The sequence below is a fragment of the Chenopodium quinoa genome, unplaced genomic scaffold, assembly GCF_001683475.1.
Source record: "Chenopodium quinoa cultivar QQ74 unplaced genomic scaffold, ASM168347v1, whole genome shotgun sequence".
NCBI lineage: Eukaryota > Viridiplantae > Streptophyta > Magnoliopsida > Caryophyllales > Amaranthaceae > Chenopodium > Chenopodium quinoa.
The window spans coordinates 1,629,512-1,698,087 of record NW_018744062.1 but is presented as its reverse complement, the minus strand read 5'-3'; the positions used below and the strand labels follow the sequence as shown (position 1 = coordinate 1,698,087).

Below are 68,576 nucleotides of genomic sequence, written 5' to 3'. Positions count from 1 at the left end.
ACATATTTATAAGTATATTAAATTTTATAATACTCAGTCCTAGCTCTCCTAAGCTAGTTATTATGTGCTCACTTCCTTTACTTTACTTTTCTCATGTTTATATTCGATATTTCAAGATCTATGCTCTACACTAATCGAATACAACAATGCCTAGTGTTATAACAATACTACTTTATAGCATTGCAAATTGGCAACTCCATCATTATCCTTTATCCCTTGTATTTATGTGTTTATTTCATACAATAATAGAGATGGTATTGAGTATTGACCATTGTTTTATTTATTAAAAAAAAACACCAATTAATGGGTGATTTATTAAATGAAATTATTATCATTTTCAATTCAAATCAAAACAAATTAAACAATAATAATAGTGGTAAGGTGTGTCTGGTGGAAATAAGCGAGCACTTCTTTAATTTCCACATACTTGTGACTTGAGAAATGAAAGGTGGAGCCGTGGAGGGGGTGGCTAGTTGGTTAACATGATTGGCTTAACATTTCTTTTGGCCATGTTTGACTAGACATATTCTAAGTAATATTAAATTACATTGAACTCATATTTTAGGTAAGTGGAAAAGTATTTAAAATTAAGTCAATTAATGTTTAAGTGCTTCTTCCACTGCCTCAAAAAAACTGTACACGTATTAAGTACCATGGTAAACATTCCGACAATTTTTTTTCCTGGCAAAAAAAAAGTCAAAAAAAATCCAAATTTGAAGACTAATATCTACGCATTTTGAGAAATTTTGGAGGTTTCGGGGCCCGGTGTCGAAAAGTCTTGAAATTATATGGGATACATCTCGGAGTCATATAATGTTGTTTTGAACCATATATGATCATTAGTTGTTGTCATAAATGTTCGTGATAGACTTGAATTAATGAAATCGGTGCAAATTGTAAACCGCTAAATTGACCGTTTAACAGCAAATTAATTGGATGGTTCCACATACCCAATTGGACTTTTTTTTCTCGAGGTCATATAATGCCGTTTGAAACCATATATAATCATTTTTTGTTGTCATAAATATTCGTGGTAGGCTTGGGTTAATGAAATCGGTGCAAGTTGTAAACAAAAAAAGTCAAAAGTTACCAAATTAAAGGCTAATATCCACGATTTTTGAGAAATTTTGGAGGATTTGGGGCCCGGTGTCGAAAAGTCTTGAATTTTAGGAGATACATCTCGGGGTCATATAATGTCGTTTGGAGCCATTTATGTCATTTTATGTTGTCATAAATGTTCGTGGTAGCTAGGTTTGATTTAATGAAATTGGTGCAAGTTGTAAACCGGTAAATTGGCCGTTTAAAGGCAAATTGGATAGTTTAACCCACCCAATTGGACTCCTAGAGGGTATTAGGGACCATGGTAAAAATTTTAGCAAATTTTATTTCCGAGCGGAAAAAATCAAAAAAATTCCAAAATTGAAGGCTTATAACCACGCCTTTTGAGAAATTTTGGAGATTTCGGGGCATGGTGTCGAAAAGCTTTGAGATTTTGGGGGTACAGCGTGGAATTTTGAAAATGGGTGGGCACAGCTTGAAAAAGTCAATACCTCAGGGGCACTGTATAGAAAAACCCAAAAAAGTATAATAATCTTTTGGGGCTTTGGCCATAATGTCAATGTCAAGAATAACGTATAAGCTTCTACAAAACCATGCAATTTTAACTTGTAAAATGTATAAGGTTCTATGATAACCTTAAGTTTTGAACTATTCCATCTCTATTTCTCTTGGGTAGCTAAAAGTATGCCTAGCTAACAGTATTATCAGTGAAGGAGAAGGACTTGAGAGATTGAACTGCAAAGCCAGCATTGTCAATTATCATCATCGTATCATCGAGGAGTATCAAGGTCAGTGTTGACTTCATTTTCGCTCCCCTTCCCTACCTAGCTAGTAGCTAGGGGCTTTCTCATTTACATCAGGTTCGGATTGAATTGAATTGACCTTATTTAGAATCCAAGTACTAAAATAATCGAAATATAAACGAGTATATTTGCAAATATGGAATGTTCTTATGTTGTGCAGGTTATTGCCTTCTATTGCACATTTACACGGATTCTTGTTGAAGTAAAATGTCTATATTATGTTTTAAAGACTTGTATTGTATTGGTATTGTGAGCTTGGACCAATTTTATTTCTAACTAAATTGAATTTAGCCTTAAGGGCCTGTTCATATTTACTGAACTGAGCTGAACTAAACTGAACTGAGTGGAGCTGAAATAAACTGAACTGAAAAATTAAAATGCATAAAACTGAACTGAACTAAACTGAACTGAACTGAACTGATTAGAGATGAACTGAACTGAACTGATTGGAGCTGAACTGAACTGAAAATAAGTAAATATGAACAGGCCCTAAATCCTTAATTCAAACTTCCAAACTAAAATTTGAATAGACACCCCTAAGATATATTGTATTAATTAGACTCAAAAGTATGGATTTTTTGTTTTTGGTTTAGGTTTTAGTATGCAAAGTTGATGTTATGGAATCCAATTCCGATATTCGTTTGTATTAAATACTACCGAGTATATTATAATAATAATTGTCGTAGATTAAGATATATATTATAGGGTATATTTTGTATCTTTATTGCATTCAATTTACTATCATAATTAGAACTAGTCTTGTAAACTCTCTCTATATATTGATCAATGGTGAATACTCCCATTTGAATCACCGATTTAGGGTGACGTTGTTATATATTGGACCGGTCCTTTTAACAGAGGCCCAATATCTACCCAGCTTAAAAGTAAAGTTGATCCACTTGGTCATAACGTTTTGTGATAGAAATATAGAATCCGTGAGCTGATAGTAGGACTCATGTTCACTAGTAATGTGAATGATTTTTTTCTAACATGTATGGACCACTCTTAAATTAAGATTATGTTAAATTCACTTAATATGAAATAATAACATCTACTCCGTATGTGATATGAGTTTTATTGGTACCGTCTAACACGTTGTCAGATCTAAATTTTATGTTCAACTAATTTATAATTGCAGCTTCACTTTTTTTTAGCGATCATATTTAAATAAATGCTTTATTTATGTGAGTTTATACAATCATCACATGTGAGTTTATATTCTTACTTGCAGATATATCCTAATGAAAAAAAAATACTAAATGAAAATAAACTTGATCCCAATTGACTTTATTATGATTTGTATAACTCCATCTCTAAATGACACATTATGATAAAGAAGATATAATTAAACTATTAATTGAGTCAGTAGTCTATAAACTTGTGTTATAGACTATTAGACTTGTAGTGTTATACTAGTCTAAATTTACATCCCAAGTAAAAGTAGTTAAGCTATAAATTGCATCTGTAATGGTAATGTGGGGATTTAAAATTATAATAATGAAGACAGTAAGAAAGGATAATAAAAATAAAAAAAGATGAAGAAAGGACAGAAAATGCACATGCAGTGTCTAAAATCCCAACATCCTGGGTTCCTACAAAGCATCTAGGATCTAATACTACCTTGTACTGTTTCAACTCCAGTGATTACTTATTACTTTTAGACTTAATATTTAAATCGGTAATCATTAGTTTACTACTCCACTCGTAATCAACATCAACTCATCTGTTTAATTCTTTGAATGTGCAATTACCGATGATATAACGTACTCCAGAGGAGTCAATCCTAATCACGTGCTTCATTTCCTTTTATTTATCAACTCCCTTTTCTCTCCATTTTCCAACTTCTACCGTTTTCTCTACGCCTACTCTCATTATATCATTGCATCATAGAAATTCTTTGTTTTCATATATGCACTTTAACTACACACCCATCCCTTTTTAGATTTTAATTCTCACGCAAACCATTTTTGTAAATGGGAGTATAACCTATAAAAAAAATTTGTTAAATATGTTGACTTTTTAAAAATAATTATTACTAGGGTCTTGTTAATAACTATCTAAGGTTCTTAGAAATGACACATCCTACTTATAAATTAAACACTTTTGTCTTTAGGGTAACCCACCCTACTTATAAATTAAACACTCTTGCCGGGTTTTAGCTAGTCACTGGTACTAAGCCAATCAGATCAGTTTTTTTTACTTAAAATCGATAAAAAAAATCTCTAGCTGACCTTAGCCTCCGTATGTAGTATGTATTGATGGACAGTCTTTATATGTAGTATAAATTTGGTATGACTCAACTTTAAATATGAAATTTTCAGTTTAAAAACATCAAATTTCTTTCAGTTAATAAATTATTTTTATACTTCGTATTTCTCCAATCACATGGCCCCTATTTATTTTTTCTTTCTATATCTCTCTACTCCAAAAATTAGTGATTATATTTACTCCTATTATTTGGTTATAATAATATGTTCTTTAATTTTCTGCGTCTTTTAAGAGACATTTGACACCAAAGTATATAATATCAACCATTACACAATCAAAGAACAAACAATTAGTTTACCTAACAGATAATTGTAATAAAAAATGATATCTATCAGCGCATAAAAATAGAGTTAACATTCTCTGTATTTTAGATTATCATATTGCACTACTTTCATAATTTGGCATATGTCATATTGTATGTTTCATCCAAATAATATACGAAGTATCAATATTTCTAAAAGCCATTTGATGAGTAAGGAAGGTAATAATGACATGTAATTGCCGATAAGAGAAATATTAGTGTAAAATTGTCTTTCAATTATAGGGCATGTTCACATTCATTGAACTGAGTTGTATTGAATTGAACTAGTTGGAGCTGAACTATTCTGAATAGAGTTGAAATTAATATTTTGTGAGAGAAGAAAATTAGAATTTGAACTGAACTGAACTAAACTAATTGGATCTGAACTATACTGAACAGAGTTGAAATTAATATTTTATGAGAGAAGGAAATTGGAAACTGAAGTGAACTAATTGGAGCTGATCGAACTGAACTGAAATTAATTAAGTTGAATTGAATAGGCCCTAAGATCATTTTTGTTTCATGCAAATAATTAAGTTATCATAACCTAAGTTCTCTCTCTTTTAGGCTTAAACTAAAATACCTATCTTTCAATTATATGATTATTTTGTTGTGAGTCATGAAAGTAATTAAGTGATCATATCCTAAGGGTCTGTTCTCTTCAGCTTAATTTCAGTTCCTAATTTCTTTCTCTCTTAAAATATCCATTTCGGTTCAATGTAGTTTAGTAAATCTGAACATGTTTAGGGCATGTTTTTTTAAGCTTAATTTCAGTTTATTTCATCTCCAATTAGTTTAGTTCTTAATTCCTTTTCTAGTAAAATATTTATTTCAGTTCAGTTCAGCTTCAATCACAATTTAGCAGTTCAATAAATTAGAACAGGCCCTAAGTTCTCTTTTTTTTTTTTTTTTTTTTTTGGGTTTAACCAATTATAAGTTGACATTAGATAATGGTAAGACCATCTAATTGAAATTTTTGTTGTCTGAAAATAGGTCTAATACTTTATTCACTTATCCCATATTAATTTAAACCCTTAATATTTGAAAAAAAAAAAAAAAAAAAAGTTGTATGGTTTGTTTGTTACATCATAATAGTTGTACTATTTCACATGTCCATCTCTCTCTTTTATTTTTCTCCTCCTAAATAATTGGTGTGGGAAAGAAATGATACATGTATTCCGAAACCAAAGCGGTTTGATAGTGTTTCGCAAGTTACAAAAAATGAGCAATTCCTGGGCGGGGGGTCCTTAACAAAAGATGACAGTAGAAGCTTAGAAGTTAGAACAAAACTCCCTCGAAAACCCCTTTTTAATAATTCTTTGCCAGGAACAGGAAATTCTTTCTTCTCGCTCAGATCCATTCTCATTTATCTCACTCTTTAATTATTTCTCTCTCTTCATCATATGACGTAAATTGAAAGTAGCAACTGTTTTCTTCCTTTTCCCATCTACCCATATCCATTTACACAACCAACTTGGTTTTGTTATTCATTCAACGTTTCAACCCAACCAACCATGAATCGCAGCTTCAGAGATTACAATTCCTCCTCCACCGTCGTCAGAAATCACCCCGCTGCTCCGTCGCAGCAACAGCCACAGAACCACCACCGCAGAGGCAACAGCTTGACCGGTGTCTCCAGAAACGCCGATGACACTCTGGATCTCTTCTCTCGCTCTCGCCGCAGTGTCTCCCTCACTACTCCCTCCGACGAATCACAAGGTATCATTTTTTCTGATGTTGTTGTTGTCTTAATTTGTCGGTTAGGGATCCAAAACTAGTGATGGTCCCTGTTTCCGTATCCTAATTCTCAACAGGGACGTTACTTATTACGACTACAGACTGCAGACTAAAGACTAAAGACTAGTCCTTTTTTATATTACTACTATTATTATTTTTATCATAGAAAAGTGATTGAATATGAATATACGGTTGTTGGTTGGTTGCAGTGTCAATGAGATTGGGGAGGATTACAACAGTTGGATCAGTGACAATGCCTGCCAGGACTGGATTGGATGATCTTCTGGCTTCTGCTGATGCCGGCAAGCATGATTATGATTGGTTTACATCTTCACTCACTCACTCACTCACTCTCTTTTTTCATTTCCAATTCCCCCCATCTTTCTAATTCTCTTTTTAAGGTATTTCATCATTTTTGTTATTTATTTGCGTCTATGTATGAATGCTTGATCTACTGACACTATATCGCGATTCGTGTAGGCTTTTGACGCCTCCGGAAACTCCTCTTTGTGCATCATCAGAGAAGACTGATTTCCAGCCAACTTCAGCCACTCCAAGAAACAGATCCACTTCCACTACTAAACCGTCCAGGGTATGTCGCTTTTGTCTTCCTGTTTTCACTTTCTATTGTATCATAGTGCACTACTTAAAGGTCAAACTTATTACTTTGTTCTTTTGTGCTTAAATTCATGGAAATGATTATATTGTGTCCTAATTAATAGGCCAACTGTCCATTTCATTTCACCCAAAATGAAATATACTACTATTTTTATTATGGACAACTAAAACTTTTAGTAATTCAAGATGTTTGTGGCTTTTTCCTACATTTTAAAGGTAAAAGTACAAGCCTTATTAGGTTGGTGGACGTAATGGTAACAAATCGTTTAATCTCATATACCTCATGCTTGCCTACTGAACACTTCTACAACTCTAGATGTTAGAATCACACCTTGAAATCATGTATTGCCTACCAATGGCAGTTTCGATTTGCAAATGACGGGGAAATGAGCTATATTTTCCTTGACATTGACCATCTTTGAAGAGTGTTGCTGTATAGGCTTGTGTATAAGTAGCAGAAACTCGATACATCTATCTGGAAAAACCAATATATTATTCTTGCTTGTGGAAGTTATTTATATGGCTTTAAGTAGATTCTTGTGCAGAAAGACCAGTATGATTTCATGGTATTAAGTCGATTATAATGCTCAGAGATTTGTATTTGGATTAACTGTCTAACTTTGATCGAATGACTATATCAGCTTTCTACTGCGCAATTGGATAGCAGCCATTCATCCAGACCAGCGAGAAGCAGCTCAGTGACACGCTCTTCTACTCTTAACAACACTTATTCTTCAAATAGATCCACCTCTATTCTGAATACAAGTTCAGCTTCTGTTTCATCTTACATAAGGCCATCCTCCCCCATCAACCGTACATCATCTACTGCAAGACCTACCACTCCCTCAACGCGAACGACACCCTCACGATCTTCTACTCCTTCAAGACCCCGTTCATCATCCAATATCTCTTCTGGCGACAGAACACGCCAATCACAAAACTCAAGGCCCTCTACTCCTAGTTCTAGATCGCAGGTCCCTGCTACTTCTAGCATTCCTGTCACTCGATCAAACTCTCGCCCATCAACTCCAACTCGGCGAAGTCCATCATCCAACTCCTTAGCAGCTCCCAGCCTCTCTGTTTCAACAGGGCGTGTAATGTCTAATGGACGCAACCAGACATCAACATCGCGTCCTAGCTCCCCTAGTCCTAGGGTTCGATCACAGCAGCCAGTTATTCCCCCTGATTTTCCACTTGATACACCTCCTAATTTAAGAACATCATTGACAGATAGACCTATTTCTGCTGGGAGGTCAAGACCAGGTACAGGTTTGACATCAAAGGTAAATACGGAGACTCCAAGCTCTGTTAATAGGCCAAGGAGACCATCTTCTCCTTTTAGTAGGGGTAGGTCTGTAGAACCACCTGGAAGGGGCCATCTTCACTCCAATGGCCACAATACTGATGTCTCTGAATCCCGTAAATCAGCTTATGTTTCTGATTCAATGAGGAAACCTGTCAAGGCATCCACAACTATGGAGAATGGTGGTATGGGAAGGACCATATCAAAGAAGTCAATTGACATGGCTATCAGACATATGGTACGTTTATTGTTCTCCTTTGCAACTTGTTTCTGTATTTGTAATCAGTAACTTGTGTCTTACAGTCTTCATATTACTTCTTATATGTTCATATCGCGCTTAAATTTTGGTCTCAATCGTATATTATGCTTGCACTTCGTTCTCTATAATGTCAATTGATTTCATTTTTATTGTTGGAGAGGATTAGTCCCCTTGTAAGTTTGCTTTCTGTCTTTCATTCTTTGACATGCTTTGTGGTACTAGCTGGCATTCCCAATCAGAAAATAGAATATCTGTGTACAATTGGTTTTGAATAACTCCTTGCTTTGCTTTGTACTGCTTGTGTAGGATATTAGAAATGGTTCAGGGAGCATGCGCCCACTTCCAAGTACCTCCCTGTTCCCTCAAAGCATCCGGTCTGCTCCATCCAAAATCCAAACCGGTCATGGGTCTGGCAGTCCAACATCTGTCAACAGTAATGGAAGTCCATCACTTAGCAGTAATGGGTCTATGCTAGAGAATGGTACACATGCTAATGGGTTGCTTGAGAACGGGAAGAAAGAAGAAAATGGCAGGTTGTTTGGACGATTGACTGGAGCAGATATGTACGAGAGCACCCGATATGATGCAATCCTACTAAAAGAGGATCTGAAGAACACTACTTGGCTGCATAGCGTGGATGATATGTCTGATCAGTGTTCTATTTTTGAAAATGGGTTTGAGCCTCTGCCAGAACCATTTGGCCTCTCATGATTGGTTCCTTGTTTCGGTATTTTACACATATAAGATCTTCCAAATTGATTATATCAAAAGTTATCTGATTATCTCTGCGTGATTGAATATCTCATTTTTGCTTGGAGAAGAGCTGAATGTCTATTGATTGATTGTTTTGCAAAGAAATGTCTGGGTTTCCCATGTTCCCGAGTCCTGATGTAATTGATAAGATAAATTATAACTTAATGCCCTGGATACTCCAGGCAATAGTCATATAGTTCTGTACATTTGATTCATTTCGCAATAATATATATTGATGATTATGTGTTATCATTTGATCATTATTGAATCTAACAGTACTAGCACTAGGTACTTTTGATATACAAGTATATATATTTCGCACATACATAGGCAGAAGACAGTGCTTTTGGGAAGTACTCTTATATGCCTGTCAGGTTTAGACTTTGGAGAGTCCTTTTGTTATGCTATAGTCTGAAGAGGGATCTCGGAGTCTCAGACCAGTATCTGCTTTGGCAAATAGTATGCTAGATGATTAGATAGAATGTCTGGCTTCCTTTGCACTCGATATACTAATCGAGTTACATGAGCTTCTGTTATGACTTGGAACAAGTACATTTTGACAAAGCTCTTTTGGATAGTGGCTCTGAAAGAGAGAATTCTGGTAGTTAGCCTCAGAGAATGAGCAAGAATTGTTCTGATAAGAATGTGAGATCTGGGAATTTTGGATTTACTCAATTATTTTTTGCTGCAAAAGATATCAGTGGGGAAACTTCCAAGCTAGATCTGGGGATAGTCAGGTCAATTGTGATAGGCATGTGGCTGGCCTTTGAACTTTGCTGTCAGTCGCAGTCGCAGCACATGATGCGGGCATCAGGTTTAGAGCCCACGCACAACAAGCACATGTTTTCATGTGATCTCACTAGTTAAAATAAACACAAGGGCTCACTCTTAACATCATTTGGTTTCCTCATTTTTGAGGATCTACATAGATACACTCCGCTCCTCTTCATCCAACTTGTTTCTGTTTTTTATGCTGTATCACTACTTTTAGCCTATACTACTTTTCATGCTTAGTGATACATCTTCGGTCTAGTATCGAGTTTAGATGGTTTCACGTAATTTGCTCCAATTTTCTTAGAAGGCCCTGAGTTTGTAGATTAGCTAGAGTTACACGTTAACGATGTTTACGTTAATACACCATGTTAGTCTTTGGACTGTTGTTACTAGTATAAGAGGTGTAAAACCATTTGCAAAGTAAATAGTGTGACCAGTGACAGTGACTATGAGTAGTGAGTATGCTGTACCTTAAAAATGAGAGGCAATGTTACCAATATCGTACGTAATATAAAGTATACAAACTACTTTTGGGGCCCTGATAAAAACAGCCATACTCTTTGTTACTATAAACTGGGCCTGATTCAAAGAAAGGCTTTAACGGTTCCAAATTCATTGGGTTGGCCCACAATACCTACGCCTATTAAATAAAGTCCAACCAGTCTAACCAGCCACTAAACCATTATTCACTTCTCACTGACACTTACACTTCGCCTATCTTGTGCTCAACTGCATATTGACTTTCAGACTTTGACATCATATTTATTAGGGTTATCATGATTCATCTCTTTCTTTTCTCAAAGCATGTTTCTTTAAATTGCTTGTTTATGTTTAACGAATATCTTTGAGCGTTTTCTATCGAGTATTTTGCATCTATAGTAGTATTATTATGTTTTGCGTCTATAACATGTCATTTCAAAAGCCATTTAAGAACTAACTTAGCTAACCAAGGTTCTCTTATCTTTTTGTAAGTGTCCAAATGATTTACGAGTAAAATCACATGAAAAACACCAAACAACCTACAAAGTAACAATGTCCACACTTCTTATACTCAGAAATACTTATAGGCAGGCGCGCTTAGTACTATATTATCAAGTATTTTGAGATTTAATTTTTTCTTATCCAAATTAGCAAATTAAAAACAAATAGCTTGGATACACTAGTAATGTATCTGTATTAAGGAAATGCCATACTTGTAGACGTTGTAGTACCATCTTAATGTCATTAGAAATGGGCCCAATGATATAGATTTAACTACATACATCTCATAAAATGCCAAATAAACAAAGAAACTTTATGATTAAAATGGTTTGGAGAGCTACTAATGAGAGTCAAGGAGAACATATTTTCACTGTAGACAGTAGTACGTCAAGTCTGGTTTTCATTTTGACTCGGGAATTGAATGCTTGACTGTTTTTGTTAAGTACTCGTACTGTAGTAATTAATTGGGAAGACTTAATTAAACAATACTTAGGAGTAGAATTTATGAGGCAAAAGAGGTGGAGTTGGTACATAAGTAGGTAAGACTTGATAATTCAAATAAAAAGTCTCTAATTCGAATATGAGAACCGCTAGACTTTTTGTTTCGACTTTAATTAATTATAGATTGATGCATGTGTTGATGATGCAAATTAAAGCATCCAAGGTTAACTCTACTTACCTTAATGCTTGTTCATTTACTCCCTAATAATTTACCAGTAGCTACTTCTTGCTATGCTTACTCATGCAAATATAATATTTGATTTTTTTTTTTTTTTTTTTGGCGGGTAAGAAAAATGTTTTATGTAAGGTTAAGAACCTCTTACAAGTCAATTTTGTCCAAATAAACAGATAAGACGCTTTTAAAATGAAAGGACAAGGGTAAGGAAATCTTGACTCACATCCTTATACTGTGCAATAACAATCTCTACAATTAGATGACTAGATCAATTAAACATATACTAGTTGCTATACTATCTACTAGACATTTAACATTTGGTATAAGTAATTAAGAAGATTAAAATAATTAAAAAAAAGAAAGACAGGAAATAAATAAGGTTGAAGAAGACCGAAGAATCATCCAAGGAGGGAGAGACAAGTATAAGTTACAAGCATTAGCATTTGCACAATTGCACCTCTCTCTCTCTGGCTCTCTGCTAATCTGTCAGGCTCTCACTAATTACCTTGGACTTCCTTCTTTCCAACTTTCTCAACTACTGCTGCTCCTTTTAATTTCTTCATTCCATTTATTTTAGGTTTAGAAATTAGAATTAGGATCTTAGGATGGGCTTACCTCATTTTTTAAAAGGGTGCTAGTCCCCACTAATTTTATTTAATTACTCACAAGACAATACTACTAGCTAATTAATATCATGTTTATCTGTTTCTTTTTTCTTGTCGCATTTTACAATAATATTTTGCTTGATTTGTTTATCTTGTGAAAGTTTTTGGATGAATTGCGACAAATGTATAATCAGTTTATCACTTGTCTACAAGTGTAACATCTTAACTTTCACTATTAATATAAACATTATTTACTTTTTGACTACATCATTACAAACACTCCATATGTTAAACACAAATTTTATCATGCAAATTATTTTTGATTAGTCTTTCAACTCTTTATTAAATTAATTATATCAACTTTAGAATTCTTACTAATGCATAATTATAAATACTCTCATGTAAATGGTCAAAATTTTGCATTACAATGTCACAATTAATAAAAAATGCTGAAATGGAGGAGTTTAAAAATGTTAAGATAATGGGGGTAAGGAAGGAATGAGCTGGTAGTTTGTTGGTAAGAAAAACAGAAACGTAAAAATGTGATGTTAATATTGTTAACAAAAGAAAGAAAAGGTCTTTCTTCTCAAAAATTACAGCTGTGCAGACCAACTTCCTGGGTTCTGCACCTGCTTCTTCTTCCTTACTTGGAAAATCCTAACAGCAAAAACTCTGAAACAGAGAACAAATTCATCGAAAACCCAAAACCCCCCATTTTCAGGGGAGGTTACTTTTTTGCCGTTAACTTCACGGAAGATTTTGGGTTCAACACATGTTTTCTCTCTAATACCCAACTCAGATTCACTTGTATTCTTCAAGTTTTGCCGTTGATAATTGCTTTTTTCTTTTTCCACCTTTTTTTTTTTCTCTCTTTTTCATTCTCTTTCTTAAACTCAACTATGTTGTTGTTGTTGCTGCAAATGCTGCTTCTTTCCAGGTACCCTTTTCTTTTTTCTATCTCTCACATTTTATTCAAGTTGCTAACTTCATTTCTGCATCATATAAAATGTGTCAAATTCTATTCATTTGGGAATATTTCTGATTCTAAATTTGATTCATCAATTTCATGGATCTGTACCTCTTATTTCTTGTTGTGCAGATAACTTTGTTGATAGGTGCTCTAATTTGACCCATTTATCTTTCTAAGGTAATTTCCTCTTTCAATATCTCTTTGAATTGATATACTGTTATATTTTGTTTGATTTTTGTTACATTTCCTTACTTCTAATTTATTTCCTTTAATTTTAGTTCAACTATTAATTTGATTGCTAAAAATAGTAAATTCTTCTTCCTTCTAGTATGAATTTATCAAAAATTTCAGCTTTCCCATTTTCAGGTTCATGTTTACTAAAATCTTCATTACACCCTGATTTGTTCTTCATTTTATCAATCATCCCAATTCAACCGGATCCTTCAATTTATCTTAAGTTAAATGAAGTATAAATACAGCTTAATTACTCGATGAATTGTTGCTTAGTTAGTCTTTCTGCTCCTGCAGCAAAAAAATGATGTGAGACTAGAAAATTGGAATTATCATTCATGCAAATTTACTTTGAAAGAGGACCTTCAATTTGGAAAATGGGAGGGACAACGGGTTTGAGTTGATTAGATTCGATAATTTGAAAGAGGACCTTCAATTTGGTATACCTTGGATACCATTAGTGAGAAGTGAAACCCAGTATATCATCCATCCCAATTTAGTAGAAGTACTAATGGCTGTTTTTTAAGGGAAAAGAAAAAAGAGATTCTTTTTCTTGTGGGATTTGACTAATGCTTCATGCAATCAACTCTTAAAATTAGAAGGTGAAAGCATGGAAAGGCAGTAGGAGAACATTGATCATGAGTGATAATTAGTGTTGTAAACAGAAAAAGACTCGTCTTTATTATCAACTAACCCTTGCATACTTATTAGTGCTCCCTTCTTTATCCAAAAAGAACTCCCATGCTTTATTGCTTTCTTTAGCGCTTTAGCTGTATGCTTACTTTTTGATAAATGTATTATGGAGTACTACCTTTTATACTAATCCTAAAGATCGTATAATGACTGTCAGGCGAGAATTGAACTGGACATTTCTTTGTTTTCATAAATAGTGGCATTTATGCTTTGGTACAAAAATTTTCCGTTAATCCTATTCTTTCTTCTCCACTCATTTTAATTTGATGCTTAAAGTGTAATTCCGAGGGTGGGTGGACTGACGTTAATGACTGGACCCGGCGGATGAATTCCTTGGAAACACACTGGGTCTGGTATTAATCTAGCATTCATTCTGTTGGTCCACAAATTAGTCTTCAATCAAAGGCAGCTACTTTGCTAACATGTGGCTCCCATTCTGGTGTACATTTAATCCTTGAGTTGTTCGTTGATACTTAGGTGAAGTATCTGTACCTTCTCTTTAATTGCAATACAGATTATGAGATTCTGCTTGATGCTTTTATACCCTGCTTGTTGTCCCATATAATTGTATTCCCTTTTATCCGGTAATTCATATCTTACCTCTCAATGTACGGTTTCTGCAATTTTTATACCACTCGTGTTGTTGCAATCATCTTTGTTCTAACATAACAACATTGTTATTTGTCTAGATTATTGTTTATCTTAAAGAGATAACTAGTCTTTAAGCATTTTTCATAGAGTGCATGTTCAGTCTCTCTCTCTCTAATTTTATTTATTTATTTATTTATTTAAACTTTTTTTTATTTTTTTGCTTTCTTGCTATTTGAGTGAATTTTCTTAGTTTTTGTAAACTCTACGTTTCACATGCATGCAGTGCTTGCTTTAGTTTGTATTCGTAGGAAATATGATCGGACTGCTGATAGCCTATTCTTTCTTATGCCAGGCATTACCAGAAAATCGCTGCAACAGACCAACAATTATCCTATTGAACTTACACCAGTAGGATATCTATGAGGCTCTTCTTTCTTTTGACATTGGTGTCCCTTTTCTTGCTCATTTTTCCACCTCCAAATCATGCTGATCTGGAAAATGACAAGCAAGCTTTGCTTCAGTTTGCTGCTTCTATCCCTCATGGCCGGAAAGTGAACTGGACTTCTTCTGCCCCAGTATGCACTGCTTGGGTGGGCATTACCTGCAGCTCAGATAACAATAGTGTAGTTGCTGTCAGGCTACCTGGGGTTGGACTTAAAGGTCTTATCCCTAATAACACCCTTGGGAAGTTGGATCACCTGACAACCCTCAGCCTCCGGTCAAACCTCCTCTCGGGAAGTCTTCCATCTGATCTGCTGTCCCTTCCTTCTCTCCAGTATGTATACCTACAACAAAATAACTTATCTGGAAAAATACCATCTTCATTATCCCCGCAACTCAACACATTAGATCTCGCTTCTAACTCCCTGCAGGGCGAAATTCCATCATCTGTTCAAAATCTGACTAATTTAAATAAATTGTTCCTTCAAGATAATGCTCTTACTGGATCCATCCCCAAATTAAATAATCAAAGTCTTAAATATCTGAATTTGAGCAACAATCACCTTAATGGCTCAATCCCATTGGCTCTTAGTGGCTTTCCCAATTCGTCATTTCGGGGAAACACTGGCTTGTGTGGACCTCCACTTAAACAGTGCTCTGGAGTTTCTCCTGCTTCTGCTCCTGCTGTGTCTCCTTCAGATAACGTGGGTCCTACACCTGCTGCTCATGAAAAAAAACACTCGAAAAAGGGACTAAGCAAAGTGGCTATCATTGCCATTGCAGTAGGAGGAGGTGTGGCACTTTTTCTTCTTCTGCTAATGGCTTTCTTTTGCTGTTTAAGGAAAAAAGATAGTGAAGGACATGGTGTTCTTAAAGGCAAGGCTTTTGGTGCTGGAAGGACTGAAAAGCCCAAGGAAGATTTTGGGAGTGGGGTCCAGGAGTCTGAGAAGAACAAATTGGTTTTCTTTGAAGGTTGTTCCTTCAATTTTGATCTTGAAGATCTACTAAGGGCCTCTGCTGAAGTGCTGGGAAAGGGAAGCTATGGGACAACTTACAAGGCCATCTTGGAGGATGGAACGACAGTAGTCGTCAAGAGATTGAAGGAGGTTGTGGTTGGCAAAAGAGAGTTTGAGCAGCAGATGGAAACAGTTGGGAGGGTTGGTCAGCACCCTAATGTAATTCCCCTACGGGCTTATTACTACTCTAAGGATGAAAAACTTCTTGTTTACGACTATGTATCAGCTGGTAGCCTGTTGGCACGTTTGCATGGTATGCTATCTGTTTCTCTTTGTTTTATCGTTTTTGTTTCTTAATTGTCAATTATGAAAATGAGAAATGATATTTAAAAAGTAGAACTTTGTTCAACTTAGCAATTACTATCCTCAAGAGCTTAGATAAACAAAACAATTTATGATATTTTCAGGTAGCAAGGATGGTGAAAAACCACCACTGGACTGGGAATCCAGGATAAAAATTTTACTAGGAGCTGCTAAAGGAATAGCCCACATCCATTCAGCTGGTGGTGGCAAGTTCACACATGGGAACATTAAGTCCTCCAATGTGTTTCTTTCCGAGGACCATAATGGTTGCATATCAGATTTTGGTCTGGCTCCCCTCATGAGCTTCCCTGCTGTCCCTCCTAGAACTGCCGGCTACAGAGCACCAGAAACAATAGAGACAAGAAAAACCTCCCAAAAATCTGATGTTTATAGCTTTGGTGTTCTCCTTCTCGAGTTGCTTACAGGGAAGACTCCAGTGCAATCACCTGGACGTGATGATGTGGTTGATCTCCCAAGGTGGGTGCAGTCAGTTGTTCGGGAGGAATGGACTGCAGAAGTATTTGACGCAGAGCTAATGAGAAATCAGAATATTGAAGAAGAGTTGGTTCAAATGCTTCAAATTGCCATGGCTTGTGTTTCCAAGGTGCCAGATTTAAGACCTGACATGGGAGAAGTGGTGAAGATGATCGAGGAGACCAGGCAGTCGGATTCTTCAAGCAGACCATCGCCAGAGGCTGAGGGATCAAAGTCTAAGGCTTCAGATACCATTACACCGTAAAAGTAACAAAGAGCATTCAATTGTTCTTTTGATTTTATCTTTTAGTGAAAAAGGAGGCTACTAACAAAGGACTGTACATAGCTCAAAATCTTGGTACTTGCTGCTAATGAGGTCCCAGCTATTCAGTGATTCTTTTAGAGTTATAAATTAGGAACTCAAATTGTGTCATTCTTTTCTTTTTTCTCAGGTTTTTTATTTGTTGATCAGTATAGGAGGGGTGTTGTAGCTAAATTTGATTCAAACATTTGCCTTTTTTTATTGGTGTTACTGACATCTTGTATAAGTGTATCTGTGCTTGAATTAGTCTTACAATCAATTAAACTCTAACAAATTAGTTTGACATACACTAATTGGAGTCTTAATGATGAGACAAGAGGGGAGGGGGTGGTTTGATACTATTTTTCATAAATCTTCATGCATGATTACGTGACTCGTTATCAAGCAAATCATGGTTCCGATATTGAATTCAAACAGAAAAACTTGATTCTACTTCGCTTTAAATCAAATTTCAATTATATCAACTCAGGTGATACAGGTTGGCCATTATAACCAAAAATAAAAAATGGCCAACAACAAAAAAGCAATGGGACAGTAATCTGTAGTCCAATCTTGTGTTAAAAAATGTTTACTGTAAAATAACTCAAATACGTAGTATGACCATCTATTTCCTTCCTATCTCAACGGACCTTCTACAAGTTAGAACATATTTTAGGTTACTGCAGCGAGTTTGATGGACCCTTGTTGACTAGATCGGCACCACTTACATAATTCGTAACAAAAGAAATAAGCCTAAAAGGAGCACCGATCAGAGGAGCATCAGCAAGTGGCACACTCTCATCTTCAACACCTACAGAAGCTTGTGCTTCTATATCCTGACTTTCATTTTCATCTAATGAAATTTGCACTATTTCTCCAGTCAGACTGGTTTCTGATGAATGCCGGACTATATTAGCATGTTCTGAGTTTAATTCATCAGTTACTCTTTGCTCATCTTTGACTGGAGCTGTTCCAAAAGACTCGAAACTCTTTGTTGACAAGGAGTTATCTTCTTGAATATCCTCGGTGGATCTAGACAAAGGATTTGCAGAGGAATAATCAGGTATGTCCACCGAAGTTATATCAGGCACTACAGCTCGTTGACCAAGCACCATGGACATCTGATTTACCTAAAATGTCAAAAAAAAAAAAAAAAAAAAAAAAAATAATGGACATCAGACTTGCTTATTCTCTTACCCTTGCTTATTCTCTTACCCTAAGGATTAGTAAATGTGGTTTTAATCTTAGGGTTCAAGAGGGAAGGAAGAGGTTTCAGATAAAACAAAACCATCATACACTGGCAACACTGCATGTGTCACTCATGAATTACCTTTTCAACAAGATCTGCATTTTCTGCCATCAATTTCCCAATCAACGCATACATTTCTTCCATCTCAGTATTCAAGCTCTCTTTCTCAGAGGCATCCTATATCAGAAAGTCAAAACCCATCATAGACATTAACAAAGGTTCTTTCAAAATCTGTATGAGAGATACTTTCAATGTGTGCCACACAAGATCGAATGCTTAATTTGCATCACCGCTCAAATTGGCAGATCATCTCATGACTTCCCCAATATGCAATGACCATGTGTAAACGCACATAAAAAAGAAGGTAGAAGAAGCAAACCTTTTGAGCATCAGTTGGAGGCACTGGAGTAGCCAAACTCATTTCAAGATTGTGAACTCGTGACTGCAAGTTAGAAATGTTGTCTAGCAGCTGCTGCTTGTCTTGTGAAAGACTATTCCTAGCTCCTTCCAACTCCAAAACCTGCCAGGCTTTGTTTTCAATTTAGCATCAGAAAAAATATGTACTTCCTCCGTTTCTTTTAGTTAGCACGCAATCCTTGCAGGAAATTTTAAAATAGTTGCAATGTTACTTCTTTTTTTTTTTTAAGTAAATACACAAACTTGCACCCAAAAATAAAATACTTCGTAAAAAAGGTTGCCCCTGTTTAACCAACTATAACATCTAATAACCCCAACCCCAACTAACTAATTCCTCCAGCTCTCCTTATTCTTCCCCTTACCATTAGCCAATAAATCAAGTACACCCCAACCCCAACTAACCAGGCAACTGCACAATCTGAAAGCCTCAAGCACCTCCCACCCCTTCCAAGTGAACTGCCTAGTGCCTACCCCAACACTCTCCAGCCTCGCCTCCTCCCCTCTAGTTCACCTTTCTGGCCTCCACTCCCAGACAACTACATAGACATCAAGCGACTAAAACCAACACCTACCCCAATACTATCAAAATCCACCACTACCAAAACTTCAATAAACCAGAAAGGGAAGGCAAGAAGGCCACCCAACAACACTAATAAACTACCAAAAGCCTACACTTAACAATTATGTTGGCAACCCACAAATAGACAGAGTAAAGCACAACAACACACCACCAAAAATCAATATTTACAAAAATAAAAACCACTCGATGGAGGTGACTTCAGATCTGGTGGTCAAAGGAGTTGTGTTTGCCAGCAAATCAGCAAGTTCAAAGGCAGTGAAGCAGAAATCGTTCCCTTAATGGGAATTGAAGTGCTGGTGAGGGTGGATTATTAAAGAGAGAAACAGTAATGACCCATTCCAATTGTGAAGGTAATGATGGGTTCACAGAGGGGAAATAGAGAAAGGTGGGAGTGGTAATTAAATGTCATATAAAGCTCCTTTAACTTTCTCCTAACCCTTGGCTTGAGCACCAAGTTTTTGGTTGCAACTGCAAAGTAATGGAGTAAGCAAATTGCTTTGGTAAAAAAAACTAAATGGTGCATGAAATCCTACTCTTTCTCAATAAGTATTTATACTAACACGCAATAGATAAATTAATTTGGTCCAAATACATGACTGATAAATATTAAATCCAATTTAATTATCTTATCCAACAAAGAAGATGAAGCTCCTTTCTATGCTGTAACATGCTTGACGCCTTGACTTGTTAACCATCTAATCAAGTACAATTAGCTTTTCAACATTATATATCACAAACTCGCATAACACATTACATACCTGCATTTTCAACTTTGCGTTCTCGGAATTCAGAGTCATGATCATTTCCTTGTCTAGGTTCTGCACATAGGGGAGGATAACCAAAACATATGTATTTAGCTTCCCATCTTAAACCGAAGAAGGCAGCAGAAGGTGAACTGAGGTTGAGGCAAGTAAAAAAATACTATGACAAAGTAGAACTATAGGATGACAGTAAAGGCCTTGGGTGACTTAAAAGATGTTGACTGACAAATACAATGATGATGACAAAACAACAATAAGTGCTGAAAGCAACAGCGCAGAAGGTTTTTTGATGGGGGGAAACCAGAAAAAAAGATTAAACTAGGCAAGTATAAAAATATGAGTATTACGGAGTAATAATCATCAAGATAGAAAATCTTACCTCTGTTTCAACAAGAGAATGTTTCTCCTTCTCAACATGCTGATATTTTTCCAGCAAATTCCTCTGAAACAATAGATGATTAATTTAGTCATTAAATAGACAGTTCAATCTGAAGTCATAGGCTACCACAGTAATGACATGAGCATTAAAACACGAGGAAGAGAAACATATGTACATGACCACTACGGCACTAGCCACGTTTCCCAAGTTTTATTCACTTGTTTTCATCCAATTATACGCGTTCTACTTTTTTTTTTAGCAGCTCCTACCCCACCCTATGCGAACCTATATATTTAATTGAATCCCAAACTCTCCATCAATCTCCATAAAGTGAAAAGGACCCACATGAGTGATCCCTATTGAGTTCTTAAATTTTGTAGCAACAATTACTAAGTAGAATTCTGGAAAACTGAGGTAGTATGGAAAAAGTCAAAAAGCACATATAGTTTACGACATATAGTCTTCTTAACTCTCACCTGTTCAAAACTCAAAGAAGCATTCTCTTGTAATAGCTGGCTGATTCTCTGCTCCAGGCTCACCTGAGAATTAGAGAATAAGTATAACTGTGAGTGTTGGTTTCTTAAACACACACACACACACACACACACACCCACTTTCCTCCAAAGAATTGTAACAATTTTCCAGGCCAAACAGTGCAAGCATGCCAGAAATCAATGCAACACAATCCACCCAACATAACCTCTTTCTCATGCCAGGAGTCACTTTCAGTCTGTAATTGCTTCATTTTCAACTCTAGGTCGGCCTGCAAAAAGAGGGAAAACAAATTGAAGCAAATTGAGTATTTTCATCACAAATTTTTTTGTTTGCACTGTGATATATAACCATGTATCCCATAGTACATGTCATAAAACAATACCTGTCTTTGTATGTAGGAGTCTTTTTCATAAAGTAGTTGTTTGACCATATCTCTTAATCTAGCCTAAAAAATACAAAAGGAAAAAAATTATCATGACAGGGATGCAATGCAACACATAGTGAAGCGTAAGCAAAAGCCTTGTAAAATTTACAAGAAACTTCAACTGATCTGACATATATCACCTCTCCTTGCAACGAATTTTGCTTTTCACTGTCAGCTGTAACACACTGCCAATGAAAATTTAGAGAGGCATTAGATGATGAGATAAAATTTGGGCATTTGTATGATGAAAGATATTCTTTCATTTTCTTCCATGCCAGAACTAGTGAAAATGACGTTTCATTCAAAACCTAACGAACATCATCATTGTGTCCAGTTTTTCACAGCATAGAATTCTAATAGAGAATCAGAAATTTATCTTTGTCAAGACAATCAAGTTAAAATAATGTTGGTATCAGATAATGACAAAATCAGTAATCTGCATGAACAGAAAAGCAATTAATTTGGCAGGCCAAAAAAAAAACATTGCCTAATTTCTTATCTCATCAGGGAGCAGCAATCGAAACGGAGTGTACGGTTTTATATACTTATGTTAGAATTATGCTGAGATGCTATCAAAGATTGATATTTGTTTATTGAGAGAATTTGAATCAAACTCAATAAGGTAATGCATTCAATTGAGAAGAATGATAAAGCAAATGATATCCCATTACACCGATAGAGTAGTTTAGATCATGTTGAATAAGAGAGTTTATAAATTAACATTTTGAAGAAGGTTGAACCAACAAAATGTCATTTTTCCTAAAGGTGTAAATTGTCAATAAATGAGGGAGAGATTTTGGAGGACCCTAGGTATGCAATAAAATCATAGGATGATTGTTATACTTGAACCTCACCAAACCAAAGTGCAACAATTGAGTCAATTCATGATTTAACACTTCATGTAATCAAGTACCTTGCTAGTACTATATATCACAGAATATTCTATTCAACTGATTTAATAACTAGATTTTGTGACTATGACTGGAAAACTGCGCATTCAAAGCTAGATCATTGACTCTATACAGTGTTTTCTTCAGAAAGATTCTTATATTCTGAAAAACAAAAATTTGATTTATTATGTGACAATCAATCTGCCATATCTAATCTCTTATGAAAAAACCCCAACAACTAAAAAGGTAGACTTCCACTATGTTAGAGATCACACCACTAGTGATTTTATAAATGTGCTTGACATCAAGTCCTTTGTTCAATTTACAAACTTGACAACTAAATGTCAAAATGAGCAACAGCACAATCTTCTCTCTGTGTTAGAATTGTTTAACACAGCTACAACTTAAGGGGGGAATATTGAGAAGATTGGTGGAGCACATGACATTTTTCATACAACTCTCTCTATGTAATTAGTTTCTCATATATGTTTTGTATTGATCCTAATTGGTTACTACTATTGTTTTTTTCTGTTTTGTCTCTTTGTATAGCTTAGTGCCTTTTTAAAAGGGCTTCCTTGTGCATATAATATGTATATCATAGGGATTTCTGTAAGCCTATTTTGTAGGATTGTAAAGAATAATATCCAATAAATCAGAGAAATAAAACCCAACAAAATTGGAACTTTTCTTACAGTAGAAAATCAAAAGGTAGAGTCTTTAATACTTTTGCACATTCACAGGTTACACAGTAAAATGTCTAATTCACATACAAGCAAATTCGATATTAATATACAGTCACTGTAATAAAAATAATGAAAATGCAGTTATATAACAGCAATAATTAGAAAAATAAACTTACGCCATTATAATTTTGAGGTTGTTTATCATCATCAATTGCTATATTTGACAAATTATCTTGTTCGCCACTAACAGAACTTGCCGAATCGTCGGTTGCTGCTGTTGTTTTGGGTTGTTGCTTATTCTTCTTCTTCTTGTTTTTCTTCTTCTTTTTATCATCCTCCATCTTTCTTGGAAGATCCCAAATTCAACCTAAAACTGAATTAAAAAGCTCCAAATGATAATAAAAAGATCGATGAGCCAATTTAATTGATTGAATTCATGAAACCCTATCTACAGAACAACGATTATGATGAAATAGATGAATAAATGAATAGAAATACAATGCGAGTGTAAAAGAGAAAGAGAGAATGAATGATACCTGGAGATCTAAGATGAGAGAGAGTGAGTAAAGTCCACGGTTTTGGTGCTTTGGAGAAGAGAACTAGAGAAGGTGTGTTTGGTGTGTGCGCAAGTGCAATCTACAAATCTTGTTCGAACACCCAAAAAAACCTTATTTCGAGTGTTACGTAATTACTAATTAGTACCCCGGAATCAATGGTGCTTTCTTTCTCTTATTTATTTCTTTTTTCATATCAACATATGGGTTATGGACTACTTTGATTCGTCTCCCTCATCCAATTTGTTCATTGGGCTAATTATGCTTCGATTTTGAATTGCTCATTTGATGATTATATGTCCTCTAATTTAATCATTATAATAAGCAAAAAAAATACATAAGGTGCCTAAACATCCCGAATGTATGTAACAAAATTTGATTCAATCTCATTAGTAGCAATTTAAGGCCCTTACATTTTTCACATCCTCTTGAATTGTCTAGTTAACTATTTCAGGACAAGTTGACATGTTTCGGAAATGTAAATTTTTTGTTTTCTTCTTACATATGAGTTACCAATAAATATGCATTGGATATTGTATTAATATAAGTAATAGAGGAGATTCAATCTTAATGTTATCCACACATAAGAAAATAAATATGAGATAACAAGGATGAAATTAAATTTGGGATTAAATTGAATTCCTTTCTCTAATTGAAAAGGAAATGTGAAGCCTAAATAAAAATAAAGAAAAAAAAAACAAAAACAAAAAGAGACCAAGGGATAGTAACAAAGTAAGAGTTAGGTAAACATATTACATTTGCATGGTTGTTTTGAAAACTTCACGAGGATGTAAGAAGACATCGAAGCATATATGTATTTAAAAATAAGTCTTTTCTTTCAATATCTGAAAGACGGGGGAGGGGAATAAAGTCTACATTCAATTTAGTTAAGGTTTTGGACTAAATATATTAGGTAAGCCCAGTGATAAGGTCTGTTCACATTTATTGAACTGAACTAAATTGAAGTGATTGGAGCTGATCTGAACTGAACTGAGATGAAATGAATATTTTATGAGAGAAGAAAATTATGAGTTGAACTGAACTGAACTGATTGGAGCTGAACTGAACTGAAATTAAATAAATGTGAACAGACCCTTAGTCTAAACATAATCGCAAGGTCTTCAAATCATGTTTTTTGTACTTTTGGTCTTTCGATGTTCAATTCAATTCGGAGTGAGCCAGTCAAATATGATTTAAAACCAATAAACAATTACAGTCATACAAAGTACATATTGGAAATAGCATCATTAGCTACTTGTATTAAATTAGGTTATTAGGTAAATATTGGGCAAGATTAGTAGAATTGGGCACATGTTGCATATGCTAAAATCCAAGTTCGTAAGAAACACTCAAAGAAAGGACTAGTCCAACTTAGGTGTTCACAAAAAGTAAAGTTGATTTGTAGGTTATATGTATCACATCACTTGTGTACTTGGTCTAAATATGTGAACTAGTCTTCCACTACAATTTATGCATCACTTACCTTTTTCTACAACACTACAAACTCCAAATCCCCCAATTTATCTTCTTATTATTTTTCCATTTCCCAGTTAAATTTCTTCCTAGATTTTCTCTTGTAATTCTCGTCGATTTCAGAAGATTAGGGTTTTGGGTTTCCCCTGTTCAAAGGTTTGCTTTTACCAATCTCCATCTTTTATGTCTCACATCATTCATTCATTCAATCATTATCTTCTAACTATTGCAGATCTAATTTTTAGGTGCTAAAGTTTTCTTCTTTTTGTGAATTCTTCTAAAATTGAGTGTTTAGTTAAATCCTATCTAATCTAAGGTACCATGTCACTTTTATTTGATTATTATCTTCACTGATTTGCCTGCAGAATTCCCATATTTTTTTCGTATAAATTCAGTATTTTAAATATTAGATATTTTCTCATACTATTATTATACGGAGTCTTTTAACTGATTCCTTTGGGTTTTAAACTCATCTAAAGGTTTTAATTAAATGATTATATTGCTGGTGTTACTAATAAAAGGATGAAATTGCTTGCTTTTTTAATTGATGGACTGCTGATTGTAAAATTGGATCTTGCTAAATTTCATGATTTTATTAATTTCAGGCAATTCTGACAGCAGCAACCTGGCTCGCATCTTTAGTAAATTGTGTTGCGGAGGCTGTAAAATGGGATTGTGTGCTTCAAGAGTAAGTTTATATGGACCTAAGCTATCCTTAGATTTTTATATTATGTTATTCTACCACTGCTATTTTTGTCACTTTTTTTTAATCATTAAGTTCATTGCCTAAGTCCTTTCAAAAAAAAAAAAAAAAAGTTCATTGCCTAAGTGATTAACCAACAACCTTTAAATTGAGACCCCTCTAACATATGAAATCCTTACGGGTTCTGCATTACCGGTAAGTTTGGTGTGTAATGTCTCAGGCGAATGCTCTCTACTAACAAACTTGTGGTAAGGTGGTTTTGAGTGATTACAAGCTTATTTGTGAGTGGAGATGCATTACATTAAATTGATATTCATGTGGGATATTGTACACCAAACCACTTTAGAAAATCCATTCTCATTTTCGTAAGTTAGCATCTTTTACTAGATGAGTGTGTATGTGTAGTAGCAATGTTAGGATAGCTTAATTGGATTTCTGATTGAGAATTGGGATGGCATATGGCTTCTTTGGTTTTTTTGGTGATTGTTCTTTTAGTTCTGATTTGAATAATTAGCCTTTAGCTATCAAAAGATGTCAGATGGTAAGGACTTGCATCTTTGGTAGGGTTTTTCAAGCAATGGCTTTGCGTTATCAATTTGAGATTTCGGTGTTTCATGTTGCGGTGTTGAGCATTTGACACTGGCATTACACAGTGACATGACAGTTTTACTTAGGTGTAGTAATTTTGGGTGCAGGATGACGATGAGGATTCTTCTGCTCATTATATTATGGCCGATGGAAATGTGCACCTTATTACAACAATTGCAGCTTGGGAGGAAAAGTTGATGCTTGCAAATCAACAAGACAAGATTGTAAGTTTTATCCCCTAAGATTTTCAGATGAAAGATATTTCAATTGTACAATTTTTTTTGGTGTTCATAATGCTTCTCATCTTAGTTCTTACAAAACGTGTGAATCAACCTTTATTAGCCTTTACATCTTAATAGCTATATGTTTGTCTCGAGCTTTGTGGGAAAGAGCTCATTGTCATAATTTAGGTATTTCAGCAGCCTAATGTATGAAATTAGAAATTAGAAGGGGACATAAGTTTGAAATATGAATATAGAATTAAGTTAAATTTGAGGTATGAGGCTAGAGGGCTTGCTTATCTCCCTTATGACTACTATCACTTGCTGCCACCTTACCCTTAATCTTCCTAATTTCCTATGTGCAATCACCTTTCTTGCTTCCTCCTTATGTACCTCATTTTGATATCTATACTTTGTCCTGGAATAGGGAACTACTTGCTTCGTTATCATGGTTATGGTAGGCTTGCATTTCTTGTATGTATTTAAATGTTTTGACAGAACATTAGGGCATCTGGTATCATAAGTGTTTCCCTTTTCTCTTTTACAATCTTTCTTTTTCCTTTTTGTTTTGGGGGAAGAAGTGTGTAACTGTGTACATCTAAAACGTAGCCCTAGTCTTATTGTTTATGTCTAAGACAATGATATTTTAATGGGTAATTAGTGTGGTAATTTGGTGAATCTTATTAATAACTGCACTCTTTTACAATATTTTTTCATGCAATGACAAAATTATTTTGTTCATTGCATTATGCTATAAAGTGGTAGTGTTGAATCTATGTAAAGCTTATATGAGGTCAATATCACTGTCTCATGTTTTGCTTCCTTATGCTGCCAAAGCAACATATTTGTATATTAACCAGCTATTCGGTTCCCTAATGCCCTCTCACAAGTCCCAATAAGCTCTACTTAAACATGCTAATGTTTGTTTGTTTGTTTTTTCTTGACAGATCATAGCAAATTTTAGTGCAGCTTGGTGTGGACCCTGCAAGATGATTGCATCGTATTATTGTGAATTGTCTCGGAAATATACTTCTTTGATGTTCCTCACTATTGATGTTGATGAGCTTCCCGTAAGTAATACAATTCATTCTGGTAGAACTTAGAAGGGACATAGTAGACTATTTCCATACTGCATATTCAAAACTGCTGCTATCAAGCATACTTACCTTTATGATATATGTTGGTTGGATATGGGAAGGGTTGGACAATTGCAATAATTAACTTTGAAACTAGGGATGTGATGGTGGATCTATCTCAACATATTTAAAAATTGAATTGACACAAGTTTGCTCTATGCTGATTGTGCTAAATTCTTCTTTTTGATGAAGTAATTTGATAGTGGACCATAGAATATTCCTGATCCTTATATTTCTATATTAGACCATAGAATAGAATATTTATGATCCTCACACCGCTATATTAGACTGTTGAATAGAATATTCATGATCCTCGTAGTCCTTGTCTCTTTGATAAATTATGTCCTTAAACTTGCTACAATTATGCTATATTCTCCATTAGTTATTAAGTGAAGATTACTGTGGTGCAGGATCTTAGCACCTCGTTTGATATCAAGGCCACTCCAAGTTTCTTCTTCCTCCAAAATGGACAGGAAATTGACAAGCTTGTAGGCTCCAACAAGGCAGAATTACTGAAGAAGATAACTGCTGTTGTAGATGCACAGGGCCGGCCATTTTAATGAGACTATTCTATGACTAGCTGTGGATTGTGGTACATGGTGTTTGGACTTGTGATCAAGGTGCAATCAACTATGCCTATATATTTACCCAATCTCCCTTTTTCTTGTAAAGTTGTGTAAAGCATTAGATGAGTGTTATTTGTTATACTTGTTTCTGAGAGTAATTGCTCAATTGTCATTTACAAGCATTATTAAAACGCTGCATTGTGTATGGTGCTTGTTAATTTTGTATATTCAATATTCAGGGCCTTTACACATTTACACCTTATGAATTGTGAGCTTATTAACTAAAAAGAAAAATATTTTGGAAAAAAAGGGTACTCTATCTCTTGACTACTCGTATGTGATTCGACTGATGATAATTAGTCAACTATACTTGAAGCTTCAAGAAAGTGTTGGTAGAAAGATTGATTGGAACAACAAAAACAAATAATGGATCTAGCCATCTAGGCGTGTACAAAGAATACTTTCCTAAAAACGTTAAAAAGAGGAGAAGAACAGGATGAACGGAAGATAAGAATGAGCTAAGTGCTAAGTCTTTGATTATAAATATATATAAGCCACTTAGCCCACTTGTCTAAAACACCACTTAACCCATTTCATAACTCATATCTAATTGTTTACCATATAAACAATACATTCCCTTCTTACTTTTTCCATGTGGGATAACCTCTCACACATAACATTATTATTTGGAAATATTCCAACAGAAGCATATGAATAAAATGTTATACTCCTTCCATCGCTACTTGTTTATCCCATTTGATTTTTCATGGTTTCCAAGATATGTATTAGAAATGAACATTAGTAAGGACTTAAATTTTATCCAAATATTTACAATGGGCAAACAATTAGAGACGGAAGGAGTAATTTCTTTCGAAAAATCCCATTCTAGCCTCTTGTTGGATCATCATAATCTTGTGATGGCACTGGCTTCTATACCTTTTGTTACATATACAAGTGACCATTGAATCCTTTTCTTGTCCAACCATTTCTTTGCGCATAGTATAAACATATACGAGTACTAGTGGTTGATCTTTAAAAAAAAAAATTGAGACTCATAATTTACAAGTCTAACATCAAAACAAGTACAATGTAGTTATTTAATTATAAACTAGTGTGTAACCCCGGACTTTTCCCCGGGTAATACTTTGAATAATTTCATTTCTATTTTAGACACTTTAAAAGACATTTTTTTTTTGAGAAAACTGTAAAAAAACATGTTAATTTGTTTATTATGGGTATTTTATTTTATTTTATTTTTTTTGAAACCATATTACGAGTATATTCTAATAAAAATAAAAAAAATAAAAAAATAAAAAAACTAATTTTGGATTTTTTATTGAGTTTATTCTATATTATAATACTTTTATGTATTTATATATAAATTTGGATTAAAAGATCAAGAATGAATGTGAGTGTTTTTTTTAATAATTATATACACTTTTGTATATTTCTTTCTCATATTTATAATATGTGTGATAATTGGCTTAGATGGTTATAAAGTCAATTTTGTTATGAGTGATTTGGGGTTCGAATTTCCGAACGCTTTTTAATATATTAGTATAGATTTCCTACCAAAAACAATAAAATGCCACATTTTCCTTTCTAATTTTAACCAAGCTAACCCGCCATTCCTATCCTCTCATCCTCCTTCCTTCCACTCTCATTTCCACTTCGTATGAGGTAAATATTGAATAACTAGTGCCAAGATAATAAAGGAACGGAAAGAGTATTATTTTGCTCAAAGTCTTAATAGAGAAAATCGTTTAGAATTGAATTCGTCCAATGGACTAAGTAGCAAGTAGTCGTAGTAGCTATCAAATGCAAAACATTAAGACATGTAAAACAATTAATATGGGGTGTCATACTCAAAAGAATATAACATAATTATTATTGTATAATGTCCAGCCTAATTCCAGCCATTTTCATTATTTGACATATTCTCCATTGTCAATTATCTTACTCTTTCTTTCTTGATTGCCGTCCTTCCATTTTGCCTTTTTCCAATTAAGCTGTAACAACGAACAACTCAACGTGGGTCCCATCCATGTGTATCTTGACATTTGACAACCATATTTAGTGGTGGTGCATTTACTTTCTTATCCTTCTTGGGTCACCATCATATTCACGATTACATACTCACTTTCACATTATACGACTAATACGAGTACCAAGTATTAAGCACTCTATATTATTATTATGCAAAGATAACAAGATTGCAATATGATTATAACAAACATTACAAAGGGCTTAGGGATGAAAACTCGAATCCGATTAGCGAGTTTAGAAGAATAAATGAATCCCACTAAAATGAACCATAAATTACTGAAATACACAAGAAAGATCAGTACATATGGTATATAAAACAATTTCAGTTTCACTCTTTAAATAGAACTATAGATACAACTTACTGCTAGATCAAAGATGGAAATTAAATAAAAATAGCCATGTTCAACAGATGAACCAAGATATTGTATATTGATGAAAATTTTGGATAGTGTTATTAGTCTGATGACGAAATGATGGAGTTCCTTCTGTGGTTTGGTTGATTACAAACCGATTAGCAAACCCGTTTTGATTAGGCAGAAAAATAGGTCTGGAACACCAAATTTCGGTAATGAAATTCCCAAGCATTGGACATGTATCTAACGTCCCTTGGGATTCATGATCTGAGAGAACACAGCACTTGGTGTCAGACCATCAGAATCTTCACTTGCAAGACTGCGACCTCCAATGCTCATTGTACTCCTTGAGTCTGTCACGTTTCCATCAAAAGTCCGGGATTCATTTGGATCCTTCTTTCCACACTCGACGTCAAACTTGCCTTCAACAAAGTCTATCCCAGCAACATCGCCAAGATCCTTACCGCTCTCTTCTGCACTCTCCTGTAGTTGCAAAGCAAACTCGAGGTTCCACAGCACATCACCCATGGACGGTCTATCAATACTCTGATCAGACACACACTTCATAGCAGTCTCAGCAAACTTCTTGAAGCATTCAGGAGCAATCTTTCCCTTCAGATAAGGATCCATAATCTGATCAAGTATACCCTTCTTGTAGCAATATACTGCCCACTCTGCCAAGCTAACTTGCTCCTTTGGAAGCGACGGGTTCAGGGCAGGCCGAGCACACAAGATCTCAAACAGAACAACCCCAAATGAGTAAACATCTGACTTGTCGGTGAGTTGTTGCCTCCTAAAGTACTCAGGGTCCAGATATCCGAAACTACCTTTCACAACAGTACTAACGTGGGTGTGATCCAATGAAGGCCCTGTCTTGGACAGGCCAAAGTCAGAAACCTTGGCCACCCACTTCTCATCCAACAGAATGTTGGTTGTCTTGACATCACGATGAATGATAGTGTGCTTGGCACCAGTGTGAAGGTAATGCAATCCACGAGCAGAACCAATGCAAATTTCGAGCCTTTGCTTCCACGGCAGAGGGGGCTTTTGGGTTTTGTAGAGATGCTCACGAAGGGTTCCGTAAGCCATGTAATCATACACAAGGATCATTTCTCCATTTTCTTCACAGTAACCAAGCAGAGAGACAAGGTGACGGTGACGAAGCTTGGAAAGCATCTCAATTTCTGTTTGGAACTCATGTATACCTTGCTCAGACAGTGGGTTCCCACGCTTGATAGCTACTTTCATCGTCCCACCATCAATTTCTCCCCTGTAAACTTTGCCAAAACCTCCAACTCCGAGGACACGAGACTCATCAAAATTTTTGGTGGCAGATTTGATCTCTGCAAAAGAGAAATGACGGCAGAGATTTGAAGGAAGAGAAGAAGCATAGCTTCCAGTTGTAGTCGTCTTTGCAGATCCAGAGGTATGCGAATTTCCGTACAGGGAAAGGGGAAGCCAACCAGATGGACCATCACTTGGGTTGGAGACCTTTCCATACCTCCTGCGGCGAGAGATGAAACAGGCCAATAGAGCAACCAGGAAGAATAGTCCAACACCTCCAACAACTCCACCAATAACTGCAGCATGACTAGCTGAATGGGATGAGCCTGATGGAGAGAAAACAACCTCCTGCGTTGGGGCAGGAATTGGATTCTGCCCAGCAAGACTACCATCAGTGCCGTTTATCTTGAATACCTCTACTCCATTCAGAAATGCATTATAGTAGTTCGGCTTAGAACTGGTATCTGGATGCAGATCAAGCCAGAGATCCTGCTGGGGGTCTTTACTAGGGGGAGGAATCACCACAAAGTCCTGAACATTAGGTGTCCCATTACTGCCTGCCAAGGCAATGATATCGTATCCAGGGGTCGCAGTCTGATTGTTGAGGAAGATATTGAACACAATCTGGTTGTCCTTAGTTATATTGGAAAAGATCTCGCAGAAATGCAGCCTAACCAAGTAACTGAAGCCAGTATCAACCGTAAACAACCATGTCAAGTTAAAATTGACATTGATTGAATTGTTCATTGTCATGAACCTTGCAGTGGAGTAAACGTCGACAGGAGCAGTATACGAGGGTATAGAATCAGGATAAGTGACATTAACATCAGCAACATTAGTGGTTCCCGTAGCAGCCCCGAATATATAAGGAGTATCATCAGACCACGACCTAAAAAGGCCGGTATCCTTAGTAGGAGGAATGTAATTTCCACCCACATTAAGCCGATACAAACCCTCAAGGGCGGTGGAGTTATCGATAATAAAATTGACACCTCCACCAACAAAGGGTGTACCATCAGCATCTTGATAGATATCAGGCATAGACACAACCTCAATACCATTAATAAAGGCAAAGGAATTGGTATAATTAGACGAGGGCGTAAAGGTTAAGGTCAAAGTATCACCCTCGACATTGATGGAGTACTCTTTGATAAGGTAATCATAGTTAAGGGCTTCGGTGGTCTGGGCAGCACTAAAATTGCTAAGCAAAGTGAACGGCCCGGCCGCGACAGAGAAGATAGCATTAGTGGTGTTATGACCAGCATAAGAATTGGGATAGAAGTAAAGACGGACAAATTTCCGACCAGGGGCAACAGCAATATTATAGGAAAATTCAGATTGGAAAATTCTAGCAGTCAAGAAAGGGACCTCAGCAACATCAGGTGCTTGACTGTCAGCCGGAGCTGTGGTTGTGTTTTTGGATGAAGACAAGAACTTAGATCCATTGTCGGAGTTCCATTTCCGACCATCGGAATCGCTGGTCTGTTTGTCGGTGGCCCCACAATTCAACAGAATATTATCTTTTGGTGTATAATTTTGAGCTACTATCACTTTTATTAATACAGATAACCATAGAATCAAAGCTAATTTTCTCCCCATTTCATCAAGATCTCAACTTTTTTTTTTTTTGGGGGAGCTAAATAATTCAATTCAATTTACATGAAATTCAAGCAGGAAAAAAAAATTAAAAATTGGGAAAAACTACAACTAACCAGGTAAAATAAAGCTGAAAATGGAAAATCAGCAGCAAATTGAGCTCAGAGAAACTTAACTTTGACGATCTCAAAGCTCAAAGAAAGAAGCAGATTCCAACCCAGATGGCAGAAGCTAAGAAGTTTCTAGAAAATGGAGAAAGAAGAAAGATGATCAAGTCATAAGTATGGATTTAGAGTGAAATAGAAGGTTGAAATCGAAAATCTGGGAAATTTGAAGGAGAGAGAAAGTTTAGGGTTAGAGGGAAGTTGGTAATGGAGGAAGAAAGAAGGAAGAGGACTACAAAAACCGGAATTGAATGTGTCTCATTGCCAATTTTTATTTATTTTAAAATCTATAATTTTGTATTATCGTGTAATTAATTGTTTAGCTCTTTTTAATTGCTACTACTACTGCATTGCTGGGAGTGGGGACCGGAGAAAGGGGAGATTAACTGCTAATTGCAAGCTTTAGACTTTTGTAGTAGTAGTAGTAGTTAATTTTTTAATTTTATTATTAAAATGAGCTGTGACTTTATATAATACAGCATTACAAGAATTTGTTTATATTCTTTTTTTTTTTTTGTTTATTTATATATCACCATCCTACCTTTTATAAATGAAAGTTTGCCGAAAAGTTTGATGTTCTTAATGTATAGATCGAATTTTATTAGGGTTTATAATTGTTAATTTAGTTATAGTTTGGTTAGATATAATCTATTTACAAAGTTGTTTATTCGTGTTAATTAGATTTGTATAAGTTATTTGATTAATTACATATAAAAGTAAAATTTATCACTATATGTAAACAAATTATGGAGAATTTATCAAACAACTTCTTAATTTCTTATATCAACTAAACAATCACTACTTCGGCTATTTCTACATTATTTGATAATTGACCTATATATTTATTTATATCAAATTTAACCATTAACTTGTTAATCAATCATCTATAAATCATAACTTGGACATTGTTAAGCTTTTCAAATTTAAATTGCTACTAAATATATTGATGAAAATACCTAGTGTGTGTTAGAGTACAAAATAAAGCTATAAAAAAAATCCCTTTCATACTTTCATAGTGAAAAAGTAAAAATATGACAATAATAAAATAAAAATGAATTAAGACAAAAGGCAAGTGTGATTAGATGAAGTAATCAGCATATATAATTAAGACCAACAAGAACAAGTTGCTTGTACTCTGTAGGAAAGAAACAGCAAGTTGACAAAATTGACGAAAAGAGAATGGATTTAAGGTGGTAATTACAGATTTGCCATTGATGTTAATTTATGATTGATTTGATGCCTCTACTAATACTATAATAACGTCCCATTAGACAGAACGGCTGAAGCGCGTATTATGTTGTGGTCTTGCGCGTTTCATTTTTTTTTCTCCCTTACCAATCATTTTATTGACTCTCGCAATTTTATTTTTTTTCGAAAAACTTTTAAAAGTGCTTGCCACCGCAATGATTCATTAATATTTATAAGATCAGTCCGTCTTGAGTGTAGTTGACCACACCATGTGATCACTTATAAAACAATAAAGTAAACCCCATAACACTGACCAAGTAACCTCTAAAGCAATGAACGAGTAACTCCTATAACATTGATGAAGTGACCCCTTTAACACTGACCAAGTAACCCATATATTGGATTACTACACCGAGTGGCCAGCCACATATAATACTTTGTGTCATAAGATTATTCAAGTTTATAACCTTTGAGACATAATGGGATAAAATAATGGAATAAGGATAAAGAGTTAGTGGATGAAATAAGGATAAAAAATTATACATGTATTATACATTAACTTTAAAAATAGATAGCACTCATAGCAGCGACTTAACATTTTAGCCCAAGTCTCACGTTAACATTGTTAAGTTTGTTCTTTTGGGCGAATCACATGAGCAAATAAAAATCGCTTTAAGACTTCAATTTTGCAGAAATCTTAGACCCTATATTTTGAGCAAAATAGTTTACTAGTTTAGTTTGTAGCATTTAAACGTGTAGAAATAAGAAGGTGAATACTAACACACATTGTAAATTACGCTCTTAAAATGAATCAAAGCAAACTCATGTTATCCTCATAAAAAGTTAAACAACAAAATAAAACCAATACGTTAACAAAAAACAAAAAATTTACGCCAATCAAGTAATTGTATCAGTAACTAATCAAATGTGAGAATATATAATCCTCTCTCCAACTTTTGTTTGCCCCAACTTCCTTTTTGACTTGTGCCTTTGATAAGTATTACCCGCCCTCTTAACATGAGATACCGAAAAAACATCAAAAAACATAGAGAGAACAAACATCATCAATCATCATACTTAAAGGGTTGAAACCTCCTGCCTTCCTTCTAATCCCTTGGACAATATTAGCAGCATCACTTTCCAATTGAACACATGAGTATCCCAGCCGAATAGCCACTTGTAAACCGAACCCGCATGCCGCGAATTCACCAATATTCGCGTTTGCTTAGTTTACAGTTATTTGAGCATGTGAAATGACCAATAAGCAAATTGTGGGGTATGTAGTTTAGGTAGATTTTTAAATTAAATAAGGGTATAAGTGTCATTTCTCCAAAAATCAATGAATAAGCTAATTGCTGAAAAAGCTTTTTCAAAAAGAGCTTATTCAGTGGATTAAGCTCTTTAAATAAACTTTTCTCCAAACACCTTAAAATTAGTTTATTTATTGGTCAATAAGTTAATGTTGGTCAAATAAGCTAATTTTGCTCAAATAATCTGTTTACCAAACACAACCAATACCTATTTAAATTTGTAACACAATATACTAAAAATTTGCTGAACTTAAATTATTTTTAATGAACTAAAATTAATTTTACTAAACTGAAATTATTTTTGCTGAATTGAAATTATTTTTACTAATTCCATGTTATATTTCTTCTTTGAAGTTACTGATTTTTACTGAATTGAAATTATTGTTATTGAACTGAACTTTTTTTTTACTGAACTGAAATTATTTTTGCTGAACTGAACTTATTTTTACTGAACTGAAATTATTTTCCCTTAATATTTTTTTTAGGTGAAGTGAACATGGCCTAAGACATTGTTAATTGGTTTGTTTTATTTTAATTAGAGCATTATTTACTTTAATATTAATAATAACTTAAATATGTATAATTTCGAGTGGGGTTAAGGGCATGTTCTCTTCAACTTAATTTCAATTTAGTTCAGTTCCTAATTTCCTTCTCTCATAAACAATTCAGTTCAGCTAAATTCAACTCAGCTCTAATCCGTTCAAATCAGTTCAGTTCAACTCAGTTCGGTAAATCAGAACATACCCTAAATTATGAGTTATTGGAGTATTTTGAATTATTTGGTTCCAACCATGATGTTGTGACATTGGGAACATAAAACCAAATGGATAATTTTGGTTTGAAAATTGGTTTGGGAATTATAGTGTGAATTTTTGGTTTAAAATTTGGTTTGAAATTGTTGTACAAATTGTTGGTTTGGATGTAGTGGTTGGCTAGGAATGTTATAAAATAAGTAAATAACATCTTTTGAGCCTTTAGATTAGTAAGGTTACTTGGATTAAAATGAAAATTACTTTGGAAATTTGGGGGATCGGAAGATTAGTAGTTTGGATTATTTTGAGATGAACCAATTCCATAATTAGGATTATTAAGATCCATAATCACAAAATATTTTTGCAATATAAAAAAGAAGGGTAAAATTTTAAGGGTGAAAATCTATATATTAATATTAGGCTCTATTTATAGATAAAATTATAAGTATGTCATTGTTGCTTTTTTTTTAAAAAAGTTTAAATACGTTGTAAATTTTGCCGTTACAAAAATTATCATGGTAAAAAAAAATAAAAATAAAAATAAAAATAAAAACCCTAGCCGATGCATTCTACATTTAAATTAGATTCAAAGAAATCAAATTGCTTTTGTCAGTGACACTTGTCATCTTATCATTGGACCATAGCAAAATCACATTTTTTATGTGCATATCAGTTGCTCGGCATTGACGTGTTCTCTTCCCCATAAGTAACCTTTGTGTCAATTTCCAGAATAATGAGTTAACTCACAAAGAAGAGAAAGAGAGAGAGAGTATTGTGAGTTACTATTATCCCATCATTTCTCATGGTCTAAGCAAATCTTAAGGCATGTTCTTATTTACTGAACTGAATTGAACTAAATTGAATTGAACTAAACTGAATCGAATTGTTTATGTGAGAATGAAATTAGGAAGTGGACTGAACTGAAATTAAGCTAAAGAAAATAGACTCTTACGGAGTAGTATAGTTGTATGTACTAAGGTTAGTCATTTCAAAACCTAAAAGTCATGGGATCAAATTCCGCTAAAGATGCTTTAAGGTGGAGAACTGAGGATTCCCTTACTCTTCCCCGCACTCCAAAGAACCTATCTCGCTAACCCATATCGAATTATCTTGTGAGATATTCTAACCCAACAAGACCCCAATCCTTATCTTTAAAAAGAAATAGAAAAAAAAATACCGAACAAGATTATTTTGAATCGTTTTTTCAAAAAAAAAAAAAATTAAAAAAAATAAAAAATAAAAAATAAAAAAAATTGAATCGAGTTAATATTTGACATTCTTCATTAGTCTTTTGATTCCACTCACCAACACTAGCAATCATATTGGAACTTGGAAACACCTGAATAGACCAAGCAAAAGGGAGCGAAGAGTAACTAACTAATCAAACTACCAATTGTCCAATACCAAAAAACTTCCAAAATATAGTTAGATTTTCCTCCATTTGTGTCAAAAATTCGTAGACCAGTCGCCATAATTCTCAAGTATTCCTTACTAATTGAGCCACTGCCGCATTTCTTAAGGTCAGAATTTCGCCATTTCAATTCACAAGTTGCTTACATTATTTTTTAGGGTTTAAGCCTACCAACTTACAAATCTATTTCAATTCGGTTCAGTATTTTTGATCAGTTGTTCATCTAACTTATACTTCTTAATTTCGTATTAATTTCATTTACATGCTCATAAATTCAATTAAATTTTTGTATAATTTCATATGGGGTGTCAGAGTTGTTAGTTTTGCTGAAAATTGGATTAATTTCTTGTAGATTTTGGTTGAAACATGACTGATGGAACTTCATTAAAAGAAGCAATTGCGGATTTACATATACCCGAAGTGAGTACCACTTTTTTTTTTTTTTTTTTTTTTTTTTTTTTGATAAATATATAGTACTGTATTTAAAAGGGTTTTTCTTGCGGGGTCGTTTTGTGTCTTGGGGTAATGCTGAATACTAAATTCTAAGTACTGAGTTGGAGTTAGCTGTAGCCTTGACTAATGGCTAACTTTACTTTATTCAATAATGATCAGAACGCGTTGTCGATTATAATGTACACACTGAAACATACAGCTATTCACTTGGAAAGTTGATGCTTTTGAATGTAGTAATTGAAAGGTGTTTGAATGCTGTGATGGTCAACTATTTTAGGATGTCCGAGAAAAGATGTCTCCTTTATTTTGGATAGTACTCAGTATCTTCTTTCCCCAATATTTTGTTGCCTAGATTGAATGTTTGAGATTTGGGAGCGTGAGCATGGACTATTTAAGTAGAATGAAATGTCTTTTTGTGAATTTGTGTATGTTGTATTCTTAGTTATGAGAATATGACAATTATCTCTGGATGGAGGGTGTATTAAGGATCAACATGATAGTGATCGGAGTGTCACCTGGTTGGAAAACAGGAAAAGGGGCTGATGATTTTGATGGGTAAGTTGACTTGAGGATTGAATTTTAGTAGTGTCAAAAGGCTTTGCTGATGATTCCGGAGTCTGGCGCGGAGTCATTGACAATTATGTTATCCTCATAGGAAGGTGAAGACTGTTTTCAGCTAATATGAATCAGTTTCTGCCGTCAATATCTACATCTGCTCTTATGACGGATACTGTGTCAAATACTACAGGACTGTAAGTCTGTAAGAAGATGTATGGGAATGAAATATTTTGTTTGTCAAAAACAGGTGAAAGTGTCTTAAATAGGTTGCTTGATGTTATCGTGTCAGGCTATCAATTGAGTGTCACCCAATTGCCTCACCCTTTCAAACCACTTTCTTGGATGTGCAAAACTGGATTTGGTTCTTTCGAGCCTTAATTATCATTGATGTAGCTTTACATTTAGCGAATTTCTTTTAAGTGGTTCTTCCAAGTTATGGAAAATACTGCTTACAATCACAATCAATCCCACATTCCACCTAGTGTAGGAAAACTATAGAGGGAAGGGGAATATGAGGATGGTATCTGACACTTCCGGTGCTTCTTGGGTCCTGAGGTGCATAGTTAAGGCGATTGTAAGAAGGAAGGGTCGTTTATGTTGGTGATGAGGGATGGATTGTTTACAGATGCCATGTGAGTGGTTGGAACCATCCACATTGCTTTTAAGTGTTAATGACCGTGCTTGATTCCAATCAACATTATATGACCTCGTGATGCCAATGCCAAGTTGGTGGTTGAAACCTTCTGTTGCAGCTCTTAAGTCATAACTAAAAATGCAATATAATTTCAAAATAGTCACATAGCTGAACTAACTCAATTTTGGGACTTTATTGACTTATTGGTAGGCTTATTATGGTTCCAAATCGACTTATATGAGCCTGAGGGACATCCCACACATTCTCTTTAATTTTTGGAAAATTTCACGAATTTTCAATTTTGCCCAATAGTGTGGATTATAGCCTTGAATTTTAGACAATTTTCAACTTTTTCGAAATTGGAATAGAATTAGGCCGAAGTACTTCCCATGGACCCCACAATACCTCGTGAGGCTATGTGAGTGGTTGGAACCATCCACATTGCTTTTAATCTTATCAATTTAGTTATTTACATACAAGTCTTTCTTTATTAACTCAAGGCCACCACAATCTTATATGTGACCGATCAATGGTTGTTTATGGTTTCTGACAATATTATATGACCTCGAGATGCCAAGTTGGTTATTGAAACCATCTCTTGCACTTCTTAACTACAAATGCAACATAATTTTACATCAAACTCATTCTCACAACTTTATAGTTATATTGGTAGGCTAATAGGCTTTTTATTGTTCAAAACCACCTTATATGGCCCTAGGAGACACCCCACACATTTACTTAAAATTTTTGAAAATTTTCTAAATTTTGTTCAAAGGTGTGGATTATAGCCTTTAGTTTTGGACCATTTTCGATTTTTTTGGATTCGAAAATAAAGAGGTCAATGTGCTTCCCATGGACCCTACTATACCTCGAGAGGCTGTGTGGTTGGTTGGAACTGCCCACTTTGCCTATTAAATTGACAATTATGTACAAGTCTCCCTTCATTAACTCAAGGCCACTATGAGCCTTTATGCTATCAACTAATGGTTGTATATGGTTCCAAACAACATTTTAAGACCTCAGGATGCATCTCCTGTCATCCGTTGAGTGTTTAACTCCGGAAACCCCCCTTTGCCTTATTGTGCCTTAGCCTTTACAAACACTAATTTCCACTGAAATGGAATTATGTAGAGAGGACAGGAAGAAAATGACTATTTCTCAGGGTATCCATGAGATTATTTCACACTTATCACTAAACTGCTGACTATGGGGGTATATAAAGGTTATTATGGATGGATAAAAACGCAAAAGGATTAATTGTACACAATCCTGTTTCTCCCTTTGCCACATTTTACACACATGCCTTTGGCTTAAAGATTAAGAAAAGAGGAACGAGAGAGTAAAAGAGATAGAGTGGTTTGGACTGAGTAATAATAAATCAGAAATAATAAGGCAGAGTTTACTTGAAAGTTGAACTGGTTTGTGTGCAACTTAGATAGGACTATATGTAAAGACAATGTGTGAAATCATGTGGGACAGGGGAAGTAATATTTGAAAGAAATTAAATAATTGATGGACTTGAGGAGAAGAGTTAACCAGTAAACATATTGATTAAGTAGTTCTTCTTACATTGTATTAATTTATGACTATAATTTCACAATACAGATTGTGCCTTTTGACCCAACCAAGAAGAAGAAGAAGAAGAAGAAGAAGAAGAAAGTTGCCATTCAACATAATGTGGACAGAGATGATTTGTCACGATGTCTGTAAAAACCTTCACGAGATTTATATCTTTTCCTGATTATTCAGCACATTTGTTTGTGAAGTTTGGTTTCATTGATTTTATGTCTCTAGGCACTCACTATCAGTAATATTCTGCGCGACTATCATTTTCTTTGTTTCAGTGAATGAAGGTGGAATAAATTTCTTTCTTGGTTTAACAAAGAACAAAGGATCAGTAAGTTTAAAAATTCTACATAGTTTTTGAATAGATCTAGCTGCTATCAAACATTGTTGGTTGATGAAGATATTGTCAATTGCAGGTAGGAACCAGTAAATTGTTTAACTATGATTCTGATGCTGCAGGAGCCATGTATGGTAAACTTAGCCTTCCTGTACTAGTGTTTCTCTTTAAAATGTTTCTGAGGATCTCAGATCTATTTTATTTAAGATTAATGGGGTGGTATCATAGCTACTTATATTTTAACCTTGAGGTAGTAGTGCACAGTGTTTTCTAAAATAGTATATATGCGTGATCCTAAGGCTAGAATTCTCTTTAGCTCTTGGCAAGCAGATTGCTTACTATGAGGATTCCTATTGTAGAAAGTTTTTAATGTTCATTTGCATTGCAGTCTCTACTCATTATCACAAGAAAGGTAGTTTTGGCTTTAAATATTTTTTTTCCTTTTCAGTAGATTTTGGTGAGGATGAGGAAGAAGATGTGGTTATTCAACAATCTGGGTACCCTTTGGAAGGAAATGAACATGATTATGAGTATAAAGAGGTACAGTACTCTTTTCACACTTTTATGCTAGAGATTATGATCATGGTATTTTTGGAAGAGCTTTTGTCTATCACTGTTCTACTAGGATCTTATGGAATGTTAATTGCTTATTAGGTCAAGTAATTAGTTGATTCAAGGATTCTGGATGTTCTATTTAGATCAAGAAAGTCTGCTATATTATTGTCACTTGTGTTTTTCACAAATATCAAATATGTATATTACAGGCCTAGTGTAATGGACTCAGACCACTACCTTATTAAAAACAACAGAAATATAGAGAAACAGAACAAATAAGGAAGAAAGCTTCAAGCATGATTATATGTAACAATGGCAGCAATAGGTTTCACACATTAGTAGGTTTAGCCTACAACTCTCAATAGTGGGTTTAGCCCACAACACTCAGAGATAACTCTAATACAAATTTGCCTCTCTAAATCTTTTCCCCTCTTTCATTTATATACACAAGTTCCCAGACTGATTTGGTGGCCATTTTGCCTTCACATGCTCTGCTCTTTTGTCCCTATGTGCTGTCACTCATTCCCTTGCCCAATACTCGCAGCCTGCTGCTGCATTTCTTCTGACATACATGAGGACCACAGGGGGCTGGTTCATTACATATAATCTTTTGAGTGTACGTTTCACTGGTTTATTGCATTATAGTGAAGACTTTGGCAAGATAATAATAGCTTCAAACTTTGTAAATGACAAGCAATATACCAAGGGAGATTCCTTGTAGATATGTATAGCACTCGTACACTAGTACATATTTGCTCATCAAATGAGCTGGTGTGCCTGTATTTTGCACTCAGCTAGCTGGCCTGTCTTCATTGTGTATTTTTTCAGTTTTGAATCAGTTTGTTCTAGTACTTGCTTGCCACAATCTCAACAATGTTTTACTTGGTGATTGCCTTTTGCTTTTGTAAAATCCCCATCAATGCCTATAGATTTCATTCACGATTTGGATAATCATGTGTTTACTGAATGTGCAGCTGCTACAAAGAGTGTATAGTTTTCTGCTGGAACATAATCCTCAGCTTGCTGAAGATAAGCGAAGGTCAGTTTTAAGGCCACCGTTAATTTTCTCAGAAGGCTCCACACAGACAGTCTTCGTCAATATCATGGATCTGTGTAAAACGTAAGTCTTCAACCACTACAAAGTACTTAATACACCGTATAAAAGATGGGTTTATGCTGTAATGTTTTATTGTCACAATGGTTATTTCAGTTGACAAATACAGCTTTCTAATCCCTGCTAGATTGTAGAAATTTATTATTTGCCCCTTCCCCTGCCCAAGAGACTCATTTTCCCCTGATGATGTTGGTCTTGAAATGTTGTCATGTTTGACATTATCATTGTGATCATGCAATCTGAAGTTGCCATTTATCTTTTCCCATCAAGTAACCTATATTTTTTAAAAAGAGTGCTTGTTTTGATTCACTTTTGGTATTTTCAGGATGCATAGGCGACCGGAACAACTTGTAAATTTCCTGTTAATCAAACTGGGCACTAGTGGATCATTAGATGAGGAGAACAGATTGATAATTAGGGGAAGATTTGCTCCTAAAAGTTTAGAAGATTTATTACAAAGATATATTAGTGAGTCCCTATCATTTATACATGATATTTGAGATTATTGACTATGACACTCTTAAAAACGTGGTTCTGTTTGGGTGTTTGTGGATTCATTGTTGATGCATTTGCTCCTTATTTACAGATGAATATGTTCTTTGCAATATTTGTAGAACTCCAGACACAATTCTTTCAAAAGAAAACCACATTTTTCTCCTCCAGTGTGAGCTGGTAAGCATCTTTCTTTGTTTTTGTTTTTGTTTTTGTTTCTTAGGATATAATGCAAGTGACAATTTCTTTTGTCGGCTGTTGCTGTATAGCTGGTTTGACTTGTGATTCTGATCATTAGGGTGGTATTTGCTCTGTTTTCTCTATTGATGCCATAATTTAATTTTTACATTTACAGTGTGGTTCTGAACGATCTGTGGCTCCCATAGGAGCTGGTTATGGTACTCGCTCAGAGCGTAGGAAAACTGGAACATGAACTGCAGTGATTATTTTCTGCAGTTTGCGGCAGTTACACTTACACAGTATATCATTTTTTCCTGCTCAACTGAAGCTCTGATTTCATCCCTTTGAATACAATTTAAATGCACTGGTTTGGAATTAAGAAAGTGAGCACTTTGGAAGGTTGAAATACAAGAGCTTGTGACATTATCCAGGTCTGCAAGGTTGCATCATATAAAGGCCTCGAGATGAGCATCTTAAACAGTTTTCCCTGGCTGTAATCGATTCCTCTGGGTTCCGTTTGCAAGAAAAGTTTTTGTTTAAAAGTTTAAAACACTGACTCAAGAAACAATCCTAGATTATCTTGCCAATTTCAATGCAGAGCATCCACTGTGCATCATCCTAGTACTATTTTGCTACTCTTATTGGTGCTATTATTTCTGCTAATTTAGAGCTGTATAATAGATGTTGCATTCACCTAAATCTAGATACACTCAGGTGCATAATAGATATTGCAGTTTTGGTGTCATGTATTGGCTTCTCTTCAACCCCGATTGTCTCCTATACTCTTGCTCTAGACTTGTCGCTGGCCTTGTACTGTATTAATTTTGCATGAGCTGTACGATTAGCAGCTGAGTTTAGTACTTTTAGTTTTGAAATCTTAAAAGATTAAGCTGAACAATAAAATGGGGATTGAGGTTTACATTGCACTGTGTGATGATGGGCGCATTGGCTGGCTGCTATTAATCCTTACTCAAGAACCCGAGGAAGTTATCAGTAGCTCGACTTGGTCTGAATTCCAATCCAATGTTGATTAAAAAGTTCAAATCTAAACTACACCTTAAACGATATTAGAACAAGGTGATACTTTGAAATAAAAAAAGATTTTCAAAATGCGCCGTCTGTGGGGATCGAACCCACGACCACGTGGTTAAAAGCCACGCGCTCTACCACTGAGCTAAGACGGCTGTTTTGTTTACCTTTTGAGCTTAAATATATTTGTATACTTGTATTAAGATTGGAAACATGATATCATTCCTTGTTTGGAAAGTTATGATTCCAGCAAAGTCATCCAAATTGTCTACCAGACTACCATATTCTGTTAAATAATTTTGCAAAAATATTTATACTTTATATACTGTAGAATTATCTTAGATTCTCCTGTGTTATTATTCATTGTTGATTCAAAGTTTAGAAGGTTATAATTAAGAGCAACAACACAAATTACCAACTTGATTACTTTAATATACTCATATATATTTCATCCGTTTCATATTATTTGCAACGATTTGACATAAAATGTGAGTAAAAAATGTCTAATCGTTACAAATAATATGGAGCAGAGGTAATATTTCTTTAAAGAAAGCAAGTTAACCGACATCTATGAAAAAGTACATAAAGATAAAGATCTATGACCACAAATGCAAAGGGGATATTTTTGAGTTACCATTATCATTAATGTTGTATGAAAGAAAGAAGCTTGAAGAGCAAATGCCAACTACCAGCTGCACCTTTTGTATTCTGCTTTGGTGCTTCCTGTATTTTAAACAACCAACTCCAAATTACCTTCATTTTCATCTAATTACAGATTTTAACCACTTCAAGTTTATTTGCTGTTGTTTCAATGTGATCAATATCAATAGTAGCAGTTTTTGCAACTGGATTATGGCAGGTAATATTTTATTATAATCTTTAATATTGGTAAAAATTTCATTTCCAATCTCATATTAGCAATTAAGCATTACTTATATTGCAAATGCTAAAAGAGTGAATTGTAAGGTCTTTACAGAATAAATAGAAGTAGAATAGGACTATCTTTAATTTGAAGCAAACTTTCATCTTAATTAGCAAGCACTACCCCACTTGCATTACCTTGTATCTCTCTTTGTTACAGGAGCTATGGAACAATCTATAAGCCTAGCTAATGTTAATGTATTGTTTATCTTTTGGCCTTTCATCCCAAGTCACTTAGACTTGGTACCTTAGCTTGTGTGCAATGTGTGGATCACATGAAAGTACACATCATCTCTTATCTTGATTTGTATGTTTTTCTTTTATTTTGTTTAAATTATTTAACTACTCCTTGATTAAGAGCATGTTTGGCATATTGCATTGTGCTAGTGGAAATGAAATCAATTAACCATTTTCGTTACCAATTAAGGATAATCAGGGTCTGTTCACATTTACTGAACTGAGCTGAACTGAAGTGATTGGAGCTGAACTGAACTGAATTGAACTGAAATGAATATTTTATGTGAGAGGGAAATTAAGAGCTGAACTGAACTGAACTGATTGAAGTTGAACTGAACTGAACTGAACTGATTGGAGCTGAACTGAACTGAAATTAAGTAAATGTGAACAGGCCCTCATTACTACTCATTTGTTACCTGTTTCAATCCTATGGTAGCAAAATTGTTTTCTTCCTCAATCCTCAGTTTGATACAACAAGAGATTACTTTCCTTAGGTACGAAATAACTAATAGTGGTAACACTTAACATTACTCTTCTTTCTTCTTCTTAGTTTTTAGTTCCCGGATTAATACAAAACACGCACTATGAATCTATGATAAGTTAGTTTTGATTAAGTGTTCATGTATCCATATTGCCCATGTAGGCGATGTAGCCTTGTCCAAAAGAGATGCCCTACCATAAGTTAGTTTTGATTAAATGCTGATACACCAAATCTTGTATGCATGTAACCGATATGAAATAAGTAACGATTGTGTTTGCACAATTTAGTAAGTGTGATGCAAGCACAACCAAAGTCTTGAAAAGAAATAAAGAAATCTTTACTAACTTTGCTTCAAAGAATACTGCAACCCCCTATATCTCTCTTTCTCCTTAAGAGTTTAACCAAATATAAAGCCACTTGCATTGTATGCATTATTATATAAAGTTAGCTGATCATATTCCTCTGACATGGCTTGGTGTGACAACATGGCAAGCCTCACAAAACTTAAGGGCTTCATAATCTTTTTATTGATGGCGATATTATTGCTACATGGTATCAGTGCAGACAATCAGTGTGGAATTGCTCCTGATGACGGGATTGATGCAGGGTAAACATTTACTATTAACGATCTTTATAACTGTCTTTTGTTTGATTTTGTTGGTATGTTATGTTCGAAACAACTTCTAACAATGGCTGTTATAATAATGTGATTAGGCTCTCTGAATTGGATGAGAATGCATGGACAATGGTGGAGAGGAAAGGGAGCCAATTCATTGTTAATGGTAAATCTTTCTACTTCAATGGGTTCAACACCTACTGGCTTATGGTCTTCGCTTCAGATCAATCTACTCGTGGAAAGGTAACCGAGGTCTTCAAACAAGCATCTTCTGTTGGTTTATCAGTCTGCAGGACGTGGGCTTTTAACGATGGCCAATACCGAGCTCTTCAGAAGTCCCCTTCAGTCTATGATGAAGAAGTTTTTAAGGTCCTTTTCTTCTTTGTTTCTATTCAAGATTTTATGCATAACCATAATAAGATCTGTTAAATGTAACTACAAATAAATCCGTCTGAATTTCTCACAGGGCTTGGATTTTGTTGTGAGTGAAGCAAAGAAGTACAATATCAGGTTGATTTTATCCTTGGTGAACAACTGGAGTGACTATGGTGGCAAACCACAGTATGTTAAATGGGGAAAAGATGCTGGCTTGAATTTGAGCTCTGAAGATGACTTCTTCTCTGATGCTACTCTCAAGACCTACTACAAAAATCATATCAAGGTTAGCTCTTTAGAAATCTTATATGATCTTTTACTGGCTTGGACCGAGTTATTGGTGTTAGATACTGGTATGTGTCTACTCAGACCAAGCTAATTCATGAAAATATTTCCGCTTATTCAAAAAAAAGTGTTAAGGGTCCATACCCATGTCCAATTCTCAAGGATCTAACACGAATACTCGAGTTGAATGAAGAGTCTAAGTAACATGTTTATAAAAAGCACAAATACTTTCGTCTGATGTCATACTTTCTTTACTGTAACTTGATTTATAGATGGTGCTAAGCAGAGTCAATACCTTTACCAATGTCACATACAAAGATGACCCAACCATTTTTGCTTGGGAGCTGATGAATGAGCCTCGCTGCACTTCTGACCCCTCTGGCGATAAACTACAGGTTCGTCTGATTCACCGATTTCCAGTGCCCTAACCTTTTTCATCTCTTTAAGTGAATGTTAAAGACATTTTCCATATGTTCACAGGCTTGGATACAAGAGATGGCTGCCTATGTGAAAAGTATTGATCCAAAACACTTGCTTGAGATAGGGATGGAAGGATTTTATGGTACCTCGACCCCTGAGCGGGCTCAGTTTAATCCAAATACATACGCCACACAAGTGGGAACTGACTTTGTGAGGAACCATCAGGTTTTAGGTGTTGATTTTGCATCTGTTCATATATATGCAGATTCTTGGTAAGTAGCATTACACCTGTTATTTTGCTCATCGTATCACATAGTTTTCTGTTTATATTTTACTGATGGAAACAAATTTTTTGACTTAGGATATCACCTACAATAACCGATGCACATCTCCAGTTCTATCAGTCATGGTTGCAAGCCCACATAGAAGATGCAGAGAAGTCAATCGGGATGCCTGTTGTGTTTGCAGAATTTGGTGTCTCTGTGAAAGATCCTGGGTACAACTCTTCTTTCAGGGACACAATTTATAACACAGTGTATAAAACTTTGGTGAATTCAGCTAAAAAAGGTGGAAGTGGAGCTGGAAGCCTTCTGTGGCAGCTCTTTCCTGAGGGCACCGATTACATGGATGATGGATATGCAATTGTTCTGACCAAATCTCAATCTTTAGCAGACATGATTGCTCTTAATTCTGCACGGCTAGAGCTCATTAGCTCAATATGTTCTTGGAACTGTCGCTGGGGTTGCAAGAAGAGGCTGCTTGGCCTAGATCCGGCAGTACTTTAATGGTGCTGTGTAAGGCTGTGCAAGCTTATTAGGAGACAAAAATTATCAAATACTAATTAAGTGATTATGGCTTCTTCTTGTATGCACTGTGAACAGGATGGCCTTTTAAAAGGCACATGTATATTGTATACACAATACACTTGCAGGTTAAAAAATTGCAACATAATACAGAAGTTATATAAGGATTATGTAAGTATCAAGAAGTAAGAAACATAATGTATTAACTATACATTAATAACAACAATTGACTATCTTATTTATCATAAAATCCTAAACTATACTTAAAAAGTATTATATTAGGAAATTAACATCAAAAAAAAAAAAAATTGAGGTCAATCACTAATAACAAAACCATAGAGTATCAAAAGTCACTTGACAAAATGACAATGTCTCTGCAAACTTCTGGATGAGTGTAAATTGCTAAAAGTACAATCAAAGTGAGCATGAGAATAACCTTTAGCAAAATTTACTATTTGGGTCAATTAGACAATAGAATGCAACTCCCTTTTCATTATTAGCTGCTTTTGGCAGGTTAATATAAGAGCAAAAGATAAAGCTTTTAGTACTTGCTCAATTACAATTCAAAAATTTAGCAAGGAAAAGACTTGCCTGAGTACATACAGAGCTTCTGGATAAAAAGGAAGTCACTCATTTGATTTTCCTTGACAATCAACAACTATAGATGTTTATGTATTCCATTGAGGGAAAGAAAAATGTATTGATATTCGAAGGAAGTTTTCAGAATTACACATGCCTCCTGTTGTATATAGCAAGGAAAAGACGAGCATCCTTATGCACGATCAGAATCTAGCTGATCTGAGAAAATTGACATAACCAACCTCTTTTTATCTACCATCTTTGAGGTAACATTAAAAAGTAATTAGTTAATTCATTGTTCTTCAAAACTCAAGACCAGTGAACGAAAGAAAGGTTTTTCTTCTGATGTGTTTTAAAAGTTAACACGAATTCAGGGAAGAAATTTCTGTGAAACAAGTGTGTGTAAACTCTCAACAAAAGCTCTGTTTGTTATTTGTATATTCATATTGGAAAAAGTTGCAATGAAATAGGTGGGAGGATATTACTGATGATACTTACAAAAATGAAAAGAGCCTTGAGAAAACAGGTGCACAAGATCCTGAAGGATTACTATCTGGTCAAGCTCAATCTAGAGAGAACTGCAGCTGCTTGATCACCACCAAGCAAGAAATAAGGATGTCTAAGAGCAGCAGCGGCTGATAAACGACCTCGTCTAAAGGATCCCCCCTCTGAGATAAGCTTTGTTACAAGGTCCCATCCTCTTCCCCTGTCCAGATCTAATATCCTTAGATCAGGCCTACTTCGAGTGCGCTCCCTCCAGCGGTTTAAATCATATCCTACAGACTTCAATTCATTGTTAAAGTTTTTTAAGCCTGCTGTGGACCTCAGAGATGGTACAGCCATTTGCAGAAGAACTATCCCAGCTGAATACATATCAAATAGATCAGGGCTATTGAGCTGCAAATCACATGTGGCCGATATCAACATTACACTATAGATGAAAAATCAAAAGCTTGAGGAGAATTATGACAATTACAGCAAATGGAAGTAGGATAAAATATAATCTTGGAGCCATCATTCTGACCAATTTTGATATATTTCATTTCACATGATAAATAATGGTCAGAACTTCTGATTTTCTGAATGTATTAGTCCTAATGTAAACTAATTAACCTCTCAGTTGAGCTTAATTTTGCAGGGAAAAACATATATTAGAGGAGATGTTGAATACCTGCCATAGGATTGGAGAAAGTAATGCAGCAATAGGCTCTGGAGGCGGCCTTGGGGTTTCCTCTGGGAGTACATACAGTTCAGGAGGGCAATAGTCAGGGTCCAGCAGACCCCGATCTGGGACATAGTTCTTACCAATACGAAGATCAGCTGCTGCACCAAAATCTATGAGCTTGATCTGTCCTTTCTTGGTCACTACTAAGTTTGCTGGCTTTACATCCCGATGAACAATGCCAGTGTCATGAATTTTCTTCAAAGAAGCGATTATCTGTCTCATTATTTGCTTGATGATCAATGCATTGCGCTCAAGAGAATCCATTCCTTCTAATGCTCGACCAAACATGATATTCTCTAAATTCACAGGAAAGTTACGGTCTTTCATGTAATCTGCAAGGTCTAGATCTCCCTGTGTAGAGAGTATTGTTATCTTAGCTAATTTGTAAAAGCAACTCCTGCAAATAAAACTTTTCCTTTTTTTTATTTCTTTTCTATGTGTGTGGGGGATGGGATACCTCATATTTCCAAACAAGGCACTTTCCACCTTTTGTATACTGTGAGTTTGTTTTGTCAGCTATAAAGCTTCCAAGAAAATCAGCACAGGTTTCTGGAGCAGCTCTTGATAACCTGTAATTAAACCACTCCTCAAAATCACCACATTCTTTGGCCCCTTTAACTCCAAGCTTTACCTAACAGATGAATGGTATAAAGAAAATAAATATCTAACAACCTAATTCACAATATTGATGCTGATGACAAACAATAGTTTTCGCTATGCACCATCATTTGAATAAAGCTGTAACAATCTAGATGAGAAAAGCCAAAAGCTTGATCAAGTTTGAAGAGATGATTGTAATTTACTACTCAAAGCCAAATTGACTAACCAACTTTCAAGTCCAAAACCATATAGCTAACCAGTTCCACAAATGCTGATAACTTGATAACAAAAGGGAGAGTATAAACTTACCTGCTTTAATATAACCTTTTCCTTGAATCTCTTGTCAGATTCAAGAACTTTTGCCATGCTCCTCTTGGACACATTTTCTCCCACATTTACGTTCTTTGGCAGAACTACCCCAGAATAGACCACACCAAAGGAACCCTCACCTATCTTATCAGTAATCAGAAAATCCGACCTCTTTAGTGTCCTTCTGCCTGTCAAGGTATCAAAACCCACTTGCAAAGGAGCTAGAATGTATGCATCAATGGCTCCAATAAGCACTCCAGGCCTTGCAGTCAGGTATATCCAAGCCAAACCAGCAAACACCGCGATTCCCCACCTTTCAGATTCCGGTAATGTATCAGCAATCTCCTGTATTTCTACAAAACTAGAACCAATAACCGGTAAAGCAGCAACTGTATCTGCCAACCCATCTATTATATTATCTGAAAATGCATTGCACTTGACATTGATTCTTTTCGGTCGGTTGATGAAGGAAAAGAAATGGTTTTGCTTGATGGGTTTAGTGAAGGAGAGAGAAAGGGACTTAGGATGTGCACTTGTAGCTGGAGAAAGCAAAGCAGAAGCCATAGGTTTCCAAAGAAGAGCTTGATGATGTTTGGGTGGTAAACTGAGATGCACAATAGAACTGTCAGCAGTGGATGATCTTTTGCCACGTGTCAGTCCCTATATTATACATTTAAATAGTTACATGTGGAGAAAGATAAAACAGCAAATTCCTCAAAGTCTGAAGATAGCAAAACTGCTGATGGCATCTTCTGATTAGGACCATTATAACCTTTCTTGACCCTTGGTGAAAAAAGGGCCCAGAATTTGTTTCAACTTTCAACTGTTCCTGTTGGTCTGTCTATATCTCTGATGTTTATCATGGTAACAACAAAAAACATCCTAATAGTACATATAGAGGCACACATTAATGATTGCACAACCTTAAATTTGGATTAAGTCTCACATAAAACTTTGGAAACCATCAGTCATGATGGAAAGTTTGCTTTGAATACAATTAAACATTGGAGAAGAAACTACCCAAAGGGCTTACATAGTCAAATTGATTCATACATAGAACATCTCCATGGAAATTTAGACATATAAAAGTAGGGAGCTGAAGTCAAGCACGCTCGTTCAGGGGACTCATCCTCTGAAGGAAACTTGCAGCTGGTCTCACGTATGTAAAGTCCTTGAAGAGTAGAATCCCATTGCCATTGGGACTTGCGGCAGGAGAAATTACAACAGGCATGTCAGTCCAGCATTTTTCGAAGTTAGCAGTACAGAGTTTTCCATCAACTTCTGGGCGGAAGCTTGGTGGAAGTTGCTTTGCTTCTAGTTTCTTCCAGTTAATTGGCTTAAACCACTTATGGAGCTTCACTTCCTCGCTTGCTGTTACTCCATTGCCTAGACGTTTGGTTGGATCTTTTTGCAAAAGCTGTGGAACAAAGATGCTCATTCAGAACCTTCTTCAGCATATAGAAAGCACCCAGTAAATAAGTTCAGGACAATATAAAAATATATTACCCCTTTTAACAGAGAATGCGCTTCACTAGTTAAGAAAGCTGGTAGCTTGATCTTATCTTTTATAATCTTCTTCTGGATCTTGTCCCTGTTACCACCAAAGAAAGGAGGCTGCACGACCAACAGTCATCTTATAAGACTCGGGTAATAGATTTCAAATGTGGGCTAAAAGGGTCACAGCATTACTAAAAATCAGGTTGCAATTGCATAAAGATGCTAATAGCAGTATAACCAACTATTCAATTGTGGTTTCTGAACACTCAAGCTAAAGATGCTGAGAGCAGTATAACCACCTTCACAAAATAGTCTAAGCTCCTTAAAGTTCTATTCATCACGGATTTGATACAATATATCTGAATTGCTTCTCATAGAGCATTTTAGAACTGGATGATTTTATAATTTAGATTCCAAAGTTGCATCTATTTCACTAAATGCAGGACGAACATACATAACTATGCATTAATACATTCATGAGTCTCACAGCTATACCTGACCAGTAAGCATCTCAAAGATCAAGACACCTACACTCCACCAGTCTGCAGCCTTGTCATGGCCCTTCCCAAGAACAATTTCAGGTGCCATATACTCCACTGTCCCACACAAAGAGTTCGACCTCCCATTCTCTTCCATTTCTTTAGCAAGACCAAAATCAGTTAACACAACCTGCAACATAAAGATAAAGTCAACACAGCTTGAAAATCAGCAACCATGTTATGTTACAGAGAAGCAGTAAGAGATATACATGGCCATCTGCATCAAGTAGGATATTTTCAGGCTTCAGATCTCTGTGCATTATGCCGTTCACATGGAGATGAGAAACTGCAGAGACAATTTCGGCAGCGTAGATACGGGCTAGATCTTCCCTGAAAGCATAACATTGTTTAATTGATTTTGCACAGAACAGTGCCAGCTATCAACAAACAGGATCTAAAAGAGGTACACACCTGAAAAGACCATGTTTCTCAAGCTGAAAGAAAAGGTGTCCCCCATTTATAAAATCCAGCACTAGGTACAGTCTGTATTTGGTCTGCAGGCAAGCAAAAGAAAGGCTAAGTAAGTATAACATTAATTAAATCTACAATGTTACATCAAATAACAACCACCTCTATTTTCTTAAAAAAATTGAACACTCCTAAATTTCCATTGGATGAATAAAAAAAATATAAGGACTAGAAGGCACTGTAAAAAACACATAACAAGATTGGAATTACTTGAAATGAGTATCTGAGCTGGACAATGAAAGGATGACCAATCTTTGTCAAAATGTCCCTCTCTGCTTTCATATACTCAGCATGGTTCTTTTCCATTATCTTATCCTTTCGCATGACCTTCATTGCATATATTTCAGAAGTACCCTTCTTGAGCACCTGGTATACCTTACCAAATGCACCTTGCCCGACCACTTTCATTATCTCAAAATCATCAAGGCCAACTTTCTGGTCCTTTGTCAATAATAGATCATCATTCAAGGAGTCCAAAGGCTTTGCATCATCGTCTGTAGAGATTTCTGAAACTTCATCAATAGTTTTTCCATTCACACACTCCAATAAGTCATCTGCTTCCTCAGTCTCAAGACAGAGCTTACTGAGCTTCAATGACTGACTAATGCAAGCAGTAGGGCCAACAAGAGAATGTGATCGCCTGTACACAACAACTGGGTCATCATATACAAGTTCACTCACATCAGCACCTGTAGTTTCTAAATCCCCTTCATTCACTTCAACAGGAAACTGCCCTGGTAGAGGACCAAAAACATCAGAAAAATCAAACTCATCATCATCGGCAGGAACAGCATTTGGAGGGTTAACAGGACGCAGAAACTGGCTCCGAAAGGATTTGTGGCTCTCACTCAAAGCAGAGAACTGAGAAGAAACCATGCTGTCAAATTACAAGACAAGGATAAGTGATGCAGATGGTCAAGTCCACACACAACTAAGGAACAATAGACAATAGGCGTAATGCTGATGGACTCCTGTCAATGGCCTGGACAAGAAGGAAGTTCACGTAAACAATAAGATCTCCCAAAAACTTAGCCAGTAGAGATACCAAAATCCAGAGAAAGAAACTGTTCTTGTTTCCCGGAATGCAGGAAACCACGGATGTCACAGATGTTCTCGAATTCATGAAGTACAGGTACCAAATCTGCAATACAATTAATAGATAACATGTAAGTGGAAAGAACTGTCGCAAAATGATTGGGTGCGCCAAAAGTAAAGACTACAACAAAAGGAACGAGAATTATTCTCAACACTTGTGACTTGTGAACAATTTGCAAAACTTCATATACCATGGTTTTATAGCATTGAAAAAGGTGCAAAGCAGCAAATATCCAAGCAAGCACTCGTAATTCAAACAATCTGAGTATAATTTAACCCTGAACCCAAATTACAACCAACAAAAAGATGATACAGTTTCATTTGAAAATCCCTGGTTCTCAATCACTGATATGCAATCAAATTAGAGCTCACTCTTTTTTCCTTTAATTTTTTATCAATCTGTGTTCTAACACAAATTAGAGCTCAAAACAAAGACACCAACACCAAGAAAATGTCTACAAACCCTAATTCAGCAAATCCTAAAACAGCATTCAATTTAACAAGTAAGAAACAGATCTAAGGTGCCCAAGTAGCATTTCATGAAACCCAACTCATAATTTCAACAAAACAACAATAATTCATAATTATAAAACAGAAATTCAAACAGATTTCTTCTCAATTACAGTAAAGAAAGAACAAACCCACCAAAAAAGAAAAAGAAAAAAAAAAACCAACCTTTAATGCAGGTTGAAATCAACAAAGAGAACAAAAATATAGTAGCACATTCTTAAATAAAAATTAGCAAATTAAACAAAATTCAAAAGAATAAAAGATGAGAGGATCACCTGAGAAGAAGGGTGTGCGAGGAGAGAGAAACGGAAATGCGATGAATCGGAACAGATTTGTGGCGTATCCTTCTAACTTCGTTTCCTGTCAACTCGTCTTTATATTTCTTTCTAAATTATTTTTATTTATTTATTTATTTATTTATTTATTTATTTATTTTTTGAGATCTTAAATTAATTAATTAACTAACTACGCTTTCATACGTTTGACGCTTTTTGATTTGTAACACGTGATTGACATTCTAGTGGATGGTGAGCCACTTATTATGAATTCTCAAAATTATAGAATATGCTTTTATGGCCTCTCTTTTAATGCCAAATTTTAGAATATGCTTTCTCATTGCTTGCTAACGTTACTTAGCCATGCATTTCTTTTTTTTTTTCCTTTACTTTCTTTAAATTAATTTTGGCAAAATTGAGTGCAACACCCTAAAATATGACTTAAGTGCACTAAACATTCTAAATTTTGCGTAGTCGCCAAAACACCACCAACTATAGTATTACGTGTGTCACGTGCCTTAAATGAAAAATTATACCCACTTATTTTCACCGAAGGAAGTGAATCTTCACTCTCTGTAACAGTTTAAGGAAATGGTGAACATTTCTCATCCACTTAGCACACGCGGATTTACTCCCTCGGTCCCTCCGATGAAATAAATGGCTATAGTTTTTCTTTTAAAGCACATGTCGCACCTAACACCATAGTCGGTGGTGTTTAGGCTACCACACAAAGTTCAAGGTACTCAGTGCACCTTAGTCATAATTCAGGGTGTTGCGGTCAATTTTTACTATAATTTTTCAAACTTTTAAATGTCACTGGTCAATAGGCAGTTAGGCACACCATGTGGCCAATTATTATAGGGATTGAATCTTCAGTGTTATAAGAGTTGCTTGGTCAGTGTTATAAGGGTTATTTCGTCATTGTTATAGAGGTTACACTGTCAACGTTAGCGGTTACTCGGTAGGTATTACAAGAATTACTAATCAATATTATAGGGATTACTTTGTCTGACCACATAGTGTAGCTATCCGTACACAAAATGGTTGTTATAATAATAATAATAATAATAATAATAATAATAATAATAATAATAATAATAATAATAATAATAATAATAATAATATAATAATATAAAATTGGAGCCTGCTTCATTATTCTCCATGAGATGATGTAAGGTTCTGTATAGACCTATTTTAAGTCTCTAACCTTCAGTCCTTAGCTTTGATTGCATTATTTTAAGAAATGAAGTAAAAGTGTTGTATATAGGGTTACACTTTGTTTAGGTCCAAATAACTTATTTGGGCCGGTCATCAAATGGCCCAATGCCAAAGGGTTCAACCCACCAAATGTCAAAGTCCATGCCAAATTAGTAGAGGCCCAAGCCCATATATGTCTTAAGGGTCCATTTGTCCATCTAAAGTATAAATCTATTAACTATTACTAAAATAAAACATGCTGACATCATTAAGGGACACATTTTCCTGTTTTAACTATTTTTGACATCATCCTTTTTTTTTTCCCTTCTATATTCCAAAACTAATTAAATACAGTACTTCTTTCAAAATTATTAATGAGATTATGATCACACTTTTTTCGAATATAAAATTGACAACTATTTAAACAAATAATAACTACTTAATCCGTGCTACGCATGGGACTAAACTAGTACTCCTCTATTCACCCAAGTAAAGGTATTCAATTCAAGCCTCAAGCATTTTTTAAAATTCTCTTGCATAGCATTTATATTTCTCTCATGTTAATTGTATTGACTTTCGTATCGGAGGGGCATTCCTTACCAAAATATCCAAGTCCAATTTATGTGCTTTGTTACATGAAACATTCGGCCCAATCATCCCTCAAACCGATCTCGTCTTTAGCCCACTGACAAATAACTTTTCAGGTCCACGTTGTTTTTCACCTAAAACACAAATTTTACAAATGGGGTTATTGGAGAGAAAGGTAAAGCAAGTAGTGCAAGTGAGAATTTATACTACTATATGTATTTGAATAATGGAGAAATCTAAAAGGGATCTCCCAAAAGGGAATAATATAAGCACAAAGAAGAAGAAAAAAAAAAAAGAAAGATACTCAAACAAAACGGGTTAAGAAATAGAGAGAAGATAATTGTGTACTTAAAGAAAATATTAAGGATAAATAGAGAGAAAATTCTCTAGTTAACTTTTGTATGTGTACTTTCTCTTTAGAATTTGTTAAGAACACTTGGAAAGTGAAATAAATTACATAAAAGATCACTTGGGGAAATTTATCCCATCATTTTATATAAGCTTAAGCCTATTTCACCTCTATTCATTTAATATCGTGGAATCATTTATACAAGCTTAATACTCCCTCTGTTTTAATATGATAGTCGCATATGGAATCAATCACATAAAATAAGAAAATAAGAATATTTGGAATCTAGCATTATAGTAAAAACAATTCACAAATAGTTTTGCCTTATTTAATATTTTTTTAGGAAAGCATTAGCTATAATAATTGCATAAATCATGGGAGTAATTTCTTTACTTAGAGTCATTTCATTAATTCACAATCAATTAATCTAAGCAATCAAAATTTATTATGTATAAAATAAGAAATAAAAACTAAGTTAAAAGTAGAATACATTCAATATGGGTAGATCTTTTTGAAACGGCTAAAATGGTATATGGGACTAACAAATTGAAACGGAGGGAGTACTAATCTACACTACCTCTTTTTTCTTAATAAACGTATCATTTTGACTTTTTACACTGCTAAATTCTAAATTTGACCATTTTAAGTTTTAACTACCAATGTACAATGATAAATGTCATTAATTTTGTTGTTATTAGGTTGAATTCAACATATATTATCAAATTTTCTTAATTTTTGCCACTATATTTAAATTTACTAAGATAAATTTATAATGAATTGTTAGCATCTACACTTAGTATTTAAAAAAACAAACCAAAAAAGACATATGTCATCATTCTATTACACTTTCCTATCATCTTCTTCAACTCAATGTCCCACATGTCGTTTTATATTTTTTATTTTTAATTATACAATTCTTCTTAACTCTAAACACTTTATCTTCATCTCCCCTCTTTAATTCAACCTTTTTATTTTCTCTTATTGATTTTAGTCCCTCCATCTTCTTTCTATTAAGTCTCATTTTAAATTAAAGTCCCAAAATTTTTATTTCTTTAATTATGTTTTCAGTTACATATTACATTCATAATTATTTATTGGTATTTTCTCACTCATTTCTCAATGCAATTTTCTATGAACAAGTCGTGCATTGCACGAGACAGAAGGCTAGTTAATATTTAAACTTATGACCTCATGCTTATTATACTTTTATTTCAACCACTACTCTAATGACACATCTCATATTCTCATATCTATAGTTGTTAAAAAGAGTTAATCATATTCATAGACTTGAAGTTTAACGAAGCAAATTTATAATTTTAAATACTAGATATTGGATAATATATTTTGATGCTCAATAATGATTGAAAAAATATATTTTAATCGTACGAGTACTGAAGTAAATGCAACTAATTTTATCTATATTTGTATTTTATCACGTAATATTATTATAAAACCTCATTTATAATATACATATAATGAATGACCGGAGGCATTGTTTGGGCCAAAAAACCAGTTTTCATTTATTTCTGAATGCATTTTAGTTTTAAATTTTGGAAGAATAAGTTCAAATAATTGTTGATAACATTGATAAAGAATATCCAAATCAAAGTTCAATTTACAACTAAAATAATTTATGAAAAATTCAGGTATATGTTCAATTACATTTAAAACGATGTTAGGCCCTTATCTGATCTGATTCAATTAATCAATTTGACTAAATTTTGACGTTGTATACACACTATGCGTTTTATTTACTAGTATAATTAATCAAGTAAATAATATATAAAACCCTTATAAATCCCACTGTGTTCTACGGAGTACTAGTATGATTGCATGGCTTGTTTAGTTGTTTGGCAAAAGTTGATGCTTGTCATTTGTTGGTTGTTGAATAATTTGTTTGGCAAATTGATAGAATTAATTGTTGGAATTGATCAGATTTAGTTAATTGTTAGCATTACTTGTCCATAATGATAATTGTTATAATAAGTCGTTGGATGTTAGAAGTCAAAATGTATATGTACACTTTACATTAGTTAGGTTTTACTCATTTTGAATGTTTATTTGAATGTTGCATGGTAATAAATACTTTCTAGTATATAAGAGCATATTTTTCCGGTACAAGGAAGCCGATAAAATCTATTAAATAATATTAAAACACAATATTGCTGACATCATTCCTTCCCCAAATTATACACATGTCACTCTCATATTAATTTTTTTCCCGCCAATTTGCTATGATGATGTCATTATTTTATTTTTAACTTTTACCTTTGTTTTTTTTAATCTAATAAACCTTTCATATGTTCTATCCTAGTTTTGTCCCTACCGAGTCCTTTTTTTTTTATGTTAATATTTCAATGTTCAAAAGTGTTCATTGCGATTTGTTTTTTTTTTGTATTGCGCAAGTAATATCCTAGCGTAGAAAATACTTTTCACGTATACAAAAAAAATTATGGAGTAGAAAACTTTCTTTCTCCGTATAATAAACTAATCTCAAAAAAAAAAAAAAAACTAATCTCAAAATGTGTTTGTTTAAAAACCGTGCATCACACGGGAACTAAACTAATAGTGTACCAAAAGAAGACCTAGCATGGCTTTTAATTGAAATTATCTAATTTGAATCCAAACTATGAAAGTATTATGTGATTTATTTATTGACGGTAATATTTTTTGTTGTTGTTTAGAGGGCCACAAAGGTAAGGGTGAGAATATATCCTAGGATTTCCTAAAATCGAGGGGGAAATTCTAACCACTTAAGCTATCTCTCACTCTCTTATTAACCGTTATATTTAAATCATAATTAAATTAATTAATACTAAATAATTCATCACCTAGACACATACACACAATACTCCAAACGAGTTCGAACTTTGGCCCTATTATCTTCACCTTAAAAAAATAATATATCAAAGAGCTCAAAGAAAAAATGTAATCCTTTCTCTCTCTAGCTGAGAGCTTCTCCCACTAAACTTGTGGGTTTTTTTGTTCTTCAATTAAATTTTGAATACTTTTTTGTTCTCTTCTACTCCATGCAACCAATCACCTTCTAGTTCTTCCCTCTTGTCAGTCTTATGATTTGCAAAACTCTTCTCCTTCTCTTTGTTCTTCGTACCACCAATCACAGATAATCTGATTTTTCACTCTTCCATTCTCATCTCCTGTCAGCAATTTTACAAATCATTGCATTAATTCAAACAAGTTAAACTATTCAAACTCCTTTTCCTGCCACTTGGCTTGCATGAAAATTTGTTTATCTAGCCAAGACACTTATAAATTGCTCCCAATTTCTTGCTATTCCTCACCAATCTGCTCCTCTTCCTCTTCTCCTTTTTCTGCTATATGGCTTCTTCCCCTCCGTATAGACACCCTAATCACAGGGATGAATCTCGCTCAAACAAATCTCTTCGAATGGGTGGTGTTGCTAAACCACCACCTAATTTTTCTTTTATAGGGCCTATCAACTACAATCAGTGTGCTATTGGAAGATTTGTTGGTGCTAATCCCCCTCCTGCTGCTTATATCCAACATATAGTTAATCAAAAGTGGAGGAGGAGGGGCTTCATTAAGGTGCATAACTCTGGTGTTTTTTTTTTTTTTTCTTTATCTTTTTGAATGCTACAATATTTCAGATCTTGCAGGAATTATTCGTGTTCAATCTGCTATTTTCAATGGAAGAATTATCAATCTCAGGAGGTACCATCGTTCCTTCAGCCCTCAACTCATTAATTTTAACTCTACTTCTCTGTGGGTAAGGATTCATGGTCTTCCTTTTCTTTATTTAACCCGTGAATGGGCTACTCAAATTCTCTCTCATGTTGGTTATATTCAAGAATTTGAATTCAAGGGTGAGGGATTACCTCCTTCTGCTGATATGCGTGTTAAGATGGTGATTGATCTTTCTCAACCTCTTATTCCTGGCTGTTTTGTTCCTCTAGAAGGTGACCGGATTATCTGGGTTCACTTTCGTTATGAGGGTATTTTCCGTTTTTGTACAAACTGTGGTTTTGCAGGACATTCGGAGACAAAGTGTCGTATTACAGAGGAAGTGGCAGCACGGAGGCTGAAAAGCCGTGTTGCTGCTATTGAAAGACAGGGTATGAGGGTATTATATGGCCCTCGTAACTCCACTTATTACTCTAATCTCATTCGAGGCCTTCCTATTAGGGAGAGGTACAGAAATCCTGAAGCCAATTTGGTTCGACCTGAGGAACCGGAAGATGTTCCCATGGAAGATCGCAATCTAAGCGGCGATGGTGGTTCTGATTCTGAGGATTCAAGTGACAACTCAGGAGGTAGTGGAGGCTCGGCTGGATATTACACAAGCTCTGACAATCTTTCTGACTCGGCGGTGGGGCTGCTAACAGAGCGGTGTCTCTTCCAGGTACGCGGTTGGGGCTGGGCAGAGACCCGTATGCTCAATTTTACCCTGCTGATCGATCAAATGATAGGGATTCTCCTCGGTTTTCTAATGAATTAACTCGTGTGGTACAATCTTTCTCTACTCATGTTTCTTCTGTAAATTTGCTATCTGCTGCTGTGCATATTTCTTCAGGTGATTGCCCTCGTGTGGTGGACCAACCACCAGACCTCTCTTTAAATTTGAATCACAGCTCTGCTACGAGTTTACCTCCTCTTCTGTCTTCTGCTAATCTGGTGAACAGATCCACTCTCATGCCTCCTATAACTTCGAATTTCGAAGTTGGAGAATCATCTTCAAGACCCACTCTCTTTTATCGAAGACGAGGGAATGACGGAAGGGTTGCTCTGCCCAACCTCTCCATTGCTGCTCCGCCGCCGTCGAGTTTACCTCAACCCTCTTTGCAACTCTTAAATTTGATGCCAGAACCTACTGTCACTCTTATTTCTCCTCCTGAAAATGAAATTACAAATGTTGCTAACTGTTTTATTCAAGCAGGGAAACAATTAGCCCGATCTTTGCGGCTATCGGGGTCTCGTGTTCATCCATGGTAACGAGCTTCGCAACCCCCTTTTCTTCCTTTTTCTCCTTCAACGTTTGGTGGTGGGCTTCCTAACTTACCTCTGACTGAGTTTGACCCCCCAAATTCGCCGGTGTTGCCGGTGGCTGCTATCAATGTCGACGCTCTCTTCAACTCTCCAACACAGCTCTCGAAGGAAATTCATGTTATCAGCTCTGATTCTGAGAAATCAATTGCAATTGGGCGTTATACCCAATCCGAGGGAGGCTATAATTTCAGAGAAAGCTTCTCGGATCTCAGATGGGGTGAAAAAAACCGCCTGAAAACTCTTAACAGGTGGTCGGACAAAGGAGCTTTCGCTTTATGGCGAAGGAATGCTTCTGGGCAGCAAGTTTTTAAATCTAAGGCTATTTCTGATGATGATATGGCGCGTCAATGGGGTTTGCAGGTGGATGCCGACATCATGGATCGAGCTAGAAAGCGCAAATCGCCATCTCCTTCTTCTCTGGACTCAACAGGCTCAAATAATATGAAAAAACTGAGAATTGCTCCTTTTGTTGCTAATAGAATGAATGCTGCTGTAGGAATGGATTGGGAACCTAACCAACAATTAATTTGCCCCGAGTCAATCCCGAATGATGAGGTCGCTGCATCGGTTCAGCACCCGATGGTTTTATGAAGTGTATTTCTTGGAATTGTAGGGGTCTCAATGATCCACACGCCCCTACACGTCCTTATCTTGTGTGGCTTGTTATTTCAAAAAAACCTATGTTTTTATTTTTATCGGAAACTAAAGTAGATGTTGATGTAGCTAGACCTTTACTTGATTTATTCTCCCCTACTACCTCTTTTGGAGTTGATGCTTTAGGTTCTAGGGGAGGGCTTATGGTTTTTGTTTGGTCTAGTTCTACGGTGACTTGTGTTTTCTCCTCTACAAAATCATCCTTTGTAAGATTGTTGACCCTAATGATGAAATTAAGCATATAGCTTTTGTTTATGGTGCTCCGTCTCTTGAAGATAGGGTTTTAGTTTGGCATGAGCTTTCCTTAATTATCCAAAATTACCCTAAATGTCTTTTAATTGGTGACTTTAACCAATTAGAATTTTTAGAAGATAAATTGGGAGGAAATAATTCAATTAGAGGAGTGGATGATTTTATTGATTGGAGGTTTTATAACGAAGTCTTTGATGTTCCATTCTCAGGGCCAAGGTTTACTTGGACAAATAATAGAATTAACTCAGATTTGATTTTGGAAAGATTGGATAGGGGATATGTCACTCCGGATTGGTTTGAGGATTTTCCTAATGGGCGTATTGTCCACGAACCTATACTAGTTTCTGATCATGCAACTATCCTTTATGACTCGGATCCAACCATTAACCTCTCTAATCGGCCGTATCAACTAGAACTTTGGTGTTTGGGTTTCTCGGAAGTGAAAAATATCATCGACACAGAATGGAAAGTGAATAACGTTCGTGGCTCCTACCCTTTTTGTTTAGTTCATAAGTTGAGGAAAATTCGAAATGTACTTCAAAAATGGTGCCTGAATCATAAGAAATTATGGGGCATTAATTGGAGGGAGATCTCAAACGAATTGGACACTCTCAGTAAGAATGTTTCTTCTATAACTGATGCCTACACCTACCTTGATCGTGTGAATTCCTTCATGCCTCAATGTAGATTGGATTTTCAATATTGGCGACAACGGGTGAAGTGTGATTGGTTAAAGGATGGAGATGTCCCTTCTAAACGTCTTTTCAACAAGGTTAAACTGAGAAAGGCAAAAAATGAAATTATCACTCTTCGAACGGAGGAAAACTTGTGGGTAGAGGGCCACTCGCAAGTTTCCAATCTCATTGTGAATTCTTTAAAAGATGTGTTCGACCCTCTTGTTGATCCTGATCAAGCAGATCATATTGATTTGGTGCTCCGTCAACTTCACTTCCCACCTCTCTCTTCTGCACAATGTGAAGCTTTATGCCTGCCTTTTACGGCTGAAGAAATTCAGATGGCCATTTTTTATTTGAAAGGTTCTAAATCTCCGGGTCCTGATGGTTGTATCTCTGAATTCTTTCATTCGAAATGGGAAACAGTGGGTTTTACAGTGACTAAGAGTGTCCAACATTTTTTTGCTACGGGTTTTCTCCTGCAAGAGTTAAACTCAACTCTTTTGGTCATGATCCCTAAGCTGGATACTCCGGAATTGGCCTCCCAATTTAGGCCAATAAGTCTTTGCAATACCATTTACAAATGTATTGCCAAATGTCTTGTCTCTAGGCTTAAGCCGATTCTTCCTCTTTTGATCACGGACTTTCAACATGCCTTCATACCAGGAAGACACATGGAGGATAACACCTTCATGTCTCAGGAATTATTACACTTCATCAACTCCAGAAGTCGGGTATCTCATTTTGCGGCTTTGAAGGTTGATATGTCAAAGGCTTATGACAGGGTTAATTGGCTCTTTCTGGTTAAGGTTCTTCAAGCTTATGGGTTTCCACCAGTTTGGATCCAATGGATCTCTCAGTGCATTTCCACAGTAACTTTCAAAGCTCTTATTAATGGGAGGACTTCTGATTCTTTCACCCCCTCTTGTGGTCTCCGACAAGGTGACCCTCTCTCTCCATATTTATTTTTATTTTGTATGGATGTTCTGTCCCGAATGTTATTGCTGGCTGAAGACATAAATTGTCTTAGTGGTATTAAAATCTCCAGACGAGCCCCCTCAATCTCTCATTTATTTTTTGCGGATGATGCTATGTTTTTCTTTAAATGTTCTCAAGATTCCTGCGAAACAATATCTGATATCCTTGCTAGATTTGGGAAAGCTTCTAGTCAACAGATTAATTTTGCTAAATCCTTTGTCAAATTTAGCCCTTCGGTTTCCCCAGAGATGGCAGAATTGTATAAATCCACCCTTCGAGTTCCTATTACTGAGAATATGGATAAACATTTGGGAGTTCCTATAGATATATCTGGAAGGAAAGGGCCTTTGTTGTTGAGCTTGTTGAACGTGTTAAAAAGAAAATAATCTCTTGGGCACACTGCAAACTCTCGGATAGTGCCAAACTCGTCCTTATTAACTCTGTTCTTTTGGGTATGGTGGCTCATGTTATGAAATCTTGCAAACTCCCGATTTCCTTCTCCAACAAACTTGATTCTCTCTTCACTAGATTTTGGTGAGCCAAAAGTGGAGAAAAAGGTATTCACTGGGTAAACATACATCAAATTCAGCTTCCAAAAGGCATGGGGAGTCTTTGCATCTGTGCTACAGGTACTTACAATGATGCCCTTTTATTCAAGAATATCCTCAAAATGCATACAAACCCTCAACTGGTGGCTGCTCGGGTCTATAATGCAAAGTCTGATTGTATCCTATGTTCGACTTCTGACTTGCGAAAGCCTCCTTCGACTTCTTTTTCCTGGGTTAGGAAGACTATTCATTCTCTCTCGGCGAGGATGAGAAAAGGTTTTGCGTGGAAAATTGGTTCCGGGGACAGTGTTCTAGCCTCTAGCTCCCCCTGGGTTAACAATAAAATTCCTATTGTTAACTCTAACTGTTTCGGGGTTTTCTGATGTCCTGCGGGAGAGTTACAATTTTGAGACTGGAACCGGACGCCTGTACCTGCAAAACAAACGGATGCTCCGGACGATTGGAGATCCGCCTCCGACGGTCAAGTTAGTACTTGATTAAGGAGTAATTAATGCGGAAATAAAAGTAATTGGGTCTCTCTAGGTGAGAGTGTTAAATGTGTGTCATCTCCCTTAATGAGGATTAATGGGCATATTTATATGCCTTGGGATGCGTGCCAGTACTAGGTTTAGGTTAAACCTAAGGCTGACTGGGCCTCCCACAATGATTGGGCCTTGTTGGGCGGTTTTCCCATTTGGCATGGGTGGACACGTGTCACATTGCAATTGGTCCAAGGAGGACGAATCTCTTGATGACACGTGGCAGGCTCCTATTGGCCTACATGAAGGACACGTGGCGAAACCTGGCTGGCCCACGTGTCGGATGCTGATTGGTGGATAAAAATCCCCTAATCATTTGCCCCTCACAGGTGGCACGTGACTGGTCACGTGTTACCTGTGACAGGTGTCGCACCGTGACAGGCGACGACCTGCTACAAGTGTCACTCGGTGAAAGGCCGAGAGATTCTCCCGCCCAAATTTAGAATTTTGGAAGTGACCCTTCGCCTTCTCACTTTGCCTATATAAGGGTGTGTTGACTTCAATCATTTTCACACTTGAGAACTTTTTAGAGAGAACATTCGGACCCCTGAACTTGCTCTGACATTCCGGACTCTTTCTGCCGACCGCCTGCTCTGACAAGCCGGCTATTCAAGATTTTCAGAACTCCGTCAACTTCACTCGTTCAGGTAACCGTCGGTTCTCTTACTCTTAATTTTCTCTTATTTTATTCTTTTTTGAAATGGCACCACGGAAGCACACGACACGACCTAGGTTAGTGATCAGCCGGTCACCGGGGACGGCTGAATCTAGGACTAGGAGTGCCGCCTGCCCTTTTCCGGACCCATCTTTTCCCTTTATACAAAGTCCGGCTGTCTCTGTGTCTATGCAGAACATGATGGCCAGAACAAAAAGAACTGCTAGGATCTCGAACTCAGACGGCTCCTCCCACAGGGTGCCGATTAGTGAAACATCTGACCAGGCGCCAGATGTGGAAGTGAACCAAGGCGGATTGACAGCCGACAGTTCTGAGGGAGGGTTCAAGGTGACCCCTTCCCATTTTACAGTTGACATGTCTACATTCTCTCCTACTCCTTTTGAAGGAGAGAAGGCGGGCCCCTCTGGGAGAGGGGAGGAGTCGTCCTCTTCGGACTCGTCAGAGGACGAATCCGAGTCTAGTTCTTCTGGTCATGCTTCTCTGGACACGGAAGAGAAAAACAACCGCCTACAAGAGGCGAGGCTTTCTCACGTAGTTGAGAAGGGGAACAATTGGGCGGAGCC

The 68,576-nt window shown here is 35.6% G+C and overlaps 10 protein-coding genes and 1 non-coding gene across 19 annotated transcripts; 6 read left to right on the top strand and 5 right to left on the bottom strand.

The window, feature by feature from the left end:
• Positions 1–5,352: 5,352 nt before the first annotated feature.
• LOC110690736 (sialidase-like) lies at positions 5,353–9,356 on the top strand. The gene is made up of 5 exons (XM_021867621.1): positions 5,353–6,150; positions 6,378–6,489; positions 6,649–6,760; positions 7,428–8,327; positions 8,655–9,356. Exons 1-5 carry the CDS (start codon positions 5,946–5,948, stop codon positions 9,057–9,059), a joined length of 1,734 nt encoding a protein of 577 aa, XP_021723313.1. The 5' UTR covers positions 5,353–5,945; the 3' UTR covers positions 9,060–9,356.
• Positions 9,357–12,596: 3,240 nt separating this feature from the next.
• LOC110690733 (probable inactive receptor kinase At5g58300) lies at positions 12,597–17,465 on the top strand. Of its 4 annotated transcripts, XM_021867613.1 has the most exons (4): positions 12,597–13,074; positions 13,237–13,284; positions 14,975–16,332; positions 16,487–17,465. In XM_021867613.1, the coding sequence occupies exons 3-4, from the start codon at positions 15,042–15,044 to the stop codon at positions 17,119–17,121; spliced, it is 1,926 nt and encodes a 641-aa protein (XP_021723305.1). In that variant the 5' UTR covers positions 12,597–13,074; positions 13,237–13,284; positions 14,975–15,041; the 3' UTR covers positions 17,122–17,465. The 4 variants fall into 4 exon arrangements, with proteins under 4 accessions (XP_021723305.1, XP_021723306.1, XP_021723308.1 ...); XM_021867614.1 differs by lacking the exons at positions 12,597–13,074; positions 13,237–13,284 and adding an exon at positions 13,853–14,508; XM_021867616.1 differs by lacking the exons at positions 12,597–13,074; positions 13,237–13,284 and adding an exon at positions 14,533–14,615.
• A 146-nt stretch (positions 17,466–17,611) lies between these two features.
• Positions 17,612–23,873, bottom strand: LOC110690735 (interactor of constitutive active ROPs 2, chloroplastic-like). Of its 3 annotated transcripts, none has more exons than XM_021867618.1 (11): positions 23,572–23,873; positions 23,212–23,421; positions 21,603–21,647; positions 21,421–21,483; positions 21,244–21,306; positions 21,020–21,082; positions 20,544–20,606; positions 20,162–20,221; positions 18,786–18,926; positions 18,488–18,583; positions 17,612–18,287 (listed from the first exon to the last, which is right to left on the bottom strand). In XM_021867618.1, exons 2-11 carry the CDS (start codon positions 23,374–23,376, stop codon positions 17,835–17,837), a joined length of 1,212 nt encoding a protein of 403 aa, XP_021723310.1. In that variant the 5' UTR covers positions 23,377–23,421; positions 23,572–23,873; the 3' UTR covers positions 17,612–17,834. The 3 variants fall into 3 exon arrangements, with proteins under 3 accessions (XP_021723310.1, XP_021723309.1, XP_021723312.1); XM_021867617.1 differs by having other exon boundaries at positions 23,212–23,408; positions 23,572–23,872; XM_021867620.1 differs by lacking the exons at positions 23,212–23,421; positions 23,572–23,873 and having other exon boundaries at positions 21,572–21,653.
• A 1,153-nt stretch (positions 23,874–25,026) lies between these two features.
• On the top strand, positions 25,027–28,538 carry LOC110690732 (thioredoxin H-type-like). The gene is made up of 5 exons (XM_021867612.1): positions 25,027–25,218; positions 25,668–25,750; positions 26,461–26,577; positions 27,522–27,644; positions 28,121–28,538. The coding sequence occupies exons 2-5, from the start codon at positions 25,730–25,732 to the stop codon at positions 28,268–28,270; spliced, it is 411 nt and encodes a 136-aa protein (XP_021723304.1). The 5' UTR covers positions 25,027–25,218; positions 25,668–25,729; the 3' UTR covers positions 28,271–28,538.
• Positions 28,539–30,523: 1,985 nt separating this feature from the next.
• LOC110690731 (receptor-like protein kinase FERONIA) lies at positions 30,524–34,034 on the bottom strand. Its single transcript, XM_021867611.1, has one exon. The coding sequence runs from the start codon at positions 33,556–33,558 to the stop codon at positions 30,919–30,921; it is 2,640 nt and encodes an 879-aa protein (XP_021723303.1). The 5' UTR covers positions 33,559–34,034; the 3' UTR covers positions 30,524–30,918.
• Positions 34,035–37,258: 3,224 nt separating this feature from the next.
• LOC110690730 (eukaryotic translation initiation factor 2 subunit beta-like) lies at positions 37,259–45,014 on the top strand. 2 transcript variants are annotated; one of them, XM_021867610.1, is made up of 10 exons: positions 37,259–38,489; positions 38,733–38,800; positions 41,631–41,727; positions 41,870–41,922; positions 42,008–42,062; positions 42,380–42,468; positions 43,458–43,603; positions 43,923–44,065; positions 44,184–44,269; positions 44,445–45,014. In XM_021867610.1, exons 2-10 carry the CDS (start codon positions 38,747–38,749, stop codon positions 44,520–44,522), a joined length of 801 nt encoding a protein of 266 aa, XP_021723302.1. In that variant the 5' UTR covers positions 37,259–38,489; positions 38,733–38,746; the 3' UTR covers positions 44,523–45,014. The 2 variants fall into 2 exon arrangements, with proteins under 2 accessions (XP_021723302.1, XP_021723301.1); XM_021867609.1 differs by having other exon boundaries at positions 42,377–42,468.
• Positions 45,015–45,381: 367 nt separating this feature from the next.
• TRNAK-UUU lies at positions 45,382–45,453 on the bottom strand. The gene has a single exon. It is a non-coding gene; the product is annotated as a tRNA-Lys (tRNA).
• Positions 45,454–45,929: 476 nt separating this feature from the next.
• On the top strand, positions 45,930–49,600 carry LOC110690728 (mannan endo-1,4-beta-mannosidase 6-like). 2 transcript variants are annotated; one of them, XM_021867605.1, is made up of 7 exons: positions 45,930–46,157; positions 47,502–47,544; positions 47,652–47,922; positions 48,020–48,214; positions 48,486–48,608; positions 48,694–48,905; positions 48,995–49,600. In XM_021867605.1, exons 1-7 carry the CDS (start codon positions 45,944–45,946, stop codon positions 49,416–49,418), a joined length of 1,482 nt encoding a protein of 493 aa, XP_021723297.1. In that variant the 5' UTR covers positions 45,930–45,943; the 3' UTR covers positions 49,419–49,600. The 2 variants fall into 2 exon arrangements, with proteins under 2 accessions (XP_021723297.1, XP_021723299.1); XM_021867607.1 differs by having other exon boundaries at positions 47,431–47,544.
• An 82-nt stretch (positions 49,601–49,682) lies between these two features.
• On the bottom strand, positions 49,683–52,809 carry LOC110690727 (serine/threonine-protein kinase STN8, chloroplastic-like). 2 transcript variants are annotated; one of them, XR_002505149.1, is made up of 5 exons: positions 52,150–52,809; positions 51,698–51,871; positions 51,187–51,591; positions 50,514–50,912; positions 49,683–50,234 (listed from the first exon to the last, which is right to left on the bottom strand). XR_002505149.1 is itself a non-coding variant. In XM_021867604.1 (4 exons), exons 1-4 carry the CDS (start codon positions 52,711–52,713, stop codon positions 50,565–50,567), a joined length of 1,491 nt encoding a protein of 496 aa, XP_021723296.1. In that variant the 5' UTR covers positions 52,714–52,809; the 3' UTR covers positions 49,683–50,564. The 2 variants fall into 2 exon arrangements, 1 of the variants encoding a protein (XP_021723296.1); XM_021867604.1 differs by having other exon boundaries at positions 49,683–50,912.
• Positions 52,810–53,060: 251 nt separating this feature from the next.
• Positions 53,061–56,997, bottom strand: LOC110690729 (serine/threonine-protein kinase AtPK1/AtPK6-like). Its single transcript, XM_021867608.1, has 7 exons — positions 56,534–56,997; positions 54,864–55,794; positions 54,597–54,679; positions 54,395–54,515; positions 54,142–54,315; positions 53,656–53,763; positions 53,061–53,566 (listed from the first exon to the last, which is right to left on the bottom strand). The coding sequence occupies exons 2-7, from the start codon at positions 55,527–55,529 to the stop codon at positions 53,252–53,254; spliced, it is 1,467 nt and encodes a 488-aa protein (XP_021723300.1). The 5' UTR covers positions 55,530–55,794; positions 56,534–56,997; the 3' UTR covers positions 53,061–53,251.
• Positions 56,998–62,006: 5,009 nt separating this feature from the next.
• On the top strand, positions 62,007–64,601 carry LOC110690797. Its single transcript, XM_021867685.1, has 2 exons — positions 62,007–62,156; positions 62,200–64,601. The coding sequence occupies exons 1-2, from the start codon at positions 62,007–62,009 to the stop codon at positions 63,142–63,144; spliced, it is 1,095 nt and encodes a 364-aa protein (XP_021723377.1). The 3' UTR covers positions 63,145–64,601.
• Positions 64,602–68,576: the final 3,975 nt, after the last annotated feature.

Coding starts and splice junctions, on each gene's coding strand:
- LOC110690733 (XM_021867613.1), top strand. CDS start 15,042: ATGAGGCTCTTCTTTCTTTTGACATTGGTGTCCCTTTTCTTGCTCATT. Junction 16,333..16,486: donor CCTGTTGGCACGTTTGCATG/GTATGCTATCTG, acceptor TGATATTTTCAG/GTAGCAAGGATGGTGAAAAA.
- LOC110690730 (XM_021867609.1), top strand. CDS start 38,747: ATGACTGATGGAACTTCATTAAAAGAAGCAATTGCGGATTTACATATA. Junction 38,801..41,630: donor CGGATTTACATATACCCGAA/GTGAGTACCACT, acceptor TTCACAATACAG/ATTGTGCCTTTTGACCCAAC. Junction 42,063..42,376: donor TGCTGCAGGAGCCATGTATG/GTAAACTTAGCC, acceptor TTTCCTTTTCAG/TAGATTTTGGTGAGGATGAG.
- LOC110690735 (XM_021867618.1), bottom strand. CDS start 23,376: ATGGAGGATGATAAAAAGAAGAAGAAAAACAAGAAGAAGAAGAATAAG. Junction 21,484..21,602: donor AAAATTCGTTGCAAGGAGAG/GTGATATATGTC, acceptor TGTATTTTTTAG/GCTAGATTAAGAGATATGGT. Junction 20,607..21,019: donor CTTCTTTGAGTTTTGAACAG/GTGAGAGTTAAG, acceptor CTATTGTTTCAG/AGGAATTTGCTGGAAAAATA.
- LOC110690727 (XM_021867604.1), bottom strand. CDS start 52,713: ATGGCTTCTGCTTTGCTTTCTCCAGCTACAAGTGCACATCCTAAGTCC. Junction 51,872..52,149: donor AAAAGGTTATATTAAAGCAG/GTAAGTTTATAC, acceptor TTCATCTGTTAG/GTAAAGCTTGGAGTTAAAGG. Junction 50,913..51,186: donor TTTCTCCAATCCTATGGCAG/GTATTCAACATC, acceptor TGTGATTTGCAG/CTCAATAGCCCTGATCTATT.
- LOC110690732 (XM_021867612.1), top strand. CDS start 25,730: ATGGGATTGTGTGCTTCAAGA. Junction 26,578..27,521: donor CAAATCAACAAGACAAGATT/GTAAGTTTTATC, acceptor TTTTCTTGACAG/ATCATAGCAAATTTTAGTGC. Junction 27,645..28,120: donor TTGATGTTGATGAGCTTCCC/GTAAGTAATACA, acceptor ACTGTGGTGCAG/GATCTTAGCACCTCGTTTGA.
- LOC110690797 (XM_021867685.1), top strand. CDS start 62,007: ATGGCTTCTTCCCCTCCGTATAGACACCCTAATCACAGGGATGAATCT. Junction 62,157..62,199: donor AGTGTGCTATTGGAAGATTT/GTTGGTGCTAAT, acceptor TCCAACATATAG/TTAATCAAAAGTGGAGGAGG.
- LOC110690736 (XM_021867621.1), top strand. CDS start 5,946: ATGAATCGCAGCTTCAGAGATTACAATTCCTCCTCCACCGTCGTCAGA. Junction 6,151..6,377: donor TCCCTCCGACGAATCACAAG/GTATCATTTTTT, acceptor GGTTGGTTGCAG/TGTCAATGAGATTGGGGAGG. Junction 6,761..7,427: donor CCACTACTAAACCGTCCAGG/GTATGTCGCTTT, acceptor TGACTATATCAG/CTTTCTACTGCGCAATTGGA.
- LOC110690728 (XM_021867605.1), top strand. CDS start 45,944: ATGTTGTATGAAAGAAAGAAGCTTGAAGAGCAAATGCCAACTACCAGC. Junction 47,545..47,651: donor GATGACGGGATTGATGCAGG/GTAAACATTTAC, acceptor TAATGTGATTAG/GCTCTCTGAATTGGATGAGA. Junction 48,215..48,485: donor ACTACAAAAATCATATCAAG/GTTAGCTCTTTA, acceptor CTTGATTTATAG/ATGGTGCTAAGCAGAGTCAA.
- LOC110690729 (XM_021867608.1), bottom strand. CDS start 55,529: ATGGTTTCTTCTCAGTTCTCTGCTTTGAGTGAGAGCCACAAATCCTTT. Junction 54,680..54,863: donor AGCTCAGATACTCATTTCAA/GTAATTCCAATC, acceptor GCTTGCCTGCAG/ACCAAATACAGACTGTACCT. Junction 53,764..54,141: donor TTGAGATGCTTACTGGTCAG/GTATAGCTGTGA, acceptor TTGGTCGTGCAG/CCTCCTTTCTTTGGTGGTAA.
- LOC110690731 (XM_021867611.1), bottom strand. CDS start 33,558: ATGGGGAGAAAATTAGCTTTGATTCTATGGTTATCTGTATTAATAAAA.